This window comes from Xyrauchen texanus, chromosome 22 (assembly GCF_025860055.1).
Source record: "Xyrauchen texanus isolate HMW12.3.18 chromosome 22, RBS_HiC_50CHRs, whole genome shotgun sequence".
NCBI lineage: Eukaryota > Metazoa > Chordata > Actinopteri > Cypriniformes > Catostomidae > Xyrauchen > Xyrauchen texanus.
Genome location: NC_068297.1, coordinates 12,860,065 through 12,921,012, shown reverse-complemented (window position 1 = coordinate 12,921,012; position 60,948 = coordinate 12,860,065). Strand labels below are relative to the sequence as shown.

Sequence of the window (60,948 nt, the reverse complement as noted above, 5' to 3'; positions counted from 1 at the left end):
ATTATTAATAGCATTTAATCGCATATGCAAATATATGCTGAGAAAGCCCTCATATAACAATAATTCAATATATAATGTTGAAATAATTATACATAGTTATCGTTAAATATTTAAAAATGATATACATATACAATATATAAAATATTCAGATAATAAAAATGCATTAGATTCTTGTAGCAGAAGAGCTCATCATTAATAAGACAATATAAAAGCAGCTTTAGAATACAATGTATTGTTTACTACCATATTATTGATCATAAGTCAATCATTGGCACACAGTTCACGTCAATCCATTACACAAGTGAATTTGTCAATCAGTTCGAGATTTATTATGAGGGCTTGTTTGAGGACCCGAAAATGTACACCTGCGTCAGACATGCTTGTGTAGCATCTCAAGGTCACTGTGTCAAGTTAAATATAGTTTAATATTTTAAACACATCTTGAGATCACTTAGTTCTGAATTGCGCTCCATCGAGTGTTTTGAACGCAAGAACGTAATGCATGTTTGTGTTGTGCTGCTGCTGCATGGTTGTTTTCTTCACCGTATAAACTCTGCATTACCACACAGCTGAAGTTTCACTTACTGCCCTCTAGGGTAAACAGGTGGTACTACAAGCTTGCGTTTCTCATTTATTTTGTATAAAATTAATCGCACTGAATTATCGCGTTAAATCGTCACATATATATATATATTCTCAGCATATATTTGCATATGCGATTAAATGTGATTAATCGCGATTAAATAATCGGGACACCTTGTAATTAATTCGATCATTTTTTTTAGCGCTTGACAGCCCTAATATACATAATATATGCCGTCTCATTTGTTAGACAGACAGATAGAGAGATAGATAGTGTTTTAATCTTTCTTTTTTTTAGTTCCCATGGGCCTGTGTTTGCTCTATTACTGTATTCATTAGTATGGGCTCTAGCACATGGAGTCGAGCTGCAGGGCGGGGCGGGATGGTGAGCCGACAGAGAACAGGCGGAAAGTCTGGATCGGTACACTTCCTTTTTCCAGATGTCAGCCAGTCTAAAGAAACCTTTGAAAACAAAACTACTTCATTTTTAAATGCCTTTTAAAGCGTTTAGTCTAAACAAATCTTGGGCGCGAAGTGAATAAGTGAGAAACAGGGCGACGGGACGGGGGAGGAGGCACCCGCTTGAAGAGAAGTTAAGAGCTTTCTGTAAATAGGCCCTAAGCAAATGGTCCTCGCAGAACTTTTTGGGGAAATTTAAAGGAATAAGAAAACTTGAAGAATATGATGATGACTGAGAAAGAGCTGGAGATTGACAACATCATAACAGGTAAGAGAAATGCCTATGTAATGAAACATAAGTTTGTGTAACTTTAACATTTTGATCAAGAGGGGTGATTCCGTTATCAACGCCCACAGTTTCAGATCCATTCTGCTATTATAACTGTAAGCGTTATTACTGGTGTTTCACAAACCACTTTAAGACATCTCAACTCGCAGCTCTATTTTTACAATCTTAAGAATTGTATGGGCCATAGCCTATTTTGTGACATATTCCTAGAATGCAGTGCACATCACTGCAAGCTGCATTCAGCTGTACCGCAGTGTTCCATCAGCGCAGGCACATTATAAACACAATTTTTAAGGGATTTTCTTTTATCCGTGCACGACTCTTTAACGCAATATAATGCGTAAAAATGCACTAGACTTTAAAAGCGCACTGTGGGCTTGGGGTGATCGAGATAGTAGCGGTGCAGAGTTTGGTCACGTGGTTGCGCTCCTGGGAGCTTTGAGTCAATGCAGCAGAAGTCTGCACGCTCCATTATCTTCATCCCAGGTGAAGCCAGAACGAGGTAGGGCTCCTCAAGCACCGACCCAGACACGCCGTAGGACTTATTCATTAAATATGTTTGTGCTATGATTAATACGGAATAATCGCACTGCGGTGAAATTTACTAACTCGACTGTCTATAGCTCGAGATCAAAACAGCATTTTCTACAGTTGCACTGATGAATATTGGCCATATGAGGCTTGTTTCAAGGTTTGGCATGTTTTGACAGTTCTGCGCAGTGGAAGCTTTACGAGCACGTGAGCTGCTGGGGTCTGTCCTTTAGGAAGGACGCTGGATTGTCTGACTGCTGATGTGATGTAATGTGATATAAGAGAGTCGCCTCCCTGACACAGCATGAGCATCTGTGTTAATCTGTGAAGATGTCTTCCCAAAGGCGTTTTATCAGTAGACATCACCAAGGTGATATTTGTAGAGATTCGCGACATCTTTTCAACATTGCCGTATTTTTCTTCAGCCTGCCAAAGTGCGTCCTGATCGAAAATCACAGAATACGTGTTCCTGTAAAGAGCCGTTCATGCACGAAGTCGTTGTTTGAGTCCGTCCTTGATGCTTTTCTATCGTTTCCCGATGTTTTAACCGTTGCACCAAAAACGTGTTCTGTGTGAACGGCTCCTGTCACTCTAATCTAAACTTGTTAATAAAATCAGGATGTTGCGTGTTGATGTTGCGGATATGACACTTGGGCGCTAATTGCATAAGAAATTTGCATAAGAATATTGAACTTGCTTCATAGTGGTTTTGGTGCTTTGGAAATTTGTTAATCGCTTTTACAAATAACACCTTTGTGTTCTGTGGAGGTGAGTGTGAGTGTATGTCTGTCTATGTGTGGCCCTGCGATGGACTGGCGACCTGTCCAGGGTGTCCCCCGCCTTTCGCCCAATGTTAGCTGGGATAGGCTCCAGCCCCCCGCGACCCTGTACACAGGATAAGCGGTTGACGATGGATGGATGGCTGGACCTTTGTGTTCTTAAACCGTCAACTCGCCCACGCATACTTTAAGATTTCCATCGCCTATGTTTGGTCAGGAGGATGCCAATCGCATGGTAAAAAACTCATGCCCTCCAGCACATTCCCACGGTGGCACTTCGGGCCTCCAGTATAAAGGAGCCATTGTTAGTGTCAGGGGGAAAAGGCCTCAGGTAGCGCATGTAAAGATGAGAAGTGTAGACCCACAAAGAGTTTATGAGATGTAGAGTCGTGCAGTTGCATGTGGAGGCACTATGTAAACAAATATGGCTTTCAGACTTCTGTTTTCTGACTTTAGATGCATTTTCACTCCCTGAAACTTTTGTGGTTTGATTCTGTCTTACAAACAGTGAGTGCTCAAATTATCGGAAATTCCACAGTGTTTAAAATGAAAAGTATTGCTCGATTCAGGTATTGTTTAAGTGTAACTTAAACCAGGTCTGATCTATCAATCTAAGTTTGAAAGTTTTACTAGTATCTCTAAAGAAAATTTGCCATTTTTTTTTCTAGGTCTACCTCCTTAAACCTTTCCCTCTTTCTCTTTTTGATGGCTTGCTTGTTATCTCTATGGGACAGCGATAAAAACAGCTAATATTATTACATTGCTGTTTCCTTTTAAGTGGAGCTAAATGGGATTTTGCATCTTTAGTTTAAAAACAAAACATGCACTATTATGGTGTATTTGCATCGGTGTTAAGCCTAAACCTTTGTTATGAAGTCCATCAAATGTAATGGAGTTTTTAACTATGAGCATTGTCTCCAGGCAAGCATGCATCTGGAGTGATGCAGTGATGTTGCTGGGCTGGCTGGTGCAGTTTAAGTTGAACAGGCAGATGCACGTGGTCCGGACAGGACTGCTTAGTCAGCATGCAAGGGATAGGGGATATTCATGCTTGTCTGCTGAATGTGATACAGATAGCTGATGCAATGCCCACTATCAGGGTGTGGTCTTGAGACATAATGTGGTTGCACATCTGTTTAAAGAACCTCAGCTGAGACATATGACTGAACAGTCAATACAGCGATGATTCTGCTATTTAGAAAATAGGTAACCAAAGAAATAAATGCTTATAAACACATTAACTATGAAATTATCATAATATAGATAGATAGATAGATAGATAGATAGATAGATAGATAGATAGATATTGTAAATTTAAGGATGTGTGTGTTGAAATGAGGAAAATGTACACCTATGCATTTGGCACCCTTCTGGAGAGAAAAAAATCAGACTGTACATGCATAAGCTTGTTTACTGGTCTTAGCTGATTGAAACTGGTCTGCCAGCCTGGGCAAGCATGTGCTCACTTGATTTAGCAGGGCAGACACTTTTATCTAGTGACTTACGATGCATTTAAGATAAAAATTGTATCAGTATGTGTGTACTCTTAGAATCAAACCCATGGCCTTAGCGTTGCGGATGCCAAAGAATTCTGTTGATTGTGTTTTCTGCGTTCCATGTGTTATATTCTATGGAAGTAAATTTCAAGTCACAAAATCTAAGTCTAAGCAATAAAGTCTTGCTTGCAGTCTAGGAGATGCTCAACTGGCAGGGGGTGTCTGGGCCTGGGTGTGTGTTTGGACAGGTAGGACAACAGGGTGATATAATTTAAAGCAGAGCGATTAGTGTCTCCGTTTGAGGTCAGTTCAAGGTCTTTTTGCTTCACACATACACGCTCCCTATGGAAAATTTAATTTGATGAGTGCTGTCTATGGTCATCATCTCTGTAGGTAAGACTCACTCTCCGTCTCTGTTTCACTATTCTGTTGTCTCCTAATATAGAAAGTAATACAATCAGAGCTAGCATCAAGTTTTGATCTTCACAATCTATAAAGATTCTTGGACTTTAGTCTAGGGCTGTGTTTAAATATATGGCATACTAGCCTATATTGTACACACTTTGCAAATCTTTATGTATGCAAGGGATATTGTTTTACATACTGTACTAAGTATGCAGTAAGTAGTACACTAGTTATTATTCCATAGAGCACAACAGTGCCTGCCCACCTTTCAGCCTTCTTAGGTACGAAAGTATTTTTCCTATAAAATTTTCCCATAGGGATTTAATAAAATCCTTCATAAAAGAGCCAAAACCAATGGTGCTCGATGGTGAATCGCATCAAGCGAATACATATTTGTAAATTGGACAAGATTTTGTACTTAACGTCTTTCATTAGGGCATGAATTGCAATTCCATGAAACACTGTGAATGATGTGATCGAATTAAAAACGATAGAAAAATATAAAACAATGTATTTAAGTACAAGTACTACAAGTATAGGAACTACAAGTATAGGAACAATATAATTAGATTTTATTGCAAAATATAAAAATTAGGGCTGTCAATCGATATTTTTTTTAAATCTAATTAATTACATGGTGTCCAGATTAATTAATCACATATACAAATATTTGCCGAGAAAGCCCCTCATGTAACAATAACTCAATTTATAATGATGGAATAATTATACATAGTTATCTTTAAATATTAAAAAAATTATATATACGTGTATGTGGCGTGGGGGCGTGGTCTTTTATAACAAACAAACGTCTTTTATAAAGCAAACAAAAACTAGTTAAAATAGAGGTACGTACAAACAAACAAAATGTTCCCCAAAATACTGCAGCGTGGACACATTCCCAAAAAAGGTGAGGGGCAGATTCATCTACAGCATTAGAGAAGGAGCAAAGTGGATCTATTTCAGGGAGCATGTTTCTTAAATAAAGATTGACTGGGTAAAAACAGTTTAAAGGACACCTCCTTAACCTTGTTGGTAATTAAATATTTGTGAGGTAAAGACCATACGACCTGCGTCAGACATGCTTGTGTCATGTCTCGGGTGTGTTGCCTCATAAAAGTAAAATGTTTAGGTCACTGTGTCATGTTAAATATAGTTTAATACTCAATCTTTAAACACATCTTGAAATCCCTTAGTTCGCATTTGCGCTCCTTCAAGTGTTTTGAATGCAAGAACGTAACGCTTGTTTGTGTTGTGTGTCCGCTAAAAGGTCGTTAATGTTTTGTTCACTGTAATAAACTGTTGCTCACACAGCTGAAATTTCACTTACTGCCCTCTGGAGTAAACAGGTGGTTCTACAAGCTTGAATTTCTCAGGAATTTCTCAGGAAAGCATTGCGATTAAATACGTAAAAATGTTTACGTATTTTTTCAAATATGTACAAGTCGTTCGATAATGATGGGAGACCAACTCGGTTGCGTCATTTACAGTACATCATGGGAGATGGTGGTCACTGCAGAGCATGTTTGGCACGCTTTGTTGTGATTCTCTGATTGGATTTATCTCTTCAGGATTATTGGTGTTGCAACATGATTACACGGGATGTCGGCATGTTGTTTCCCAGAGTTTCAGTAACCTAGAACAGTACTCTTTTACATCGGCTCCAGTGTTTTTACCTTCCTTTGTGGCGCGACCAGAAGCATGTTGCATTGCATCAGCATCATGGGAGACCCGGGTTCGGATCTCGCCTTAAAATCAGGAAGTAATCACATTCGCTTTATCAGTGACGAACATGATTCAGCAGTTACATTTTTACTTTACTGATGGTTTGGTTTAAGTTTGAGGTTTGGGTTGGGGGGTACAGTTTATAAAATATGCATTTCTCTTCACTGTAATTAAACCCAGAAAATGGAGATTGCACATGCCCATATGCCCAATGACAGTTACCACATTGGCCACTGGGTGCAGAGCTGGACCGGTAATCTGGCATACCTGGCATTCTCCCGGTGGGCCGACGCACTTTGGGGCCGATCAGAGGCAAACTGGCCATCGGGAGAACTAAGCGGGCCAGTGGGTCGGCCACAAAACGGGCCGAATGTGCCGCGATAAGCTAAGTTGTTGCTGCCGCGCAATGCAGAACAAACCATAAAACGTTTCTGAGATATGCAGAAAAGGACAGCCACTCAACAATTTTTGGGTCAGTTGCTATTTAAAATCCCAGGCCGATATCTCTTCCCAGTCCAGCCCTCACTGGGGTAGTGTTCCAAATTTTGGTAAGCACTGACTGATTTTAGCTAATGAAAAGTCAACCCACTGTTTCCGATTTCACTGTGAGATCAGTCTGAGTGTCATAGGAAAATAATAAGTTGAAATAAGTGGAAATAATGCGGACTGATGGATTCAACAGAAGCTTATACCATTGATTAATAACCTCGGAGCTCACGGTAGGTCTGTCTTTAAAGCTTTTATTATCATTAAACATCTACTTCCCTATGGAGAAAATTTACGTTATTTTTACTTCTGGTATCATACTTTGGTGCTCTATTACATGCATTGCCATGTTTTGGATTAATATTTAGGCTTAAACCACAAACTGTTGCCTGGATATATGTTGGTTTATAAAGTCTTGAAATCAATACTCTTATATCAGGTATCTATCTCTGAATGTATCTTCATTTAAGAGTGTGTAACTCTTACTCTGTATGTTAAAATACTGAGTGGCTGTCTGTATTTGCGGTGTTTGTGGCAGGATTACTTGCAAATGGAAAGCTGTCTTTTTCTGGTAATTTGAAAAACATGCTGTGAATGATGTAGATGTTTGGAAGCCTGCTAAAACACTCAAAAGCCAGAAAATTCCTGCATTCCTATAGTATGTCATGGTATATGTATTAGATGCGGTTGCCACAGTTCCCAAAGGGAAGGATAGAGAAGCTATGTAAAGGGGGAGCAGGCACTTTTAGTGTCAACAGACCATCCATGTGATAATGACAATATTGCTCCTTTGGGGTGTTGCATTTTAAAACCCCATCTCTACTGAAAATAAATCTCTTTGTCACTCTTTAGCTCTTTCTGTACAATATGTGTCTTCCAAGCAGACTCCACCCAGCACATATGTTCTAATGCTGTACATCTGTGATATACAGCTCAATATTTTATAATGTGCATCTAGGTATTTCCATCATGAATTTGCCATCAGTTCAGTTTAGCATTTTTAAAGAATGATTTTTGAAACTGTTGCTATATTGTAGGCATTCATTTATGGATGTACCCAGTGGTCGATTTGTAAAACAATTACAAGGGGGAGGTGGTGTCAAACTTTTTTGTTGGTGGAGGGTGGTGGCCAAGGTGTTAAATATAAGAAATCTTGTACAAATCTAGTTTAAAACTCTTGTGTCAAGTTCTTAGAAATATAATCTTTGAGTTCAATTTGGTTTCATACATTTTTGAAAAACCTGTATAGCATTTACTACAAAATTGTAACATTAAAAATGTCATTTTGTGTAAACAAAGTATTATAAAACTTTCTTTGCACCTTGAATACAATACATCAGAGTATAAACAACTTCCTCATTAATTAAAATAAAAAGTTTAAAAAGAAAGGTTTTAGGTACAAAATATATTTTTTTAATTTATATATATTTTTGAGTCAAAAATATCAAGAAGTTTTCTCAGTGTTACACCACATGACCTGAACAAAATGTACCTTTTTTTTTTACTTCATGCTCAGTTTTGAGGTTCTCAATGTGTCTGCTCTGTTTTATGGTCATTATAAACAACAAAATAGCTACCTACATGTTGGGTACACCACATGATTTTGATTTAGATTTTTTTAAAGAAATTTCCGTAAAATATGATTCTGTACAACTCATGCCAACATTTATTTTTCAAGAATTTCAGCTTTTAATGAGCTGAGATGTTTCAGGACACCACAGTTTTTATGTCCCAGGAAAAAAATATTAATATGACTTAAAACTCAGAAATGGAAAATATGCTAATCATAGAAAAGGTGTTTAGTTTTTTGGTGAATTGCAATTTTAATTTAATAGATCTGGATAAAATATGAGCATCACGTCATTAACCCATACATGGACATAAAATGCACCTGTTACCCTTATTGTATTTTTATGATTAATTTATGAAAGAGGTTTGCTCTAGATTGTCCGCTCAGTGTCACTGAGTATCATTGAAGATTAAACAGTGCTGCAAAATGTTGTTCTACACACAAAAACGATTTATGGTCGAAACCCTGAATTTTTTTTTAGTTAAACGCATGAATCTAATTCTGATCGGCTAATCGCCATTATTTAAAGGATGTTATTTATCAAACGTAGAAAATGTAATATTTTACTTGCATAATTAGTTCTAAGTAATACATGACAAAATGAATTTATAGGGGATGGTAAGGGGGATAGTGGTTTTGCAAGGAGGATGTTTTTGTTATTTCTTGCGATAAGGGGAATGGCATCTCCTCGCATCAACTCAAGCCCTGATGTACCACAGAAATAAACAGTGCAGTGTACATTATTGTTTCTGTTCTCTGTATATTATCTGTTTAGTTATGTGTGTGTGTGTTTATGGTGAAAAGACTTTATATTTTTTATACTAGACCTGCGTGAGCAAATTTGGATTGTAACAATCACCTGACTTGGTTCTTACTCAAATCTTAAAAACTACTCATGGAGTTACTTCTGTAGGTCTGTCATCCACTGTGCTGGTGGTTCACATTGCTTTGGAGAATACTTGAATAATTTCACATGTGTTAAATAATTCAGATGCACATTTCTGTACTATCAAGTGCTTAGAGAGATGGTCTGGCGTGCCCACCATAGTTTCATACTCGTAGAGACTAATGCATCTTCAGTCTGAGATCTGATGTTCAAAAATGAAAAAGCTATCATTACTTTTTCACCCACATGATGTTCCAGACTTATATGACATTCTTTCTTCTGTGGAAAAATAAAATGTTATGCAGACTATTAGCCTCAGACACCATTCACTTTCCATGCATCTTTTTTCCATACTGTGAAAGAAAATAGTGGTTGAGGCGTCCATTCTGCCTTACAGCTTACAGCTTATTTTTGTTCCACGGAAGAAAGTTATAAGGGAACAACATGAAGTCACTGAGTGTTATTTACAAATTTTAGCTGTCTCAGACACCCTTACAAAAGTGAAAGCTTGGTATAATTTTTGTAGATCTGAAAGTGATAAAACTCATTCACATGCTGTCAGGAAGTCTTGATAAGTTATAGTGTATTCCCTGTGGGCTAGGCTGTACTATGTAAGGATACTGACCCCACCAGTGTGGAGAGAAATGCCAATAGTCAATCAAGCTGTGTCTGTCCAATAATCTCAGTTGGCAATGGGGTAGATGCATACACAGTTGAAGTCAGAAGTTACATACATGTATGTTGAAGTCAATATAACTCATTTTTAATCACTCCACAGATTTCATATTAGCAAGAACTAGTGGGAAGAACTGAAAAAGCGTGTGTGAGCCAGGAGGCCTACAAACCTGACACAGTTACACCAGTTTTGTCTAGAGTAATGGGACAAAATCCCAGTAAATTATTGTGAAGTTTGTGGAAGGCTACCCAAAATTTTTGATCCAAGTTAAACAATTTATCATATTCGGAAAGTTTATTTTTGCAATTCCATTTGATGGCACTAGTGGCACAGAAATTAAGCCTGGTTTATACTTTAGGAGAAGCCAAACTAAAGCACCCTAGGCGTACGAAGCCGCCGCTTATACTATGTGCGACGTTGTTTTAAAATTAGTTTGTTTAGGATGATGTCATGGTGTTGATCGTACTGTTCCAGCCACAAGTAAAGCCAATAATGCAGGTTTTTCTCTCCGTGGACAGCTCACTAATAGTTTTAACCAATCATCTACGCACTTTGACCAGCCGAGTTTTCTTGGGTAAAGAATTTCAGAGATGTGCGTGAACAGGAGAAATTTCACCAAATGAACACCTTGGAAGAACAGAAATGTCACTGCATTTCGTTATCATTTGTAGGTGAACTAATCAAAGCCTGTTCGCCCAGTAAGTATAAATTAGCCTTTACACACTTCAACTTGAAGTGTACTATGCTGAATTTAGTCTTTCGTTCACACAGAAATGACAATTCTGTCATTATTTACTCACCCTCATGTCCTTGGAAACCCAAAATTACTTTCAGTCTTCCATGGAACGTAAAAGGAAATGTTTTGAAGAATGTTTTCCATACAACAAAGTAGTGTTGTCACGTTACCAAAGTTTTAGTAGTCTGGACTGATGCCAGTGAAATTTCACGGTTCTCTATACCACAGCAAAATATGCTATTATGGTACATAACATACTCCTTTAGCCTATTTAAAAAGTTACATTTCAATGTAAATAATAAATGAAAACAAATGCATGTGTCCAAGTGTTTCACAATGAATTATGCAAGTATGCATGGCTCCATCCTCTGAGCAGGTGGGTGTGTCTTTAAGACCAAGACTATACAATCTAGAGGGGGTCCAATAGAATCTATGTAAAATCTTGAATTGTATAAGGGATTGTCTCTAGATGCAGACTTGATGTTTTTTAGAATTCTAGCCCACTGTTCCTCCTCCAATACCAAGTTTAAATCTATCTCACATAATCTCTTGAGAGAAGTTGAAGCTCTGTCCCCCAGATTCTGAATTAGCTGGGAGTAATACACTGATGCCTTAATCATGTAAATGTGAGATAACGTGTAATTTAACTTCTCCGGTTAGTTTGATAGAAATTCTTTGCAATGGTGAAATAGGGGCAAGAACTTCCTGTTCAATACAAAATCAGGGAGGGGCTCTCTCAGGTGGAAGCGACCAATGAGCCAAGTGTCTGAGACCGAATGCATAATAATAAAACAAAACCTAGGGTAGGCCTTGCCCACCTTTGTCAATCGGCCTATGCAATTTACTGAAATGTAATCTGGGATGTTTCCCATTCCAAATGAAGGTCTTCACTATGCCATCAAATGTACCTGTAGGCCAGGCCTTAATTACCTCGCCAAGCTCCTCCAAGTTTATCTCAGGATCAAGAGAATTATTTTGCTCTGTCATCAGTTTAGTGAGTTCTAAAGGTTCCACAAAGTTTCTATTATCTTCATCAGTAGATGGAGATGTGGAACTATAAAGATCAAGATAGAATACTTTAAAAGCATTATTAATATCAATGGCTGAGGTAAATATTTCACCACCAGCAGATTTCACTGAGGGAATGCTAGAACAATAGTATTATATCTGTATTTCAATCGGACCAATTCTCTGAGGCCATCAGACGACATTCAGCACTTCAGCTCTGCCTCAACAATTTTAATATTCCCTTTCAACTCCACAAGTTCTCGTGCTTTGGATGTTTTGATGAATGAGGGATACTGTATGATTCGACCCCTAAGAACCGATGCCTCCAAAGCCATGCCCACAGAGGATACTGAGGACCAGTTGGTCTCCATATAAACATTGATTTCAGCCGTTAACATTTGTTGGAATTCAGGATTTTGAAAAATGGATACATTAAAGTGCCAACTTTATGATTTATCTAAGACTAATATGCTTCCAATTGAGCAATCCAAAACAGATGAAATGAGGGACTTTATTTTAGAATAAATCTTATGGACTGATGAAAAAAACGTATAGTCCCTACCTCATGGGTTCAAAAGTCTCCAAATATCTGTAAGACCAAGATATTTACACATCGTGTGAAGCATCAGTGTTGCTATTGGGGGTTTACACAATTTTGTCCATCAAATGATTAAAGTCTCCTCCCAATATTATATCATAACGGGTGCCAGTGGCTTGCAATATCACTTCAAGATCTATTAAAAAAAACCCTGATCATAAATGTTAGGTTTGTAAATATTAGCCAAAATTAACCTTTGCCCCTGAATTTCTGTTAAAACAATAAAGACTCTTCCTTATTTATCATTAATCTGTTTGAGACATTTGAATTGCAGATGTTTACTTATCAATATAATGAATCTCCTGCTCTTACTTGAGCCAGCACTAAAGAAAACATGTCCACCCCATATCTTCCCAAATTTTTCAGCTTCATGTGGGGAAAGATTCTTGAAGAAACACAATATCATATTTCTTACGTTTAAGAAAATAAATAAACGTCCTTCTTTTTATGGGGTGCCACAACCCATTCACATTCCACTTGGTGAGAGATATTTTGACATATTCAAATTTTTGGTCAAAAATAAAATTATAAAACCACCTTCCAACATTAGGCAACAATCAAACCCCAAACTTCCCCCTGAACCAAACAAACAGAAAAAACAATAACGTGTGCATTAACCCCACACACGACAGCACCAACTGGCGTCCAACCCTCTAAACTTAAACAGTAAATGTACGCATACGAGAGCCCCCGTGACATCTTTGCCATTGGATTGCTCAAGTCCAGTGCTTCTATACAAATTTTGTGAGACAGAATTACACAACAGAAAATAATATATAAAACTAACTCCAGCCAATAGGTGGGATAAACACAAAGAGGTGTAGATTCATCCACATAACTGGTCACGAAGGTGTGTTCCTCCACGAAACAAACTCCAGCCACTAGGCAGAACCAGCACAAAAAGAAACACAAAAGGCATTCAGTTTCCTCAGACAGTCAAGTGAAAGTTCAGTTAGTCAGTCTCACTCGGCTGTTACATGACATAAAAATGCCCTAATCACTCCAATGTTTTGCAAAAAATATTTCACAGAACAAACCAATAGGAACCATAAGAACCAAAAACTTGCAGATTCATCCACAAACTGTCCTGAAGGAGTGTTAAACATACTCTCAAAACTCCCAATACTCCAGCCACTAGCAAAAAAAAGAAACAAAGAAGGCGTTCAGTTCCTCGGATGAACAAGTGAATGTTCAGTGAGTCAGGTCCACTCAGCTGCATAGACAGTATCACACAATAACTTACTCATTCCATTGACGTTATGGAGGACATCGCTTGCTGTGGGCATGTAATAATTATAATTTAGTATCTATTCTCATTTTGGCCGGGAACATCAGTGCAAAAGCGACATGTAAAAGACACACCGTTTGTCCTCTTCCATGAAGAGGCCATGCCTCAGGCTAAATGCGCTTTGACACTAATAGTGCTGTTATTCGTAGGTGAGAGACGGACATTTTTCTTTGCATCCTCCATAACAAATAAAGAGCTGATCTGAGAGCCTAAACTGACGGATGCGCTCAACATATGTATGCAATGCCCTCACCGGGCATAACATATGCATAGATTGCTCTTCATCTGAATTAAATGGTGAGGGAAAGAAGGCTTGAGAACGGACCACCTGAGCCATGAAGCGCATTAATAAACCCTTAGGCATGCAGACTTTTCAAGTCAAGTCAAGTAATTTTTATTTGTATAGCACCTCATTTTTATTTGTATAGCACAACACACATTGTTTCAAAGCAGCTTTACAGAAAATCACGCATTAACAGAAAATGAAACTGTTATATCTATAATGTCATAGCAGTTTGATAAAATACGATTGTGAATTGTGTTTAAAAATAAGTAATTAAATAACTGACCTTCACTAGCGTTCAGATGCGTGTCTCTAACTCATTAACCTTCTCTGTCAGCCTCACTGATTCCTTACATTTATCACATGTGAATCCCTCACTGCTGATGGAAGAAGCTATAGTAAACATGTGACATGTAATGCAAGAAGAAATAATATGCGATAACTTACCGCAATTGATTGTTGTTGTTGGTTGTTCCTGAGTGGTGAGGGTTTGAAGTTGATGCGAATCCCTCACTCAATTCTTTTTTGTTATGGTTGTTCTTGAGAAGTGTTGCTTTGAGATCAATGCAATAATCCGTGTAACACAGAGGAGAAAAATGGGTGCTGCTGTAAAATGCACGCAGTTTAATCACGATAAAAATAGAAAGCAGATGCTCGTGGAAAATGCACACAGTTGAATTGCGATAAGAGAATAGTGCGGGGGAAAACAGATGTGTGCTGAAAAATGGCAGATGTTAAGGATTAAAAGCTGAAAGCAGATAGATAAGCGATGCTATAAAAAAAAACCTAGCAGGCTACAAAAACAGACTCAAGCTAGGCACAAGCAGAAACAGGTAATATACACACAGATGAAACTGTAGAAAAGAGGAAAAACCTGAAACACGTTGTAAAATGACAAAGGATAAAACGATGATTGTATGAGAATAAGAATAAGCAATGCTAAGCAGGCTACAAACACTCATGCAGCATGCCATCAGCAACAAGAACAGCCATCGCGCACACCACCCCAACCTGTGTTGGATGCATCTGTGCTCACCACTTTTCTTCTGAAAATTTGACCCAGCTTAACAACCTGTTGGTAGAATGCTGGCGCTGTCCATGTTGCTAGAGCAGCCAGACGCATGTGCCCGAGGCTCCAGAAGCGATGTGGAACAGGAGAGGTCTTTGAATTGATACACAGTTCCATTGAACACAAATCTCAAAAATTGCCTGTGACATGATGCATTAGGTACATGAAGGTATACGTCCTTCAGATCTATTAATGCAAACCAGTCATGAGGACAGATGTGCAAAAAGATCTGTTTCTGAGTTAATATTTTGAATGGGCAATTCATGAGCATGCGATTCAAGTGTATCAGATCTAGAATGGGCCGAAGCCCGCTGTCTTTCTTTGGAACGAGAAAATTATGGCTGTGATGTCTCATGGCAGCTAGCAGACGTTCGGATTAACCAGATTGTCTGCATCTTGTCCTGGGCCCCAGTTAGTCAAATACTGGAGGGATGGAGTCTGTCTCTCTTTGGCAGGTCAGGTCTAGCTGACCTGCAGTCTGGGACAGTATTGTTTTTTTTACAAGGAGACTGTGGATCTCTGCACGTAACTCCAGTGGATCCTGAGGTCGGACCACAGATTTCCAAACATCAGTGAAGCGAGGTGTGTTAGGGTTACCTGTCTTGTTTCACTGTTGCCCTTTTGTTTGCCATTTTTGTTACTTTTGCATTCCTTAGTTTTCACTTTTGTCCCTTGGTAACTCCATAGTCTCTTTGTTAGCTTTCGTGTTCACCGTTCATTGTTTGCACCTGCCCTCGTTTATTTGCCATTTTGCTTCTGTTAATCACCTAGTTATCTTGTTTGAGTTCTGTTTGTTCATTGGTTCCTGTCTTCCCATGTCCACGTATTTAATCCTGTCTGTTTGTTTAGTCACTGTCTATCGTTGAATGTTGTTAGCCTGGTGTGTGTTCCCTGCCCGTTTTCCTCAGTCTTGTGTTCATTTCCCCATCGAGGGTTTTTCCTTTGTTCCCGTGTTTACCATGTACCTGCCTTGTTTGTTCCTCAATAAAAGTTGAACTGCACTTGGATCCGCATCTCCTCGTCTGCCTTCGCTGCCCATTCGTAACAGAACGATAGACCAACTATGGATCCAGCGGTTCAGCAAGCAAACTACCACCTGCTCTGCTTACAACAAGAAGACCGCCCTATAGAGGACCACATCCGCGACTTCCTTGAGCTGGCGAGTATTTCGGATTTCCCGGACTACTCTCTGGTGGTCTTCTTCAGGGGCAATCTACACCCCGCACTGAAGGAGCGGCTGCCACAGGCGACGCGTGACTGGACCCTCCGCTACTTCCTGGTGGTGACCCTACTGGTGTGCGCCTCACCGCTCGCGGTGGGCGTTGCTGAGAAGGACCCTGCCTCACCGTCCACAGTGGTGTCTCTCCAGCCACCCCCGGCGCCCCCTGTAACACCAACTCCACCTGTCAACGAGGTCACCCTCACGTCAGTCGCCTTCCACGACTGGCCCTCTTCGTCTGCCCGGAGGAAGGAGAGAAGACAGACTTCCGCCTTCCGGTCCACGCCTGCCCCGGTCTTCGAGCCTGTGCCCATGCCTTCCACGGTCAGCGAGCCTGTGCCCACACCTTCCACTGTGAGCGAGCCAGCGCCTACGCATGTCACTGTGAGCGAGCCAGCGCCTACGCATGTCACTGTGAGCGAGCCTGCGCCAACGCATGTCACTGTGAGCGAGCCTGTCACCTCAGAAGACAGTGAGCCAGTGCCTGTCGCCTCGACCGTCCCCGAGCCAGTGCCAGTAGCCAGGACCGTCCAAGAGCCAGCACCAGTAGCCAGGACCGTCCAAGAGCCAGCGCCAGTAACCTCGACCGTCCCCGAGCCAGCGCCTGTAGCCTCGACCGTCCAAGAGCCAGCGCCTGTAGCCTCGACCGTCCAAGAGCCAGCGCCTGTAGCCTCGACCGTCCCTGAGCCAGCGTCTGTAGCCATGACCGTCCAAGCGCCAACACCTCCCGAGCTTTCCAGAGCTCCGCCTCCCGAACTTTCCAGAGCTCCGCCTCCCGAGCTTTACAGAGCTCCGCCTACCGAGCTTTACAGAGCTCCGCCTACCGAGTCTTCCAGGGCTCCTCTCGACCTTCCCAGAGCTCCGCCTCACGAGTCTTCCCGGGCTCCGCCTTTCAAGTCTCTCGAGCCTCCCAGTGCTCCTCTCGGGCCTCCCAGGGCCCCGCCTCTCGAGCCTCCCAGGGCTCCTCCTCTCGAGCCTTCCAGGGCTCATCCTCTCGAGCCTTCCAGGGCTCCTCCTCTCGAGCCTCCCAGGGCTCTGCCTCTCAAGCCTCTCGAGCCTTCCAGGGCTCCCCCTCTCGAGCCTCCCAGGGCTCCGCCTCTCAAGCCTCTCGAGCCTCCCAGGGCTCTGCCTCTCAAGCCTCTCGGGCCTTCCAGGGCTCCGCCTCTCAAGCCTCTTGAGCCTTCCAGGGCTCCACCTCCAGAGCCTCTCGAGTTTTCCACGGCCCTACTCCCCAAGCCTCCTACGGCTCCACCTCCAGAGCCTCCTACGGCTCCGCCTCCCGAGCCTCCTATGGCTCTGCTCCCAGAGACTCCAGAGCTTTCTAGGGCTCTGCCTCCCAAGCCTCCTACGGCTCTGCCCCCAGAGACTCCAGAGCTTTCTAGGGCTCCGCCTCTCGAGCATCCTACGGCTCCACCTCTCGAGCCTCCTACGGCTCCGCCTCCCGAGCCTCCTACGGCTCTGCCCCCAGAGACTCCAGAGCTTTCTAGGGCTCCGCCTCTAGAGCGCCCTACGACTCTTCTCCCCGAGCCTCCTTCGGCTCCGCCTCCCAAGCCTCCTACGGCTCCGCCTCCAGAGCCTCCTACGGCTCCGCCTCCCGAGCCTTCTACGGCTCCGCCCCCAGAGACTCCCGAGCCTCCTATGGCTCCGCCTCCCGAGCCTCCTACGGCTCTGCCCCCAGAGACTCCAGAGCTTTCTAGGGCTCCGCCTCTAGAGCGCCCTACGACTCTTCTCCCTGAGCCTCCTTCGGCTCCGCCTCCCGAGCCTCCTACGGCTCCACTCCCAAGCCTCCTACGGCTTCGGCTCCGCCTCCTGAGCCTCCTACGGCTCCGCCTCCCGAGCCTCCCACGGCTCCGCCTCCTGAGCCTCCTACGGCTCCGCCTCCCGAGCCTCCTACGGCTCCGCCTCCGGGACCTGTCCCTGTCCGATGGCCTCCTCCCAGGTCCCCTGGGCCGGCCCCTGCTCTGCGGCCATCTCCCAGACCACCTAGACCTGTCCCTGGCCAAAGGCCGCCTCCCAGGCCTCCTCGACCTGTCCCCGTCTTGTGGCCGTCTCCCAGGCCTCCTCGACCTGTCCAGTCCTGTGGCCTCCTCCCAGGCCTCCTGACCCGGTCCCGGTCCTTCGCCCTCTTCCCAGGCCCCCTGAACCAGTCCCTGTCCAGCGGCCTCCTCCCAGGTTCACCAAACCTGTCCTTGCCCTGTGGCCAGCTCCCAGGCCTCCTGAACCTATCCTTGCCCTGTGGCCAGCTCCCAGGCCTCCTGAACCCATCCTTGCCCTGTGTCCAGCTCCCAGACCTCCTGAACCTATCCTTGCCCTGTGGCCAGCCCCCAGACCACCTGAACCGGTCCCTGCCCTGTGGCCAGCTCCCAGGCTTCCTGAACCGGTCCCTGCCCTGTGGCCAGCTCCCAGGCCTCCTGAACCCATCCTTGCCCTGTGTCCAGCTCCCAGACCTCCTGAACCTATCCTTGCCCTGTGGCCAGCCCCCAAACCACCTGAACCGGTCCCTGCCCTGTGGCCAGCTCCCAGGCCTCCTGAACTGGTCCCTGCCCTGTGGCCAGCTCCCAGGCCTCCTGAACCGGTCCCTGCCCTGTGGCCAGCTCCCAGGCCTCCTGAACCTACCCTTGCCCTGTGGCCAGCTCCCAGACCACCTGAACCTGTCCTTGCCCTCTGTGCCCCCTTGGACTTCCTGCCTGCCCTCTGTGCCCCCTTGGACTTCCTGCCTGCCCTTTGTGCCCCCCTGGACTTCCTGCCTGCCTTTTGTGCCGCCCTGGACTTCATGCCTGCCCATTGTGCCCCCCTGGACATCCTGCCTGCCCTCTGTGCCCCCCTGGACCTCTTGTCTGCCCCTTGTTGCCCCCTGGACTGCCTGTCTGCCCCTCGTTGCCCCCTGGACTGCCTGTCTGCCCCTTGTTGCCCCCTGGACTGCCTGTCTGCCCCTCGTTGCCCCCTGGACTGCCTGTCTGCCCTTCGTTGCTCCCCTTGGTCTGTCTGCCCACCACAAGCTTCCCCCCCAGTCAATGGACATTTGTTCTTCATGTTTTTTTTGTTCTGTTACTGTTGATCATCTGGAATCCGATCCTTGAGGGGGGGCTATGTTAGGGTTACCTGTCTTGTTTCACTGTTGCCCTTTTGTTTGCCATTTTTGTCAATTTTGCATTCCTTAGTTTTCACTTTTGTCCCTTGTGTAACTCCATAGTCTCTTTGTTAGCTTTCGTGTTCACCGTTCATTGTTTGCACCTTCCCTCGTTTATTTGCCATTTTGCTTCTGTTAATCACCTAGTTATCTTGTTTGAGTTCTGTTTGTTCATTGGTTCCTGTCTTCCCATGTCCACGTATTTAACCCTGTCTGTTTGTTTAGTCACTGTCTATCGTTGAATGTTGTTAGCGTGGTGTGTGTTCCCTGCCCGTTTTCCTCAGTCTTGTGTTCATTTCCCCATTGAGGGTTTTTCCTTTGTTCCCGTGTTTTCCATGTACCTGCCTTGTTTGTTCCTCAATAAAAGTTGAACTGCACTTGGATCCGCATCTCCTCGTCTGCCTTCGCTGCCCATTCGTAACAAGGTGACTGGTGTACTAACTGAATTGTATAACCGTGTTTGATAGTTTTTAACACCCAGTCTGACATGCCTGTGAGCAAAAAGTGATTTATTGCTTGATGGTACTTTGAATAATGAAACACTCTGAAAAGCCTTTCACGGCGTTCCAGAAGAGACCGTTGAGTGACCCTGGGGTGTTGAGGAGTGTGGCTTTCTCTTTCTCCATGAGAGTTAGCCAAATATGCAGGTTCAGAACCACCAGATTGCTCATCGCTTTGGCCGATGTCCTAAGGGGTAGCTTTCATGGCTCGCAGGGCCAAATCTGCCAGTTCTCAGGGTGTCTGAAATAGTTCACAATGGCTTTCCAATGATCAAAATATATTAGTAAAAAAATGTCCCATTGTCTTTGATAACTGTGAAAAGATGCCAGAAACATACATTGCACTAATTTAACTTAAGATAGGTTCATAGCTCTCGTTAATTTAAATTTCTATGCACTACTTGGATGATGATGCTTTTGGGAAACGCGCCTTAGAGATTAAATCCTACTTAAGTGCTACTAAAGATTTATGTATAATTATACATAGTTATCTTTAAATATTCACAGTTATCTAAAAAAGTTCACAGCAATCCATTTGTCAATCAATTGGAGATTTATTATGAGGGCTTGTTTAAGGGCCCGTCAATTTACACCTACGTCAGACGTCTCGGGTGTGTTGCGTCATAAACATAAAATGTTGTGGTCACTGTGTCAAGTTAAATATAGTTTAATACTCAATCTTTAAACACATCTTGAGATCCCTTAGATCGCAATTGCGCTCCTTTGAGTGTTTTGAACACAAGAACGTAAGGCATATTTGTGTTGTTCTTCCTACTGAAGTGTTTTCTTCACATTATAAACTGCGCGTTGCTCATACAGTTGAAATTTCACTTTCCCTCTGGAGTAAACAGGTGGTACTACAAGCTTGCATTTCTCAGGAATCTTCCTTATTATGGTCCGTGGACATGCAATTAATTGCGTAAATTGTTTTAACGCAATATTTTTGGTAAAATTAATCACAATGAATTAACGTGTTAAATCGACAGCCCTACTTCTAACCACAGGTAAAGATTTGTAGTTCCAACCACATAACATTGCGATGCAGGAACTACGGTCCAAATTGTTGAACTAGGTTGGTAACGATAGAACTTCCGACCATAGCTGGCTAACAATGTGTAACATGTAAAAGATGGGCAAGGAGGAGGCTGGGACCAGTAGAACAGTCAATGTAAACTTTAATGACTTAAACTCAACTTAAAACAACATAAAACACACACACACAAACACACACAGCGGCCGCATGTGTCTTTCTTGAACTGGCATCTCTGGCTCCCCTTTATCCATCTCTCCTGCTGATTAGGTGACTCAGCGCTGGCCGTGCACCCTCACCCTCATGTTTTTTGGAAACGCACCCCTGGATGGTTGCTAGGGTGTTGCAAGGTGGTTGTTACTGGCACAAGTCAAGAGAGTCCATTCCTCAAGTCTCTACGATATTCAGATCCCCAAATATGGCACATGTCCCTCCTTTTATGTAATATAAAGGATATTTTATTGTCTGCCAAATTATAAGCATTAGTCTGACTTGAAAAGTTAATAGCAAACCTCTCTCTTACAAGCTACTTGATTTGATAAATGTGACCTATAAATGTAGGGCAAGTTACGAGTTATGTGTTTGTTAAAATCTCTAACCCTAAGAATGAGCAATAGTAATGGCCGTACAAGGATATGGTGTGTTGATAGTACATTAGCATACACCACTAACAATAAAAAAAAACATGATCTTTACATTTGAGCCCACCTTGTGTGCTCAAGTAAGTTTTGCATCATCATCTAGCAGAGCTTACATTACACAGCTCCAATTGACTGATACAGCTGTAGAGTTCACAGGGAGCCCTGATCTCTCAACTAAACTGGTTTAACATTGCACATGGAATGCAGTTCTGTTGTGTAGATGGCTGCTGGTTTCAGCTCTATTTGGTGCTGCAAAAATCGATTCTCTCTCTCTCTCTCTACCTCTCTCTCTCTTTTTTTCTTTCTTTCGGTCTCGGTGAGTATGTATCGTGTGTCTCTGAGGTTGTATGATGGTATAGATTTAGAAAGGCAGCTCTCTCTCTCTCTCTACTATCTATATTGGCTGAGATTTGACGTAAGTCATATGCAGCGGCGTCTGCAGCCAAAGGCACTGTGCGTACCTTGACTTGTTGCTAATTGGTGTTATTATTATTTAGCATGCCACTATCAATGACAAGGGCATGGGATCAGTTCCCAGGGAACACTTATACTGATAAAAATGTACATCTTGAATGCACAATAATGTGCTTCCATAATAATCAATGGAGCTGTCTACACTGGAAGTGCCAGTAATTTTTAACTGTGAATTGTATTTGTTATAGGTTTCTGTGCTTACCTGACATGCATTCCTGCAGGTTCCCCTGGTAATATTCCCACTTTTACGCAATCTAAAAAACATTTGTTGTACTATGTATGATAAATGGCTTATGGTAAGGGGAGACTTGTGTTGAAAAACTCGCCTCTTGTCTGTTGTCTTGGAAAATGTAATGGGGAGTTTATGTGCTCTGTAAACCCTCTAATTATTCTCCAACTTCACATTCCAGAATTACAAGAGTAGAGGAACTCCTACAGACACATTCTTTCAAATTCAACTGATATTTCAAACAAGTCTGAAACCTCGTGGATATTAGAGGGGGAACAAGTGGGAGAGACAGAAAGAGAGAGACTAATAACATTGCACCAGTCACAGCTGTTGTGTGGCTCCTCTCGCCCACTGTGTGTGGGATGTGTGTTTGTGGATGAATGTGAGTGTTTATTTGTGTGATTTTGTATGAGTGTGTGTGAGTGAACAGGGCCAGCTGGACTCATTGAGTGTGTGTGAGAGGACATCCTGGCTGTGTTCAGCTTTCGGCATTTTTTTATGCTGCATCTCTGAATGGAGCTTCACAAACACGTGATCTGGAGCAGTGCTGCCCTGTCAATGGCCCCTCTTTGAAGGGGCTTTTCGTGGTGGCTGTTTGCGGCTTGTAAAGGATGCATTGAGCTGGAGTTTTTGACTAAGCTCTGTGTGCTACTAAACTGTATCTTAGAACTCAGTTCTAAGCTCAAACTCAAACCTCAAACCTTAAACTCAGTTCTCATTGTGAAATTCCTTTGAGCATACTGTTTAATATTGTTTACAAAAAAAAAAGCTTGTTACAGTATATTGCTCAAGATTAAAAATGCTTGAGTTAAGCACACTTTTCCCTTGTACTGATATCTCTGGTTTCACTTACCAGAGAGTTCTTAACTTGATATTTTGATAGATTTGCTTCTGTAAATCTCTGCATTTGGCTATTATTTTTGGATAACTTTCAAGCCAAGCTTACAGAGTAAGCTGATATTTGTCTCAGATATATTGAGATTGATAAAAACTGTGAAAAATACATTTAATTCATAATTGATCACACACAAACACACACAAAATATGTGGTCAAACTGTCCTGTTGGAAAACCATTTGACGAAAAGCAACCAGTCTAACACTAATATTTGCTTTTTCCCATTTTTTTCTTTTTTTTTGTTGTACTTTTTTCTGGGGAAATGGCTATGTAATCTGTGGGGAGGAAAAGACAAAGAAGAAAGGGATACAACCTCAAAAATGGCAAACAAAAATGCTTTTTAAGCATGGCAGAAAAAGCCATAGCTTCACTTATGGATATCTAATTATTAAACACACACACACACACACACACACAAAACAAGAAAGTAACATTCATGACTGACATTTCAAGTTGATTGTGGCAAGTCATAACCTTTTCTTCATATTTAAAAAATAATTTCAGGTCTCAGGGCTTCTCACTCACTCTGACTAAAATGTATTTCAATTCTGCATATTTTATAGATAATAGATTCCAGACCCAAGACAGCTTTTAGTCAAATATATTTGTGAGTGCATGTCAGTGGTCTATATGTCTCTCTACTCTATTATTTCTGCTTGGAATTCCTCGGAATGTGTAATTCCATAGAGGAGGTATGACCTCTGACTCCTGCTTCCTGTCAGAATTTTGTATAACATTCCAGGACAGAGCTTGAACACTATTTATTCACTCCCGTTCTACCAGGGATGAGAGGAGGGGGTGAAAACAGGATACCCTCCTTTTTCACTTCTTCTCCCCATCCTCTGAATTCTGCCTGTTTATTTTTGCTGCTTGGATAAACGCATGTAAAATGTCTTTTTGTGTTCTATGGTTGTTCTCCAGAAACGATAGTTGCTTTTGAACTTCAAATGCTTAAAAAAAATACCCATTCTGATTAAATCATTTGTAATTTTCCTTAAGAATTACAATGCAGGAAGTAAATTCTGGTAATTGTCCTGACATGGTCAACAAACTTACTCTATTTTTGTATTTATTGTGTCAGTATTGTGTTAAAAAAAACTCTATATGTCAGTCAATCTGCAGTATAAGAATCAATCTTTATTGTTGACAACCATTTTTGATACATGAATGCAGGTCATGCCTGTTTGCAGATAAATTATTTGTCATGAACGCTTATGTGTTGTGTAAATAAGTCTTTAAAACAGTAGGAAAATACATTTGTAATACACAATCAAAGCCCTAATCAAGTATCTCTCAGTCAGCTGCCAGGGAAACTGTTGCCATTGCCGTTGTTTAATTACAGTAAGTCCCAGTACAGTAAGCCGTGTTGCCATGTTAACAAACTTAAGTTCCTTTAAACCACAAAATATGAAAAGTCGGTCAAGTGTGTGTTTTTGTGAGTAACATTTTTTCATTTAGGCATTTATCATTATGGACAATCATTTTACTCCTTCAGTGTTGATTTGGATGATCCATTGTCCAATTTTAAAATCAATCTCGGTAGCTGGAGGCGGAGTGTATCGGTGAGTGGTTGAAATGAAGTGAGAGCCGCAGGTAGCTAGTCACTCAACCCGTAATTACTCGCTGAAGAGCTCCGCACTCTTTCTGTTCACTCTCGCTCGCAGTATGGGGTAAAGGCGGGAAAAAAGGATGAGCGCTCAGAGAAATGTGGCGTCCCGCGGTGTGCCGAACCCTGACGCTCATTAAGTGTTCGGGGTGCGCCACGTCCAAGTGTTTTAGTGAAGCTATTAGGCCCGGCTAATGAGGATGATGGGAATGGACAAATACAACCTCTAATTCGATTCAAATGTCAGTGTTGAGGGGAGCAGCTGTTGCTGTAGTGTTCTAAAGCTCTTAAAGGATTTGATATGACCAAATAATGTAAAATGTGAGACATAAGCAATGCTATAAAAAGTAAGTCTAAATGAGTGGTCTTTCAGACAAATTCACTGAACATTAATTGAGGCTTTTATGTCTAGTTCGGTCTATAAATTATTTTTGGGAAAGATTCATCCTTGATGGTGCCATTTAGCCCTGGTCTCCACCTGACCATGAAACATAGCTATAGAATGCTAAGGTTTAGGCACTGTTGATGTACAAACATTTACCATACAACCATAGTTTATGCCAGAATACCATAGTTACTACAGTAAAATAGTTATTGCAATAAAAATGTGTTTGGCCACCACTACAGTAGAACAATATTTTTTATAGTAATAACAATAAATTTAGTTACTGTTGCATATTGGTGTTTACCAAATTGTTGTACGTGCTTTTTCCTAATGCTCCTCCTTGGTGATCTACTCCACTTTCAAATAGTCTTGCTTTTGGTTAGCTTTGAGCCTTTACAGGCACATTTAAACATGTTCAAATGACCCAACATAAAAGTGTCAAACATTCATACATCAGAACTACCTGAAATAATTGAAATCCAGAACCTTTTTTAATGAAACATCAGAATATACCCTAACATTCCAACACATTTTGTTCAGAAGTGCATTGCAATACATGAATTGATGCCATTATCTCTGCAAATAAGGTCAGTTATGAATTTGATTACATTTAAGATAAGGATTTGGACCAAGGCTGTTTTCTTTGTGTGTGTGTGTCTCTCTCATTCTCACTTTCTTTACCTTTGCAGATGCAATGGCCACTCCATCTCCAGCCAAGAGTATGGGAGACCCAGGCATCACGCCACTCTCCCCCACACACACCCTGGTGAGCTCTGCTTTCTTTATAGCCAACGCAATTTTGCTTATTACGTGAAGCAAATGAGGCCTTAAAGTATCATCTTATTTACAATGAGCTGTAATTAATTACAACAATTGTATTGACTGACATCTACTTACAGCTCTTCCCTTGTCTTTCACATTCCCCTGTTCTCTCTAATTCTCTTTCTTATCCCTCTTTTCTTTCTACATAAGGACTCGGAACAGAATGAGCCCCCGAGAAACCACTATGTGGTGGTGGTGGCCATTGACTTCGGCACCACCTCCAGTGGCTATGCATATGCCTTCACTAAAGAACCGGAGTGCGTTCACACAATGAGGTGAGACAAAAGGGGTGGAGAGAGATGTTGAGAGAGGGGGTAAAAGGAAGTGTACACTCTAAGGAAGAGCTGAGATTTTTGTATGTTTAGATTTATTAAATCAAGTAAAATCAAAGATGCATCAAGTTTATGCATTGTGTATAATAATATGATAATTATTCTTATTTTCACAATGCTTCAAAATACAGCAACAAGCATTTTTCATGAATGTTTTATCTGTTCACCTATTATTGTTTTTTATAGTCACCTTATTTTTGGATCATTAGTCATCTTCTCACTGGCCCATCACTTGGCTTCTGTAGAGATTAAAAGAATAGTTCACCCAAAAATGAAAATTATCTCATCATACTCAACCTCATTCCATCCCAGATGTGTATGAGTTTCTTTCTTCTGCAGAACAGATATATACAGAATCCGAGTTGGGTCCGAGTTCGGTTTGACTGCTGCTACAAATACACACACACACACACACACACACACACACACACACACACACACACACACACAACACAAATAGCCCAAGGCTTGTGAGATTATTTGGGTTGGACTCAAAGTCTAGTCCTTAAATCTTTACATAAAGACAGCATCTCTTGTAAAAACTCACAAATCTCTTTCACTAAGTCTTAAGGTCTTAGTGAGTCTGAGTCTGGAAGGCGGCTGCTTTGAATCTGTTAACAGGAGATTAAACGATTGACCAACAGTATGTCCTGAATCCACAGTATCACCAATTATTATCTCTGATAAGCTGAAACCTTATGGACTATTACATTCTGCATTTTGCAGATTATCACTGATTTAGAATGGCCTTTCACAACTATTTAGAATGTATTTATTTTTTATATTATGTTAATTCTTAGCAAGAATGTAACCAAATGTTCAAGATTGGATGTGAAATGTGTTCTGTGGCATTCAGGCACTCTGCAGTCAGACACTATGCTCTGTTTGGAACTGAGCTTCTTTGCCCTGGAAGTAAAACTCATTCATATTTAAAACCCCTCTGTCTCTGTAGACAGCTTGTGCTGGTTTTTATGGCTACCTCAATGTGGATAGTGAGTATGATGACTGGGCGGGTTGTGGGATATTATAGGTCATCTTAGGTCAGTTCTATCATAATTAGACAGAATTTGGAAATACTGTAGCTTGTCACTTTTTTCTGATTAGATGTTTTATATGGCATGTATCTCACTATCTCTGTACCACACACACATACACACATGGTGAAGAAAAATAATTTGTGTATTGCATTTTATGTTTATTTTTTAGGTATTTGTAAACATTACCTCATCAAATTTCCTCTCCAGTTATTATTATTTTTTTTTTTGGAAATGGAATGAGTGAACAATTAGTTTAGTAATGCAGTTGGAAAGTGATTGGTTGATTTACCTCTGTTGCTAGGCGTTGGGAGGGTGGAGACCCAGGTGTGTCCAATCAGAAAACACCCACCACCATTCTACTGACTCCAGACAGGAAGTTCCACAGTTTTGGTTATGCAGCAAGAGATTTCTACCACGACCTGGATCCGACCGAGTCTAAACAGTGGCTCTACTTGGAGAAGTTTAAAATGAAACTACACACAACTGCTGTAAGGACACTCTTACACGTAAACTATATTGATTTTTAGAAGACAGGACAATGAGTGACCTCAGCTTCCCAGCACACTCCCATCCAGGGAAATACTGATGATTATTGTTAGAACATAGCCTCCTCATGAAATATTTATTGAGTGAACACTGTATTAATAAGTTGTGCAGTAAACTTTAAATTATAGTTGGTTTTTGAGAGGTGTTTTGTCATTTTATTTTCTCCAGAATTTGTCAATTGACACAGATCTGAATGCGGCCAATGGGAAAAGGGTGAAAGCTCTGGATATATTTGCTTATGCGCTGGCCTTTTTTAAGGAGCAGGCTCTTAAGGTATGTCTTAAAACTACAGTGCATCCGGAAAGTATTCACAGCGCTTCACTTTTTCCACATTTTGTTGTTACAGCCTTATTCCAAAATTGATTAAATTAATTATTTTCCTCAATTCTACAAGCAATACCCCATAATGACAACGTGACAGAAGTTTGTTTGAAATCTTTGCATATGTATTTAAAAAAAACACACATTTACATAAGTATTTACAGCCTTTGCTCAATACTTTGTTGAAGCACCTTTGGCACCAATTACAGCCTCAAGTCTTTTTGAGTATGATGCTACAAGCTTGACACCTATTTTGGCCACCTATTATCTGGTCCACTCAAGGACATTCACGGAGTTGTCCCATAGCCACTCCTTTGTTATCTTGGCTGTGTGCTTAGGGTCATTGTCCTGTTGGATGAACCTTTCTGAAGTTCCAGTCTGAGGTCCAGTGTGCTCTGGAGCAGGTTTTCATAAAGGATGTCTCTGTAGATTGCTGCATCCATCTTTCTCTCAATCCTGACTAGTCTCCCAGTTCCAGCCGCTGAAAAACATCCCCACAGCATGATGCTGCCACCACCATGCTTCACTGTAGGGATGGTTTTGGCCAGTTGATGAGCGGTGCCTGGTTTCCTCCAGACATGACGCTTGCCATTCAGGCCAAAAGAGTTCAATCTTTGTTTCATCAGACCAGAGAATTTTGTTTCTCATGATCTGAGAGTCCTTCAGGTGCCTTTTGGCAAACTCCAGGTGGGCTGTCATGTGCCTTTTACTGAGGAGTGACTTCCGTCTGTCCACTCTACCATACAGGCCTGATTGGTGGAGTGCTGCAGAGTATGTTGTTCTTCTGGAAGGTTCTCCTCTCTCCACAGAGAAACGCTGGAGCACTGTCAGAGTGACCATCAGGTTCTTGGTCACCTCCCTGACTAAGGCCCTTCTCCCCTGATCGCTCAGTTTGGCCGAGCGGCCAGCTCTAGGAAGAGTCCCGGTGGTTCCAAACTTCTTCCATTTACGGATGGAGGCCACTTTGCTCATTGGGACCTTCAATGCTGCAGACATTTTTCTGTACCCTTCCCCAGATCTGTACCTCGATACAATCCTGTCTCGGAGGTCTACAGACAATTCCTTTGACTTCATTGCTTGGTTTGTGCTCTGACATGCACTATTAACTGTGGGACCTTATATAGACAGGTGTGTGTACATTCCAAATCATGTCCAATCAACTGAATTTACCACAGGTGTACTCCAATTGTAGAAGTTGTAGAAACATCTCAAGGATGATCAGTGGAAACAGGATGGACCTGAGTACAAATTTTGAGTGTCATGGCAAAGGCTGTGAATACTTATGTACACGTGATTTTTTTTTTATTTTGTATAAATTTGCAAAGATTTCAAACGAACTTCTTTCATGTTGTCATTATGGGTTATTGTTTGTAGAATTTTGAGGAAAATAATGAATTTAATCCATTTTGGAATAAGGCTGTAACATAACAAAATGTGGAAAAAGTGAAGTGCTGTGAATACTTTCCGGATGCTCTGTAGATACTGTATGATCATCTTTTTTACATGATTACATTCTGATTTCAAATATTTAATCAGACTCTTAATAAACAGGTTTTGCATAAAACTCACCAATGTGTCTTTTTCTAATTGTTTTTTGTCTGTGCCTTTAAAAGCATTTTAAAGTGACACAATGGGTGATGTAAAATGCCTCCCTCTGATGATGGTTTGTGATTGGTTACAGGAGCTGAGTGACCAGGCAGGGGCGGAGTTTGATAATGCTGACGTCAGATGGGTCATCACTGTACCGGCCATCTGGAAGATGCCAGCCAAGCAATTTATGAGAGAGGCAGCATATAAGGTGCACTGTTTGTGTCTTTCTTTCTCTCTTTTCATTGACACCCGTATGCACAAAATCCACACACACACATGTCTAACTGTGATTAATGTGCAGATTGGTCTTTTGTGTGTGTGTGTGTGTGTGTGTGTGTGTGTGTGTGTGTGTGTTTCACAATAACAAGTGTCATATTCATACTTCCACTCCCCAGGGTGATGATAGACTTTTATTACATCTAAATTAGCTTTTGGCTTTCCATTACATAGAAATATAACAGTCCGCCACTGGCCATGTGCCACACAAGTTTGATGGATGTGTTGTACAAATCCCTGGTGGCAATTTTAGGTACTGCAGTATTGAGATGTACTGTGAGTATCCTCTATTGTTAGCACAGTGGTTAGATTACAGTATATAAAGAGAGAGAGAGAGGGAGGGGAAGAGATGGCTATTTTACTGGCATATGCTATTACCATGAATTCATAAGAAGATACAGAGAGAAAGGAAGAATTAAAATAATTGTTTGTTTTGATTTTTGTTTTGTTTTTTGTCCAAGTTTGTTTGCTTTGAGGCAATCTACATGCTAGTTGATAAATTATGCAGTCATCCATTTACATTTTCTGTCCTTCTCTATCAGGAAAACAGACAAAAAAATTATTAATTACTCATCTAGCACTCACGGGCGTATTCAAATTTTCGTCCTGAATGTTCCTGCCAGTGACTAGCAATAGTAAATCATGGCTATGATGTGAACTAAAGGCTATTGGTTATTTAAAAAAAAAGGGACAAGCCCATTGATTTGTCCTGAATTCCTGTTTCAATAGAAAATACACCAACACAGGAAAGACAACTGCACACATTGGGCCATTTCATGGGTTTTTAAGACGGATACAGAAGCAGATCAGGGAAATGAAAAGGTAGAGTAGAAAGGAAAAGTAGAGGTATTACCGGAAAAGGAAAAAGGAGACGGTGATCTCACCCCTTAGATACAACCTCTGTTTCTCTGCTCTCGCTCTCAATCTCTCTCTCTCTCACACACACACACACACACACACACACAGTGGAATTGTATCACTGACACACTGTGGGCGTGAATGTCTTTGGAACAGATGGCATGATTTTGTATGTGAGTATGTGTGTTCAGATCTGTTGAAAAATGGCCAGTGTGCGTGTTCTCTTACGTTATGCATATGTCCTGGATTAATGAGATTATGAGACACAAATCAATAAAAACAGAAAGCAGACAGGATGAAAACCAGAAACAGAGAAATAACTGAGAGAGAAAACCAGAAAGAACCAGAAAGACTATGACAGCATTTATGAAACATAACCTAGTTAATAGAATATTCAAGGTTCAATACAAGTTAAAGGGATAGTTCACCCAGAAATTAAAATGATCTTATCATTTACTCACCCTCATGACATCCCAGATGTGTATGACTTTCTTTCTTCAGCAGAACACAGATTAAGATAATGAGCAGAATATCTCAGCTCTGTTGGTCCTCATAATGCAATTTATGGACTCAAATATTTTTTGTTTCACACCACACCTACTGTATCATATCGCTTCAGAAGATATGGATTTAACCACTGGATTTTTATAGATTACTTTTATACTGCATTTTGGGCCTTCGAAGTCCTGGTCAACATTCACTTCTATTGTGAGGACCAACAGAGCTGAAATATTACTTTACAAATCTTTGTTTGTGTTTTGCAGAAGAAAGTCATACACATCTGGGATGGTATGAGGGTGAGTAAATGATGAGAGGATTTTCATTTTTGGGTGAACTATCCCTATAAACTCATCGACAGCATTTGTGGAGTTAATGTGGATTGTCACAAAAATACATTTCAATTTGCCCCTCCTTCTCATTAAAAAAAGCAAAAATCGAAATTACAGTGAGGCACTTATATTGGAAGTGAATGGGGCCAGTCCCATAGTGTAAAAACATTATTTACTATCCTTTACTGTACAAAGTTATATCCAATTTACAACTTTTCCATGACAACTTAATATCGTAAACCATAAAACGACTGTAAAAATTATTTGAACTTTATAGCTGAAATAAAACAGTTTTAACTAAATAATTTATTAATTTATTAAGGACTTTTATAAAATTATAAGCTTCTCGGATCTGCCTCTAAAGCCCATTCACTTACATTGGGTAAGTGCTTCACTGTAACGTCGATTTTCTTAAGAAAAAGAGGGACGATTTGAAATGATTTCGTTGTGGTAATCGACGTTATGTCACAAATGCTGATGATTGAGCTTGACATATCATGTGGTGCGATGTGCTATACTCCATCTTAAACCATTAAATGCTGTTTGAAAATTTTTATGTTTAGGAATTTATTTGTCACACTGCAGGACCATTTTAAATGAAATGTGAAGCCAAAAAAAGGATATTAAAAGGGTTAAAAGCACCTAAAATATTTAGGTATAATATTCCCTTATACATTCATTAAAATGTTTACCTAAATTTCAAAATGTCCATGGACATGTTATACATCAATTTTCCATTACTTAATTAAAGCATAATTATGTACATCAATGTTTAGACTAACACTAATTATTTATTCATTTTATCAATTAATGACTGAATATAATCTGTATTTATACCTCTGCCAGTCTCACATTTGTAATAATCATAGCACAGTCAAACAAATGGTAAATACTGTAGAGAGAGAGAGAGAGAGAGAGAGACAGAGACAGAGACAGAGACAGACAAAGCCAGAATGGGAGGAAGAGCAGGGTGTGGCCTCGGCTTCTCTCATCATCTCAATCCAAAGCAAATAAATAAGAGACATAAAGGACAAGAGTAAGTGAGTTAGACAAATGTATAGTAAGAGAAGAGAGAGCATGTCAAGAGACAGAGAGAGAAGGGGGAGTCTGCAACACCTGATATCTGCAGAGGGAATTCCTGCAAAGCTGGCCTTAGAAGTGTGTGTGTGTGTGTGTGTGTGTGTGTGTGTGTGTGTGTGTGTGTGTGTGTGTGTGTTGAGTCAGCTCTCTGTAACAGCAGGATCAGAGGAAAGAGGGAAAGGACATTGCATTTTCTTTCTCTCACTCTCTGCACCTCTTTTTGCTTACACTGTCGCTCTGTAACGCATTGAATTCTCAGAACAGTATCACTCAGCACAGCTTTTGTGTATGTGTGTGCTTTTTGCTTTATTGTTGTTTTGTTTGTTTTTTACATTTTTATTATTATTATTTTATTGTATTTTTTTACAGTTACACCCGCCTATTTGAAGTGAAGTTATGTCATTCTGATGTATGTGGCTTATGTACTAGTATCATTTAAATTTCACAACATCCAGCAAATAAGTCATGGCAGTTCATATTTGGGTGTGGGTGTTTAGGGTTGTGTCCCAATAACTGTTTGTGATTTTGCAGAGAGTATATAAAAAATCGGACGCCACCTTTTTGCAGAATGTTAATATTACAGCTGATGTGTGTTATTTTCTTTTGCTGTTAAAATTCTTTCTCGTATCCCAACGTATTATCAAGTCAACCTCAAGTAAGGTTGATTTCACCTGTGGCTCTGTGGCACTATCAAAACATTCCACTGTTTGTCTGTCCAACCAGCCCGACACAGCTAAATTTGCTCGAACAATAGTGTGAGTTTGTGGCAGGATTATCTGTTTGTACAGCCTATGGAAGATGGGGGGATTTTTCTGGAATCTGTTCGAAAACGGTGATAATATTTGCTATTCCATTTGGTGATGCTATTGGTGCAGAAATTACACACTTCAGTTTTAATATTTGGTTTTCGGCTTCTCTAAATATATTGTGTTATAAAATGTGACTGATGCAAATTGTGAATAACATTCAAGTTCATGAGCAGGCTTTTATAAAAGAATTGACAGTTCCAGTCAACAGTTTGGACATACCTACTAAATTTTTTATTTTTTCTATGTCAAAAAGTCATTAGCTAGTTATATGTTAGTGTCTAATAATTTCTTGTGTGTTCTCTGTGCTCATCTAGGCTGGTCTGGTTTCTCGTGACATCCCCGAGCAGCTGATCATTGCCCTTGAACCTGAGGCTGCGTCTATTTACTGCCGTAAGCTCCGCCTCCATCAAATGGTTGATTTGGACACCAAAACATCCCTGAACGGTTACAGTCCAACAGAGAATGTTGGAGGCGGAATGACGCAGGGTAAGCCACACTTTTACCATATAACAGAGATTCATATGTGGCAAAACATACTGCAATGAGGATAAACCACATCAAACACAGATGATAGTATTCTCAAGCTTACACTGCATTTATTTTTGTTGAAAAGTGTATAAGCATAATACTGCCCACGTGTACTGTGTACTTTCTTTAGGATCACCTACTAGGGAACAATTATTACCTAGTCTTATTGAATGAACATTACTATATTTTTGCAAACTTAGTTTTACGTGCTGCGGTCTACATTTCGACACAGTTTTCAACTGAAATTAACAATAGAGGTGCACACCGACTGTGCGTTTTATTCACTTTCACACAAATCACGAGTGCAATGGTTGATTATGACTAAATAAACACATATTTTTTGCTCTATTACTCACACACTGCTGTGTAATGATACCAAAAATGTGAAAAACGATACATTTTAACGTTTGCATTAAAGACCCACCTTCATTTACACACTTATTCCAATGTGATGAGCTTGTGCATAGCGTGTTGGACTTGGATATAGGAAGACCATGTTGGCACACGTTAGACAAAAGGGACAAAGAAGAAACACGATGCTTAGTGACCCCAATCCAATCAAATCACTTTATTGTCACACTACCATGTACACAAGTGCAACAGTAGGTGAAAGTCTTGTGTGCAGTTCCGAGCAACACAGCAGTCATGACAGTGACGAGACATACCAATTACAGTAAACAACATATTTACACAACACAATTTACATATCAAATGTACACATACTTACACAACACAATAATTATATACAATGTACAGTAAACAATACACACAATATAGAATACACATACAATAAAAATAAAGAATAAAGAGTATATAAAAAATATATATACAGTAGTTGTATTGTGGAGAATATAATTATGACAGTCCAGTGTGAGATATAAGATTAACAAAGTGCAGTGATGATTATTGATCGTGACAGAGCAAGTGTTCAAAAGTCTGATTGCTTGGGGGAAGAAGCTGTCATGTATTCGGCTGGTGCGGGTCCTGATGCTGCGATACCGCCCATGACTCGGGTGGCTGGAGTCTCTGATGATCCTCCGAACTTTTTTCACACACCGCCTGTTATATATGTCCTGGAGGGAGGGAGGCTCACCTCCGATGATGTTTCTGGCAGTTCGCACCACCCTTTGCAGGGCTTTGCGGTTGTGGGTGTTGCTATTGCCGTACCAGGCAGTGACGCAGCCAGTCAGGATGCTCTCTACAGTACTGGTGTAGAACCGTGTGAGGATGTGGTGGTTCATTCCAAACATCCTCAGCTGTCTCAGGAAGAAGAGGTGCTGGTTAGCCTTCTTCACAACGGCCTCAGTGTGGACAGACCATGTGAATTCCTCAGTGATGTGGACACCGAGGTACTTGAAACTGCTGACTCTCTCCACCGGTGCTCCATTGATGGTGATGGGGCTGTGTTCTCTGTCTTTCTTCCTGAAGTCCATCACAAGCTCCTTGGTTTTACTGATGTTGAGGGAGAGGTTGTACTCCTGACACCAGAGAGTCAGAGTGTGCACCTCCTCTCTGTTGGCTGTTTCATCATTGTCAGTGATCAGACCTACCACCATCGTATCATCAGCAAACTTAATGATGGCATTGGAGCTATGTGTTGCCACACAGTCATGTGTGTACAGGGCATACAGGAGTGGGCTGAGAACACAGCCCTGCGGGGCTCCAGTGTTGAGGGTCAGTGATGAGATGTTGCTGCCCATTCTAACCACCTGGCGTCTGCCTGACAGGAAGTCCAGGATCCAGCTGTACAGCGAGCTGTTTAAGCCAAGAGTCCAGAGTTTCTCATCAAGCTTGGAGGGCACTATGGTGTTGAATGCTGAGCTGTAGTCTACAAACAGCATTCTCACATATGTTTCCTTTTTTCCAGATGGGAGAGAGCAGTGTGTATTGTAGATGCAATGGCATCATCAGTGGAGCGGTTGTTGCGGTAGGCAAACTGCAATTGGTCCAAAGACGTGGGAAGCACAGAGCAGATGTGATCTCTGATTAGCCTCTCAAAGCATTTGCTGATGATGGGGGTCAGAGCAACAGGGTGCCAGTCATTTAAGCAAGTGATTTTGGCTTGCCGGTAACAATGAACGCGGCCTCAGGGTGTGCGGTTTCATGCTCACTTATACTCCCATACAGTTCCTTGAGTGCCCGGTCTGTGTTGGCTTGTGGAGGAATGTACATAGCTGTGATAATGACTGCTGTGAATTCCCTCGGTCGCCAGAATGGTTGACACAGAAGCATGAGATATTCCAGATCAGGGGAGCAGAAAGACTTGATAAAATGTACGTTCCTCTGATCACACCATGATTTGTTGATCATAAAACATACACCACCACCTCTGTTTTACCTGAGAGGTCTTTCGCTCTGGGGTTCTTTGTGCTCGGTGCACTTGCCACATCGAGAACCCCGCGGGTTCGATTGCTGAGTCTGGAATCTCCACAGCCAGCCAGGTTTCTGTAAGGCAAATAACGCAGCAGTCCCTCATCTCTCGTTGGAAAGAGATCTGCGCTCTCAGCTCGCAGAGCTTGTTGTCCAGAGACTGAACATTTGCCAGTAGTATACTGGGTAGCGGGGGTCGATTTGCACAACGTCTTACTCTGATGAGAACGCCAGCTATTTTTCCCCTTTTCCTTCTGCGTTTCTGCGGCCGGGCAGCACAGACAAAGGGCTCCACTGGCGTGTTTGTAAACAGCGGGTCGGCATTGAGGAATTTGAAGTCCGGTTTACGGTGTGTAATTGTAGAACCAATGTCCAAAAGCGTTTTTCTGTCGTATACAATAAGGCAGACCACATCCAAGACAAAAAAACAAAAAACTGTAAACAAAGCAAACAATAAACTGCAGTTTTGTGTCCGAGCTTGCAACGCAGCAGCCATACTCGGCGCCATCTTGAGTCCAATTGAGTATATCAGTTAATAATTAATACAATGCAGTCAATAAACTTCCGACCTACAACTACAAACTAAACCGTGACGTGATTAGATATGGTAACCAAAATAAGCCTATAACACATGAGAGGACGGTGTGTGTGTGTGTGTGTGTGTGTGTGTGTGTGAGGAGTGACGAGAGTACGTCACGTGAGATTTACGGCCAGAGAGTATAGCTGCGAATGTGGGCGGAGAGAAGCCGGTTAATGGGGTCTGCCCGTTTACAGCGTGTCTCCACTTGCACAATAACTTGGGTCAAAGCTGAGCTTTATCACAAAGTTATCTACTAGCCAAATGTTTGTGAGGGGTCGTGCGTGCGCGTGTGCATGCATGCGTGTGTGTGTGTGCGTGCGTGTGTGTGTGTGGTTAGTACGACAGAGAGAGAGAATAAAGTGGCGGCGCTGAAGCCGGTTTTGCGATCGTGGGAGAGAAGGCAACTGTTAGTTTATCATTCAGAGACATGGTGAATGGCTCGTAACCCTTCTCGTGGCCTTTGGTCCTTTAATGGATAAACACAGTGTGCCGGTCTCATCCGCGATGGCGTAAATACACAACAGTCCAACGTGGTTGGATTACAACACAGCAAACTCTCATTTGTGATACCAGTATGTTATATTAATACCTTGAGTATTATTAGCAACAATGAGCGGACTCGGTGGTCCGTAAACTGACATTAACCTCTTACTTGGATTGCGTGGGGACGCATGTAGAACGTGTGTTCATCCGTCGTTTGACTCTGACTCGGTTCCTCGAGGCTCGGGTGATGATGGGAGGCCGTTTCCTCGCTCTGTCGGCGGGCGGTACGGCTGCTGATTAACGGTGGGCTGGCGGAGAAATCAGCGACGTCAACTTGATTGAAGAGGGAAGGGGATTCTTCTTTCTTTGCTTCTGCAGGCAAACGGATGAAGATTGCTCGGCGGATTGCTCAGCAGTCTCCTTCGGATCCGTTACAGTGTTCAGTGGAACACAGAATAATCCCAACTCATCCAGCAAGACAGAGATTGTATGGCTGCAGTTTCAAGTTGCACGTTACTTCCTTGTGCAACGAGGCAACACCTGACAGCAGCAATGAGCTACGTCTACGTACGGCACGCTAAGTCACTGGAAGCAAGGTACAGAACGATTTTCGAGGTATTTCTTCTCCTGATGACATCATAGTTGAGGTGCGTTCTGTTGAGTGCCTCATCCAATAGGAGTTGAGAGTTCGATCCTTTGGAATTTCACACAGTTGTAAAGTGAGCAAGGCTTCTTGGGATTTGTAGTCGGTTTTGTACTCCCTTTGTTTGATTTTGGCACGGTTTTTTCAGCAAGATTTATGACTTTGTTTTTGTGGGCCTCAGTCAGGCTTTACGACTGTGTTAGGCCTGCCTTTGTCTTGTATCTGAATACATGACATCCGCATGCTCACCACGTGCTTATCGTGTGGACAGGAAGGGGGAAACTTTGAACGCAACAATGTGTGTGTGTGTGTGTTTTCAGTTAAACACAGAACTGCATATTGCTAATGAAATACGTGTAATCCCTGTATGTTGTGTATTTCTGAGGTATATCAAACTCGTTAGAACTGTTTCGTTGTGTGTTTTAAACTCTGAGGCCTCATATTTAATAGCCGAAGAGTGTATATTCCTTTCTAAGTGTACTAAATACACGTTCCTTGGTATCAAATTAAACCTTACGACTTGTCCTAGTTGAATATAAATATAAGATTACCTTAGAATGGTGTTCTGCTAGGTATTACCATCTTTTGAGTTATTCAAACCAAAGCCAGACCCGGTCATAAGAAACATGCAAATGAGCTGTGACGGAACAAAGGAATCATTCTCCTGCCCAAAGAAAGGGGACTTTACGACCCCCAAAGGAATGCTCAGACTGCTGAAGCTCACTGCTTTCTTACTGAGAAGGAGAAATGACACCTTTTAATCCTATATATGCTATATATATAATCCATGTGATAAAAATATTGACATGTATCTAATGTGCCATCTCACAATTTCCCTTAAATGTTGCTTGATCTATGTTTCTTGCAAACTCTAATGGGTTAATGTTTCAGACTTTGCATACTATGGTTAACCGAAATCATATGTGTGGCATATTTGGTCTCTATAACTTGGTATTTTGAAGATCAAAATGACTGTGTACATGATATGTCGATAACAACAACATATTAGTATTACAAGTATATTTCCTAGTTTCTTTCTTGCTCATGCAATGAGAAATGTGAGAACAAAGAGCAATAAACCAAATTCCCGCCTGGAACCCAAACCCTTCTCATTGGTCGAGCCAATGAGAGGTGGGACATGTTTTCTAAGGTTATAAATGCTCTTAGCTCTTATTTCTCGCTCTCTTATCTTATCTTAGTCCTCTCTTAGTCCTCTCTTAGCCCTCTCTTAGCCCTCTCTTAGCTCTCTCTTAGCCTCTCTTGCTTCCTGCCTCTCTTGTTTTCTGGTCCTCTGAGCCTTGTGCTCTCTCACTTTCTCGCTGAATGATGCCAAACTAGAAGGCCCCAAGGACTCCCAAGCGTGCGCCAGGCTACGGCCTTGTCTCTGACTCCCACTGGTTCTCTCTCTCATCAAGACAACATCATCAAAGATCAACTCAAGCCATCAACAAATTGCATCAGGACAGTTTAATTCAAATGGGACATGCAAGTATCAAACTTAGTCTCATTATTTGATACATTAAGTATCCTTAACCCCTTTCTAAAAGGGCGTGTCAGAACTAATATGATGGTTTGCTCAGGCTGTTGATCTGCTGAACTTCAAACAATGCTATAACTTCTTGCCTTCCTGTATTCTGCTTCAGCCCTCTTTCCCTTGGTAAACTGTATGAATGTATGTATATGTATGTTAGAGTAGTTTAAATGTTTAGTCTAGTTAATAAAGTCTTGTTCATGTCACATGTAAAGTTGTCTGTGTCTCAAGCTCATATCTAAAGATCATAGATTTTGACTACTTGCTCTTAATACTTAGTAAGAAAGACATTTCCCATGCCCCGGAAATGTACATTTCTATTAATTAATTAATAACCAATATTGAGTGTTCACGGGATGAACCGAGTATTTGGTTGTAATGTTAATGTAGCTACATCAAGTTAACCCAATTAACTGATCCAAATATTCATAATCGATTCTAACAAGTTATGATTGATTATTAATATTTCATAGAGCTGATTCGCTACAGAGGGGTGTACTCACTTTTGTGAGATACTGTATATATAATCCTTGAGTGTGACAAAGATTATTATTTATTAGTGATGTTGGAAAAAGCTTGTTGACATTTTATTAATGACTATTGAATTTACTGCAATACTGCAGAACTATAATTTTTGTGTTGGTGAATGTGTACATTAGTGCATTTTGTTTCCCAGCTGATGCATGCAGCAATGTAACTCTACTCCTCTGCAAGAACAAACTGTCAGAGAGGGAGAATTCAATCAGATGGCTTGTGTGCATTTAAGGTGAGAATAACGGAAAAAATGGGTGAAATATGATTATAGTGCTGAAGCAGAAAGGAAGTGTAAAATCGCTTGTGCTAATGTTTTGTTCTCTCTTTGCATAAGCTGTGCTATAGAAAGAGAAAACAAAGGAAAGGACGAAGGACAAGAGGAGTAGTTTATATTGATTTCTTTTTTAGCACCAGTAATATTTGTGCTCTGATGGAGCCTGTACATTTGATATTCAATGGTGAGCATTGAAAACATATTAAGGAGCTCAAATAGTCTCTGGTTAATTTAATATGCTAGTGAGACCAGAAGCAAGAAGCAATTGTGTGTGGCAACCCGCTGGGAAGTAAAGTAAAGTAATCTGTTTTAGATTATATATGTTATGGAAGTACTGAATACAAGTTAATATAGTAAATTAACACTTTCTTTAGTGTTTTAAAAAAGCATACAAACATACTTTGAAGATGTTCTTGTCTATATAATGTAAGTATATTTTGCATATAAAAACATTGTAAAAGGAGCATAAAAGCAGACTTGTTTGCTATTTCTTCATACTAGATTCATGTGTGCTAAATTTTGGTCTTAATTTGTAACATTTTGACCACGTCTTGCTGATTTCCTGTGCGCTAAGTTTTTGTCAAGATTTTGTCCACTTCTTGCTTGATGACTGTGCACAATATTTTGGTACATTTTGGCAACTTACAGCTATACGACTATGCGTAGAATGTTGTTGTAAATTTTGACCACGTTCCTCTATGTGACTGTGTTCTAAATTTTGGTACATTTTGGCAAATATCCACTACATTCACGTGTGCTACATTTTGGTCCAAATGTTGGTACATTTGATCCACTTCCCACTATATTACTGTGTTCAATATTTTCAAAAGAATTTTATGACTGTGAGTTAAATTGTATTCAAAATTTTGGCCATTTTCAACTATATGACTGCACTAATTTTGGTAGATTTTGGACACTTTCTGCTAAATTAATGTACACTAAATTTTGATCTAAATTATGCCCACTTCCCAATATATTTCTCTGCACTACATTTTGTTCTAAATTCTGGTTACTTTTGCCCACTACACAGCTGAGCTCCAAATTTTGGTTAATTGTGGTTACTTTTTTGGTACCTTTTTGTCATTTTTGGAGTTTGACTGTTCCCTATCACTACTATATGCTTTTGTTGAATGAAAATGTGCAATGTGAAAATTCTTCAAAATAGGGGCTTAAATAATGGGCTGGAATAGTCACTGATTAATTTTAGTTGGCAGTGAGAGTCTGAGACAGGAAGTGGTGTAATTGTGTGTAGCGACCCACCGTTTAACTGGGTACCAGTGAGCAGCATTGAGGGGCTGTCTCTCTGATATTAGTAAACCCAATAACTTCCTAAAGCCCAGTCAGAGTCTGGTTGGGGATAACATGTCCCTTTTAAGGGCTGTCTCACAGTTATATTCTTTAACATCTGGATCTATTTTTTTTTCATTTATTGTGGATGTTTTCCCACTAATCCTGTTGGCTTCATCTGTTGTCACACTGATTCCCCAGCATGTAATCCAGCTGCTACAGATGTGTCAGATGGCAGACTGTAGAGTGAACACCCCTTAAAGCAAGAATGTAACCACATATTCGGGAATCGGGGGAACCAAATGTAATCATTTAAAAATCAACCTTTGAAAAACAAATCGGTCGACCAGTAATCTACTCAATGTCTATAGCTGATACGGCCCTGGCTCTTTCACAAGACATTCTCTTGTGCATTCATTTTGTCCACACATTTAACATATAGTTTTCAGTGCCTTAATGATGTTTTGAATTACAATAGGCTGTTTCCTAACTAGTGAGTTGTAAATTTGTTATCAGGCTGCTTCAGGAATGTTGAGATGGGGGGTCTCTTGTGTGTTTAAAACACTGTTAGATTAAGCCGTTTGAAACAGTTTGAGCCTCAGCTCTCCCATGCTCCATCAGAACCTTGTACTGTCTTTTTCAGTCTTGTACTGAAAAAAAGGCCAGATGGCCCATTTCATTGTTTTCTGTGGTAAGGGAAAATGTCAATCTGACATCAGCCTCCATGTGGTCACTCTCTACAGCTTTACACTTCCTGTTTGGGAATGTTTACAACTACCAGGGTGACCATTGTGACTTTATTTTTAATGTTTTGAGCATGTTTTGAGGGGTAGGACTACTGTTAGTTCATCCAATGGAAGACAGTAGGAGGGTTCATTTACATTTACATTTATGCATTTGGCAGACGCTTTTATCCAAAGCGAGTGCACTTATTACAGGGACAATTCCCCCGGAGCAACCTGGAGTTAAGTGCCTTGTTCAAGGACACAATGGTGGTGGCCGTGGGGATCAAACCAGCGACCTTCTGATTAACAGTTATGTGATTTAGCCCACTATGCCACCACCAATGTTCGGACTGTTTTAAAAAAAAAATTTGCAATTGTATTTGGAAATGCTAGTGGCATACCTTTTAAAACCTAACTTTTTACATTTACATAAACATTTATTCATTTGGCAGACGCTTTTATCCAAAGCGACTTACAAAAGAGGAAGAACATCAGCGAATCATCTTAGGGAGACAGTGGTACAAAAAGTGCCATATTACAAAGTTTCACTATCATCATAATAGTATACAAAACAGATTTAAGTGCAACAAGTGTAAATATATATATATATATATATATATGTTGGGAGTTGGGAAGGTCATTCCACCACCGTGGTATGATGAAACTGAAAGTCCGGGAAAGTGTTTTGGTGCCTCTTTGTTTTGGTACGACAAGGTGACGTTCCTTAGCCGACCGCAGGCTTCTGGTGGGAACGTAGCTCTGCATAAATGTTTTTAGGTATGCTGGAGCAGACCCAGTGACTGTTTTATATGCCAGCATCAGAGCCTTGAATTTAAAACGTGCATGAACCGGCAGCCAGTGGAGAAAGACAGAGTGGTGTAACGTGCTCTCTTAGGTTCATTAAAGACCAGACGTGCTGCTGCATTCTGGATCATTTGGAGAGGTCTAATAGCACATGCAGGAAGGCCTGCAATGAGAGCGTTACAGTAGTCCAGTCTAGTTATGACAAGGGACTGAACGAGCAGTTGTGTGGCATGTACAGAGAGGAAGGGTCTTATCTTCCTGATATTGTAGAGTGTAAATCTACAAGATCTTGCAGTTTTTTAAATGTGATCTGTGAAATTTAGCTCATCATCAATGGTTACCCCTAGATTTCTGACCGTTTTGGAAGGCGAAACTGTAGTTGGACCCAGCTGCAAGGTGATGTTGTGTTCAACAGCCGGGTTGGCTGGAAAGACAAGGAGTTCGGTCTTGGCAGGATTGAGTTGAAGGTGGTGTTCCTTCATCCAGGCCGAGATGTCTGCCAGACAGGCAGCGATTCGAACGGTCACTGTGGTGTCGTTGGGCTGGAAAGACAAGTAGAATTGCGTGTCATCAGCGTAGCAGTGGTAAGAGAAACCATGTGACTGGATGATGGGTCCCAGTGATGTTGTGTATATGGAGAAGAGAAGTGGCCCAAGCACTGATCCCTGAGGTACCCCAGTAAGTAACTTGTGTGGCTTTTTAGCAATCAAGGTAATGCTAGCCATATTGGCATAATAGTATTGCACTTATATCGTTCTACAATTGTTTCTATTAATGTTTCTATTTTGGACATTTCAGTTTCAAATCCACTTAATGATTAATGTTTTAAGAACACTTAAAAATGTCAGCAGTTTCAAAGTTATGTTTTGAATTTTATGAATTTGGCTGAAATTAAGAGTCTTGCATTCCATTACAACTTTTTTCCAATGGCATCCCCATGCTTAAAATAAACTGTTATGCAGCCCATGTTCCTTTCTCATTATATTGCCTTGCCTATAGAACTGCCACAATTATGACATGTACAGCTTCACTCTGCCTTCCTTCTCACACACACTTCCTGTCTCTCTCTGTCAATAACCAGCCAAGGAGCATGTGCGCCGTAACCGACAGAGCCGCACCTTTCTGGTGGAGAATGTCATAGGAGAGCTCTGGTCTGAACTCACTGAAGGTAGAGTCTGTATCTTCTCACAAGCATGTTTCTTGTAGTATATTCCTCCTGCTTTTTCTAATGCTGTCATATGTTTAGAAAACCTAAATTCTTGTAAGATGCACCCTAGCATATAGAAAAAGAAACATGCTTAGCTTGAAATACTTCTTCTGTTGATTCAGGTCCGATAAACAAACATATCCAGCCCTTATTCTTCTGTATGAATTAGCACCTTCTCGCACATCAGTACTTCAGCACACTTTACCAATTCATCACTGCTGTAATAACCCCACGCAGATTAATTTTCTTCTAGTTCTCTACTCTTAGAAAGTCATTAGCATTTAGAATCATTACAATTCAAGTTTAAATTCTAACTTGAAAATATAAACTTAAATTATACAGTGTGTACAATATACAGAGCTTCTTAAATGCCAAAGGCCTCTCCTTTGGAGACCAAGAGACAATGAACCCTGAAAATAGGTCACTGTTCCCCTGACACCTTGGAAAAGCAATTCTATGCAGACATGTCAGAATCACACCACCATGATGTTAGAATCTACAGAGTTTCCTGAAAGTGTCAAACTGAGTAAAATGTCAGATGCCTCACTGGATAAGATGATCCTGACGAATTCATTTCCACTGGTGACCTCTGATGACCTTCATTTGATGTTTCTGCTGGTGTCTAGGCGACCGCTATGTGGTTGTGGATTGTGGAGGCGGGACAGTGGATCTAACGGTTCATCAGATCCGAATGCCTGAGGGGCACCTGAAAGAACTGTATAAAGCCTCAGGTAAGAAAAGCCACAGAATCAAAAAGCCAGAATTTCTTTATTCAGTGTGGAAGGTTTCATTCTGAAATGAAATTATACATCATTTTAAATCGAATAAAAGTAATAGTTCAGCCAAAAAATAATTCTGTCATTATTTACTCACCCTAATGTCATTCCAAACTTGTTTGCTGTTATTTTTTTATGTGGATCACAAAAGTAGATGTTTTTAAATTACAGTTCATAAAGGATCTTGACCAAAAAAAAAAAAAACATTAAAGCACTATTATGGTGACTTTTTAAAAAAAATTACTATTCATTTGGACACTTAATAGCCCCAGATCACCTTAAACTGGCATTATATGGCAAGAGCTGTGTAACACTTCTTTCAAAATGTATATGTTCATATTTTTGGAAAATATAACAATGTACATATTGAGAAATGTGTGTAAATGATGACAGAATTTTTCATTTATACTTTCCATCTTCTCCACAGGAGGCCCGTATGGCTCTATTGGAATAGATTATGAGTTTGAGAAGCTCTTGTGTAAGATATTCGGGCAGGATTTCATCGACCAGTTTAAGATCAAGCGTCCTGCTGCATGGGTGGATCTGATGATTGCGTTTGAGTCTCGTAAGAGGGCTGCGGCTCCTGACAGAAGCAATCCACTAAATATTAATCTGCCCTTCTCTTTCATTGACTACTACAAGAAATTCAGAGGACACAGTGTGGAGCAGGCACTGAGGAAAAGCAAGTGAGTGATGAATGCTTGAATTTTTCAGGAGTGAAATTGGTTGTAGAATGGGGTTGTTGTCACTTCCATAAATAACTCTTTATGTACAGAACGAGATTAAAGGGAAAGTTCACCCAAAAATTACAATTATGTCATCATTCACTCACACTCATGTTATTCAAGACCTGTATGACTCACCCTCTGTGGAACACAAACTGACAGCCTACTCACCATTTACTCTCTTTGCATCTTTTTTCCAAACAATGGCTACATGTACATGCACCCTCATAATGCGATTAAGGCAATACTGTGATTAGATGGCACTTTCTCCGTTGTCATAAACTGGTGACTCTATTTCCTGCTGACTGTCTCTTTTGAGCTCGGTTGTGTGTGACCTACAGACCCTGGGGAGTTAATCTGTCTATTCATGACTGCTGTCAATACCGTCCACACAAAGGCATTCAGTAAGCCATCAGGCCATGTATAAAGTTGCCCATATCAGCAGAATGAATACCATGTTTGTGTACATGTGATTGCTGTCTATGTACTGAAGACACTCATAATCAAGCAAAAGTATTAGATCAGGCACAAATGTCCAATTATTATAGAAACTAAACAAGGTATCTAGTTCAGTGAGAGAACCTTGAATTACATGATATTAGTATTATTTAGAAAATGTGAAAAAAAATTTTTTTTCCACTTTTGTGCCAATTTGGAATGCCCAATTCCCACTACTTAGTAGGTCCTCGTGGTGGTGCGATTACTCACCTCAATCTGGGTGGTGGAGGACAAGTCCCAGTTGCCTCTGAGACCGTCAATCCACGCATATTATCATGGGGCTTGTTGTGCATGACACCGCAGAGAATCACAGCATGTGGAGGCTCATGCTACTCTCCGCGATCCACGCACAACTTACCACGCATCCCATTGTGAGCGAGAACCACTAATCGCAACCACAAGGAAGTTACCCCATGTGACTCTACCCTTCCTAACAACTGGGCCAATTTGGTTGCTTAGGAGACCTGGCCGAAATCATTCACCACACACTGGATTCGATCTCGCGACTCCAGGTGTGGTAGTCTTTACTTGCTGAGCTACCCAAGCCCCCTACAATGTAGGTTTGACGCAGAAGTATAAATCGGCCTTAACACTAAGACTAAAACCTTGGCAATTTAACTTGTCCCAATTTCCGTGTAGCAGATGATTAAACTGGTGAGAAACTCCCATAGACTTAGGACTTATAGAAGTAGGAGCCTGAGCCATGTCTTGGGTCCAGAACGTCATTCATTTTGGGGGTGGGCTATTTGACTTGGTCCAGTAAGTAACCATTATGTAACCACAAAGAACACAATAGCAACCAGGTAGCAATGCCCTGCCAGCCACCCTGAACACCTTAGCATCGTGGTGGTGAGTTTTGACCGGGTTAGCACCACTCATTTTATATTTTCTTCAGAAAATATAAAAATACTTTTTATTGCTTTTATGGATACACTAGTGTATTCTTTCTCAACAGAATATTGTAATCTTATCAATTGCGAGCCCTGAGTAATATCCCCTAACTTGTATGTTATAGATTATTGGCTCGAATGTCTCACAGGGGACAGTTTTCCCAACAATCAGACGATTCAGCCATCTCTATGAGGACTCGTACAGCTCTACATTATGCTGCTCAGTCCAGTGATATGGGACTATGCATGCTTTAACCAGAAGCACAAACATTAGCTCTAACACACTGACTTTTATAGCAGTGTAAAACCTAATAAAACTCAATAATATGAACACATTTGTGATATAAAAAAAAAAAAACTTTTTGACTTTGCACCATGTCCAAATGAACTGTGATTTTGAACTGAGTTTATTTAATTGTTTTATTCAGTCTATACATTTTTTTTCTAATCTTTTTTTTTCATCTCCCCTGTACCTTGCAGTGTGGACTTTGTGAAGTGGTCATCACAGGGCATGCTAAGGATGAGTCCAGATGCAATGAATGCACTGTTCAAATCAACTATAGACCACATTATACAGCATTTGAGTGAGTACACACCCAGTTTTACTACAACATATTTGCTTGCACACCAGTTGGATGTGCCTTTAAATAATAACAATAGTAGTTTAATATTGTTTTACTTGTAGAGCTCTGGTTGATCTCTACAATGCAGTTTCATAAACAATAATGCTTTATAATTCATTATCAGCAAAGGCTTCATAACATAATCATGTTTGCAACTCACAGCAATATGCCTACTACAATTTCAAACATTTCAAACATCTACTTGGTATAGCTTGTAAAACTGTGTATGAAATAAACAGCCACTTAGAGACACATTTAGGGCAAGTGTTGCTCCAGTCAGAGATGTCCCAACCATCTGCCCAAAATACTCCAGCAAATGCTCACAGAACTGGGACAGAATTGGGTCCCTCTGCTCTCATGTTGGCTGTATTGCCCGGCTGTAATCTGTTCAAACAGCAACTACAAGCAAATATATGAAGCAATAAACTGTATTTTATTCTTTGTCAATTTAAAGGTGCACTCAGTAACTTTTGTGTTTGTTGCACTGGTTGATATGGCATTCAAGTTGACTTTAACAGACAACTAGCTGTTTAGATTCAGCATCACACAAAAGCAAGAGGTTTTGATTACCAATGCTGTAGAAATTTGCAATTTGCAGTAAGCGATGATTCATTTATTCTGTGAGTGAAAGTGTCAGATAAAAGGGGAACTACCGACATAAAATAAGTATAACTATTAATGTGGTCATGTGATCTCAACATGGTGGCACCCATGAGACAGCCCAGCTCCATGTAAAATATTGGCGCTTATATTAGGTGCAGGTGATCTCATGTGAGTATAAATCACTTCAATTTTATTTGCATTTCTTTAGGGGTAAAGCCTTTAATAATGAGGAAACAATTACGCACCTTAAACGAAAAACCAAAGAAATGCATTCTTTGGTAAAATTCCACGAATTAGATTGTTTTGATGAAATATTTGACTTTCCCCTTCTGTTTTGCTACCTGTTCTCATTCTTCTATTTGCTCTCCAGCTGAGTTATTTGAGAGGCCGGAGGTGACAAACATCAAGTTCCTTTTCCTGGTGGGTGGCTTCGCTGAGTCTCCACTACTCCAGCAGGCAGTTCAGAACATGCTTCAGGGCCGTAGCCGAATTATAATCCCGCATGACGTGGGCTTGACCATCCTTAAAGGGGCGGTGTTGTTCGGGCTGGATCCCAGTGTCATAAAGGTGCGCCGCTCTCCACTCACTTATGGTGTAGGTGTCCTGAATCGTTTCATAGAGGGGAAACACCCACCAGAGAAGATGCTTGTGAAGGATGGAACACGCTGGTGCACTGACGTCTTCGATACTTTCATCTCTGCCGATCAGTCAGTGGCGCTGGGTGAAACGGTAAAACGCAGCTACACGCCTGCGAAGCCATCACAACAAGTGATTGTGATACACGTATATTGCTCGGAAAAAGAGTCGGTCAGCTTCATCACGGACCCAGGTGTAAGGAAGTGTGGTACGCTGAAGCTGGATGTGAGCGGTACTCAGAGTCCAGCAGCACGAAGAGAGATCCAGACACTCATGCAGTTCGGAGATACTGAGATTAGAGCTATGGCTGTTGATGTGGCAACCTCTCGCTTTGTCAAAGCTAGCATTGATTTCCTTAGTCAATAGGAGAAGAGGGGAATTAGTAAATGATACACTGCAAAAATTATTTTCTTGTTTAGTATTTTTGTCATGCTTTCCAGTTAAAATATCTAAGCATGCTTTTAACAAGATAGCTTTTCTTAAGAAGCAAAGTTGCGTAATATAATACTTTTTTTGCAAAAATATATATTGAATTTTAGTGTAATTTTAAAATTTAAATTTCTATTCTTAGAAATTAACTAAATCCTCTAAATAGCAAATCAACGGATAAGTCATGGAAAATACTATATTAAATATATTTGGCTCTAAAATACTTAATTTTATATAAATTGCTTTTGTGAGTGCAATATCTGTCAAATAATTTTTTTAAACGAACGATTGGAAAACTCATGGTAAGTCATTGTTTAAAAGGTGTTATTATGCTTAAAACAAGAACAAAAAAATCCAATGGGTAAGGAAAAAAATTCTCATCCATTTTTGCTTCTCAAGTCATTTAACTTGCTCTAAGGATAATATGTATTTTTACTGGAAAACAAGACAAAATAGTGATTAAGTAAATCATTTTTACTGTGTAGAAGGATAGAGAAAAATAAAGAAAAAACAATATAGAGAGCGAAATGAAGGTTGTAGTTACGGAGTCTCAACTAATACACAATGATCGCCGACCCTCCATGTGACCATTGATTGAAGTAGCTGTGCCATTCATGTTATTTTATTTGGTTATTCCTTTTTTTATAGAAATCATAACTGGACTCAAGTAAGAATTTGTCATATCTGGCATAGAGGGCTGACCCGAAGTTGTTATATTTAAATTTTGTCTTTTCGCATATCAGACATGTTCTATACGTCCACTTCATCTAGGCTCAGTCCATTATTCTCTGTATGCTTCTATAGTCTATTTGCAGTATCTTAGTGGCTATTTTATGCACAGGGATGCCAAATCTGCATGATAGAGCTAAATTACAGCTGTGTATTGCTAGTAGTTCTAGTTTGGGATAGTACCATATATGAACTTAGCAGGTCAGCATAGCGCTATGTTCAGGTAAAGGCAGCAACATCAGTCTTATAAACAGATCATGGAAGAAATATAATATTGTTCTCTCATGAAACTCCCTGCTTTGCTCTAAAAAGCTGGAATGTTACCTCCAAGGATCAGTAAAAAACAGTTCATTCTTTAGATTATAATGAAGACTTGAAAGCATTTTGCTTTGGCTAATGAACTGGCCGCCTGTTTATTCATTCCATAATAAAGTCATGCAGTGGGATGAAACCTCAAATCTCAGTCAGACAGATGCAGAAAATCTCATTCATTTGTTCCTCATCTCAAACAGAATCAGAATCTTTGAGAAAGTGTTGAGAGCTCTGAATAGAAAGTATGGTACCTCTAAGAACCACTGATTAAACCTGAGTTACTCATTACATAAGGTGCTGATGCTTGTGACAAAATGACCTTCAATGTGTCACGTAGTGCCACAGGTCTAAAAGCTCAACTTTCAACCCTTTTATAGTTTAATGTTCTTATTCTTATTTTTTTCTATTTGTGTTTTATAATGTTTCCTGCTTCCTTTTTTGCATGTTATGAAATCATGAGTTCTGGACAGTTACATTTAAGTTTTTTTAAGAGAGGTCGAGGGCGGCATTTCTTTTGTCTCTAATTTCGAAATATCTTTTCATTTTGTCAGTCAGTATGTTGCTCTAAGCGGAATGAGAACTCTTAAATCCTAGAATGTGAATTTAAATCATCATTCAAAGTGGCAATGAAAGAGAAGTTGCTAGCTGCACATGCAACATGATTTGAAATGATAGTCATCGCTAAATGCTAGTTGCCTTTAATCCTACTTCTTAGAAGGGGAAGCCACTGATGTTTATCCTGTTTTTATTTTTATTTAGATTCATGGAGAATATGTGACATGAAAATATGTTTATTTCTGTATATACAGTATTTAAAGCTATTGTACAGATTTTTTGCATTATTTTAGCATTATCAGCTTTATGAGCAGTGTGTGTATGATGGCCTCAAAAGGACCCTTTTTTTCACACTCACCAGCATTTATATGAATCGTAAATGCAGATATCACCCTAATCCAAACCCAGTCATAACCCCATGCCACAACCAATTTAAAACCTACCTTGATCTCCACCTGTACTCCAATGAAGACCCTCAAATAATCCCATTCCCAGTGCTAAACACAGACTGAAACCTAATCATTACTTTAATCCCAACCTGAAACCAATGAAGACCCTAAAATAATCCCATTCCAAATTCCATACCAAGATTTAAACATAATCTTTTCTTTAATCCCAACCTGATGCCCAAAGAAAACCCGAAAGTAATCTCAATGCCAAACTCTGTCTGAAACTCAGTTATTACTTTAATCCCAACCTGAACCCCAATAGCCGCATTTCCACTGTCGATATAAATGAGGGCGTGATAGTGCATGCCAGGGCGCAATGGGAGAAAGGTGCCATCCATTGTTCCTTGCAGGCTACATTTGGTAAGAATTAGGGTGAGGGCAGGGTTAGGACATCTGCTACCTGCCAGGAAGAAACCGTGGCTCCAATGAACAATGTGCTTGCGAGGGCCAGTTGTGTTCCCACTGTCACTTCCAAATGCTTGGAAAATGACATTTAAACAACCAAAACTGCAACCCTCCCATTAGCTTAACGGGGATTTTACTGTCACCAGAGATGTCTCCTAGCAACCCAACTGATAAACAATGCTGCTACGCATTTGTGCTACAGGTGTACAACCACCAAAGAGAGTTTAGAGAGAGCTGGTTAAACAAGCTTTAATATTTTATAATGTAGGAACTTTGACTCAATGATCAATATAATTTAATTAAAGTGAATGTTTATCATTAACTTTGTACATCTCTGGATGCTGACACGTTTGTGACGTCACACACCTGCATCTTGGTGAAACAAATTGCAGACACATTACAAATCTGTTAGGATGCATAGTGGACAAAGCCGTGCCCAAAGGAAGAACTTTCCATGGTTCTAGGTCATGGACTGTGTGTTGGGACATTGTTCTGCTGTTAGTGGAGAGATCATTCAGGACACCATGGCAGTTAAAGTCAGTGAGTTGTCAACGGTTACTTATCTTGCTAGCTAGCTAACATTTATATACAATATAAACTTCATATCTAGATAACATTCGTATTTGGTTTGGCTTGTGAAATGGGCGGGGTATTTGACGTTTGCACCAGGGTGGCGTATTAAGGGTGGGTTTTAGGGCAACGCTGCAGGGCTTTTGGCCCGATGGCGGGAATGCAGAGTGATTTTGGCTTCGAGGTCCGAGGCTATTGGCCCCGGCTGACCAGTTTATGGCCCTGGCTCGCACTGGCAAAAAATAATAAATTCCCAATCCCACAACCAGTTTGAACCATTAAACTTACTTTAATACCAACCTGAACCCCAATGAAGACCCTAAAATAATCCCATTCTCTAATTGCCATTTCCTAATCCCTATCTCAAATGCACACAAAAGATGAATGATTGTGTGAGTTGCCTGTGTTGCTCTGTTTTTAGAAAAGACGTGAAAACCTTTGACCTTAAAAACATGCAGTTATCAATTGAACTGAATATTGATGAAGTGTAACATTTTGGTATATTTTGCTGTGGGGAGACGAGGTGACTGATTTTGGGGTGTGGCACACAATTTATTCTGTAGATGATTCCACAAATTTGATGTGTTTGCTTTGGAAGACTAGTGTGCACAAATACACAGCCACTGCATTAATAATGACACAGATAATAGGCATTAAAAATGAAAGCAATAAAAGTGTTGCAATGTGATATCCTACGCTTTTTTCTAGTTTACTCAACCATGCTATTCTGCCGGTGTTAGTCTGTGTGTGAATGCATTAGCTGCACAAATATAATGTTGCCGTGGAATATGTAATTAAAAATTTGGTCATTGATAATACTTACACATCATCATTTTATGAAAACAACTAGCATTTTATTCTATATTTTTTCCTTCCATTAACACTGTTTTAAACAGTCAGCACGAGAATCACAGTAACAGTGTAATTCTAAAATAAACAAATTTAAAAAGTTCCTTAAAAAATCTGCTTTATGCGAAAATCTATCCATATATTTGCCTTGTAATGCAAGACATAAAGCACTATGTGTTAACAGTAAAATAGTTCTCATAGAGCACAATTCAAATTAGCATAATAGTATAGGACTTGCAGCAGAAGAACTGTCATAATGATGTATCAATCGAGCCCATGTTTCTTGGAAGGGTTCAGATCTTTCAGTCCAATCATCTGGTAAGGTGTGATCAGATCCTGTTACATTTTCTGTTAAAAATGTCATCAAAATATGTAATACTAAGGAAAATAAAATACATAAGCTAAACTGGCTAAAATACTGAAGCTTCTCTAAATGTAAATTCTTTCCACATCTAGACTCGCTGCTGCTCATGTGATTGTTATTGCAAATATTTGCATATGCTCTGCACGATTCGCATGAGTGACCAAAAAGATACAAAATAGTTTCTGGTATTCTTCATTTGAATATTCTGTTTTAAATTAAATAGATATCTGGATAATAAAACCCAAGCTACCACAGCTCATTCGTTCATTGGTTCTGCAAGGCAGAAGAAGCAGGAAATGATGTCATCATGTGTGATACGTGTGCATGCACATATAGGGCAGGTGAGATACCTGAACATACCCACAAATATAGACACACACCTTTACAATCATGTGCAGATGTGTGTAGTATGCACACCTTTTCTGCTCAGAGTAAACTAATAGTGTGAATGTGCTGGAACAAGCCCTTACTGTTCTACACTTCACCATACTTTTTTATGGGCAGCTTTGCTATTATTGTTTATCGATAACACAATATATTGCCTCTTTATAAAAATATACTGTAGTTATTGCCATGATACGGTTGTAAAATCCCCTTAAGAGCACTGTCATTTTGTTCTTTTGGGTTTGTGTTTAGTTTTATTTTGATTATCCTGTCAAAAATACCCCTAGAGAGGGACTTTCGCTGTGAATTTGATTTTGAATGGCTTTTCAGCATTGTTTTATTTAACTGGATAAGCTAAAAGCAAAGGGGCCTGGTCATAGGGCATGAATAAATTTGGGAAATGAATTTCACTGTTTGCTAGATTCTATGCTTAAAATGCTTGAAAGTCACCGAGTCATTCACTTGAGCTGACATGGACTCACTCACTGTGTAAACTCGCAAACCATACACCTACTGGGTTGTTTTTGAACAATGGAAACAGTGTCACTGCTCTTGCCATCTGCACATAAAAAAAAAAAAAGATTTGCAATTGTATTTCAATCAATGCCAAGCACTAACCGCCAAAATGTCACCCAATAAAAGTATATGTATTTCAAAGAATGGTTGTGTTGTCCTCCTTTTGATGAAATGATATTTAAGTGACTTTGTGCTCTTCTCTTGTAAATCTTAGAGGGACTATTTCCTCATTGAGGTTCTTCTGTGCTGGAGTAATGTACAATCTAATGTCCCTATTCTTATACAGGCACTGGATGGGGTGGCTGTGGCTCAGGTGGTAGAGCTGGACATCCACTAATCACAGGGTTGGTGGTTCGATTTTCCGGCCCACATGACTCCACATGCTGAAGTTTCCTTGGGCAAGACGCTGAACCCCAAGTTGCTCCCAATGGCAGGCTAACGCCTTGCATTGCAGCTCTGCTGTCATTTGTGTCTGTGTCTCTGTGTGTGTTTGCGTGTGAGTTGGATGAGTGAATGGGTGTAAAGTGCTTTGGTAACTGCTACGTTTAAAAAAGGTGCTATATCTGTGCAGACCATTTACCATTTTACCATTCTCATTAACTAACTTCTTTCTTTCTGTCCTTAGCACCTTAGTTCCTGAGGAATATGACACCTCAATATAACACTTTTTTTTTATCTCCTCTCCTCTTTGTATGTTTTCCAGCCCACTTTTAAAAGAAGAAAATAATTTAGGACTAAGACTCTTCCAAACATACAGTTTTATGTTGTTTTACTACATCCTCCGGTATGATTACAGGTAGTTCTAGTTAGGGACCTTGACTCAATAATAGACTCGTTCAAGCCTGAATGCTTGTCAGACTTTCTTCAGTTATGTACATTCACCATTCCATTATGAAAATGGTCCTTTCATTGCAACTCCTTATGCCATCTGTAAAATCTAACGTTCTGTACACAAATAAAAGCAATATTCTCACAGTCTTTAATTTAGTTCATTGACGCATCAACTTAAAGTACATAAGGGCACCAGGTTTTAAGAGTTTAGAAGCCGCTTTTTCATTTTCTATGGATCCGTCAAGAGTATATGCTTTTGTTTAGAAGGAAAAGCATCCTTTATTTTTTTGGTTTGTTTTCACAGAGTACATTTTAGGTCCTTCAGCAATGAGCTACAATGTATGAGACATTGAACTGTAACCTGTTCCATTCAAAGAGGTTTTTATGTTCACAAGTGGCCACTTAACTCCTGTGTCCTGTGAAGAATGAGTGATTCAGCTCAAAAGATACATGCAACTGTTTTCTTGTTCCGGGAAGAACATATAATTGCTGGATTATTTGAAGTCAAGGACATCTTGGTCCTCTTTAGACTGAGGTGACTGAAATTTGAGAGTCCAACTCGTGAAACAATGCAAACACTTTTAAGATCTCGTGCATTAAAATGTACTTGAGTCTGTTGGGATATGACATTGCATGTATGACTATGATGAGTAGAACATGAATCCAATACACATTAACAGGCTAATTTAGGGAGAAATACCACATTTGCCTACAGAACAAACATGTTCTTGGGCATGAGGGAGTGATTTGCACCGTGAATCAGGGGGAGCTTATAAATTACATATAAGGGAAATTTAGAAACAGTGTTTTTTGGTGGACCTAAGCACTCATCTATAGACACCCATAATTTGTTATTATTATTTTTATGCATAAGATTACATGACAGAAAAAACAGTATTTACATAAAAAGGCTCTTGTGTCCCACTTTGCCTTGAGCAAAAATCAGAAACTAATTTATGCTAAAATGTGAAGGCACTCCTATAACACTTGACACCAAGTGCACTGTGCATTTATGTGCTAAACTGAACTCTGCTTTACATTTACGTATTCACCAAGAGTCATTTTCTGCATTGGGGCAATTGCTGACAATCCACATGAGACAAATAAGATCTGATGATTTGAGTTGGCCAATCAGGAATTTTACTACTGAGAAGAGGAGATTTTTAGAGAGTAAGCACTGCTCCCTAGTGGCTGTTATATGTAGACGTGTAACTGTCAGTACTTTGTGGCAACAAAGCGAACAATTAGAATTCAGTCTAGGCCAGCTTACTGTGCCTTTGGCTACTAAGAAAATGAGAAAATAATAATAATAAAAAAGATATTCATTCAATAAGGAATTCTGAGATTTTTAAAGGAATGTGTATGGTTCAGTACAAGATATGTTCAATCAAAAGCGTTTCAACACGCCTACCTTAAAATAATTAATTTATTGTTTTATTTTTTAATGCAGTTACAGTGAGGCACTTACAATGGAAGTGAGTAGGGCCAGTCAATTTAACATCAAAATGCACAATATTTAAAAAATATAGGCACAATATGTTTTTGTGTGGGGGAATCTACAGGGGCATGATTAAAATCCTTTTAGAACACTTTGTGTTCCACTGATGAAAGAAAATCACACAGGTTTGTTACAACATGAGGGTGAGTAAATGATGACAGAATTTTCATAGAATTTTGGATGAACTATCCCTGAACTGTCATTTCGGCAGTCTACCGAACAAGAGAGATAAAGGGTGTGTGGGGTAGTTTAATATCATTCACCGTCCATTTGTGGGTCCTTTTTGCCTGTGCTGAGAGTACTTTACTTACCACTAAAACATAGTTCTCAGCTGTCCCCACCCATATGCGGCAGGTAAGTATTAATAAAAAGATTTGATTATTAAAACACAACAATTACAGTTTGCCTCAAGCATCCCCTATTCAGGATCTCAGCCCATCTGAATTTAAGTCTAAATGCAAAGCACTTCTGATTCAATTTATACAATCAGCAGGGGTGTATGTGTTATTTTAACAGAGGAGGGACTGGAGGACCACTCAACTTCAAACGGGACGGGGTCTCTGATTGTGTGTGTGTGTGTGTGTGTGTGTGTGAACGTGTATTTATCACTTTGTGGGTACCAAATGTCCCCATGAGGAAAACAGTTTATAAATCATACTAAATTATGTTTTTTGAAAATGTAAAAATGCAGAATGTTTTCTGTGAGGGTTAGGTTTAGGGGATAGAATCTAAAGTTTGTACAGTATAAAAACCATTATGTCTATGGAAAGTCCCCATAAAACATGGAAACACAACATGTGTGTGTGTGTGTGTGTGTGTGTGTGTGTGTGTGTGTGTGTGAGGACTTATTTAGGAGGCTTATCAAAGAGGTGAGATCATCAGAACTTGACTGGTTGCTATGGTGATAGTGAGAGGGTATCTCTCTGAAAATGCCCCTTCAAAGGTGCCGCCCACACACAGGTCTGTCACCAACAGCAATATGATCTGCAAAAGTAGGCACTTAACACATTTTCCTCATTATGTTCTGTATCTCTCCTCTATCTGGTAATCCTGTAATTATTTTATTGTCTGATTATTAATTTATTCAACAGAAACAGCCACAAATAACTGTTATAAGGGCTTTGAAAAATTAAGATGAGGGCTGAAATTATTTAGCTAGACAAATTAGAAGTCAAGCTTTTAAAAGTACCATTGTGCTGAGCACAGTAAAGCCAACACTTTGTCATGATAGAGGTGGATATCATGGCCATAATTCAGAACCACACATATATGTACCTGAAGGCAACATGGTAAGACACAAACATGTTGTTCATTCAACATGGGCTGTATGGAGATTATTAGAATTAATGCTGTTTGCTTGTGAAAATTCGCTCCAAATTCCATAGTAGGAACTAATGAACAAAACTATTTTTCAAGTTAGTTGTTAATGTTAACAACTGTTAATTACCTTTGTCTAACATATTATGTTGATTTAGATGTTATTGATAAGATATTATGTATTTAAAGAAGTCATGACATGCCTTTTTTATATAATAAAAGTTAAAAACAATATTGCACAAAAAACAGTCACATATTTGTAAAACATGATCATTTTCCACCCTTATTCTGACCCTCTGTCATTAACGATAGCTTTTGGTGCTGCCTCTCCTTTAAGACTTGACAGTAAACGTCCACTGTTATGATTGACTCTCTGCTCTTGACTGACCAGCTCTCTCCTCTTGCCATTTCACTGCTTACTGCTATTGGGCAGGTTACGGATGTGATAAGGTGTTGATGTGTTGTGGAGGCAGTCAGATGCAAATGTCTACCACAGAGAGACATCACAATGTGGAGAAAGTAGAGATTGAGTCGTTTTGACAGCTTGGATTCAACAAATGCTCTTTTTGCAGTGAGGAGGAAGTTTTGAGTTCTGAAATGTACATTGTTTTTATAGAACAATGTCCTCTTATATAATAAAAGACAAAGGAAAATGTGACTCCTTGTGTCATGAACCCTTTAATTTTAAAATAATTTTGAATACTCTAAATATTTGATGTGCGGATCAATGATGTGACTTTTTTCTTACTTTCCAGATCTATGAAGTTATTCAAAAATAATTTAATTTAAAAATACAATTCACACAAAACAATGACTTAAATGCACCTTTTCCATGATTAACATGTTTTCAGTTACTGAGTTCAAAGTAATTATGTTTAAAGTAAAAAATGGCATATGCTGTAAATATCCGGAGACAGCATAAAATAAAATTAAATTAGTTTTTAAGATACTAAACAATCTGTTTTTAAAATATTATGAATATTTCCAAATCCAAGTCATGTGTTGAGGTTGCCATTTTGTTGTCATATGATAGATAAATAAATAAAATATTAAACAATATCAGATGTTTTGACATTTTTATAAAAAGGTATTTTGTTTAGGTCGTATAGAGTAACCATGAGAAAACATCTTGAAATGTTATTACTAAAAATGCATGATATTTGTACAATATGATTTTACCTTGAATACTTTTTGAAATCAGTGATGAAGTTGTACATTCATGTGCAGCCATGGAATACCTTCAGCTTGATATTTGCACCACATAAAAAAAAATAATTTCAATTTAGTTGTAGAAAATGCTATAAATATTTTTCAAAAATATATTATACTAATATGGACACAAATATTATATTCCAATTCAACCTGACAATAACTTGATGTGTGTTTTAAACTAGATTTCTTTCTAGATTTCTACAAACTTATTTGTCAATTATGGTTTTATATATATATATATATATATATATATATATATATATATATATATATATATATATATATATATATATATATCAAATATTTAGTGTATTTCATAAAAACAATTATTTATCTGCATAAAATATTTAAAGCATTCCTAATACATTTACAAGTAACTAACATGGGCTGCTCATCAACTAACATTTATTTTGACAGGACAAAGCTACTCTGTTCTTAGAAGTCTATGTGTCTCTTAATGGTTCACCGTGATCTCATGAGAATTCATCTGTATTGTTATGTAAAGTTTGGTTCTAGCAAACGCACATTCATTTCATGCATAAACAACTAAATGTACAATATTGACATATTGACAGCATCTAAATGTCATAATTTTACATATTAACACCTATAGAAATGTACAAATGTTTATGTGTACAGTTTGAATTGATTATTATTGAATAATTAATATAATTAATCAGTATTTAATTCATGATCAATGTGATTTGTTAAATGCATTACATTTATTTAATGCAGCTGACATGTTACTTACAGTTGTAGTCAGAAATATTGTCACCCTTGGTTAAATATGAGCAAAGAAGGCTGTGAACACATCTGCATTGTTTATCCATTTGATCTTTTATAAAAAAAAAATAATAAATAATCTAACCTTTAATTGAAGTAAAACAATTGAAACAGGGGGGAAATTTCATTATGAAATAAATATTTTATCTCCAAAATTCTTCGGCCATAATTATTGACACCCTTTTATTCAATACATTTTGCAACCTCCCTTTGCCAAGATAACAGCTCTGAGTCTTCTCTTATAATGCCTAATGAGGTTGAAGAACACCTGGAAAGGGCTCTGAGACCTCTCATCCATACAGAATCTCTACAGATCCTTCAAATTCAGAGCTTCATGCTAGTGGACTCTCCTCTTCAGTTCACCCCACTCATTTTCCTATGAGGTTCAGGTCAGGGGACTGGGATGGCCATTGCAGAACTTAGTTTTTATGGTCAGTGAACCATTTTTGTGTTGATTTTGATGTTTGTTTTGGATAATTGTCCTGCTTCATGATCCAACCAGTGCCCATTTTAAGCTTTCTGGCAGAGGCAGCCAGGTTTTGACTTTTTTATCT

The 60,948-nt window shown here is 40.0% G+C and overlaps 1 protein-coding gene across 2 annotated transcripts; it reads left to right on the top strand.

Moving 5' to 3' along the window:
• The first annotated feature begins 1,103 nt into the window (after window positions 1-1,103).
• On the top strand, window positions 1,104-54,897 carry LOC127662830 (heat shock 70 kDa protein 12A-like). 2 transcript variants are annotated; one of them, XM_052154192.1, is made up of 12 exons: window positions 1,104-1,309; window positions 25,663-25,739; window positions 25,946-26,070; window positions 27,466-27,652; window positions 27,879-27,983; window positions 29,713-29,829; window positions 33,789-33,960; window positions 44,315-44,401; window positions 45,067-45,171; window positions 45,644-45,902; window positions 47,810-47,913; window positions 48,926-54,897. In XM_052154192.1, exons 1-12 carry the CDS (start codon window positions 1,264-1,266, stop codon window positions 49,555-49,557), a joined length of 2,016 nt encoding a protein of 671 aa, XP_052010152.1. In that variant the 5' UTR covers window positions 1,104-1,263; the 3' UTR covers window positions 49,558-54,897. The 2 variants fall into 2 exon arrangements, with proteins under 2 accessions (XP_052010152.1, XP_052010153.1); XM_052154193.1 differs by lacking the exon at window positions 1,104-1,309 and adding an exon at window positions 1,744-1,832.
• Window positions 54,898-60,948: the final 6,051 nt, after the last annotated feature.

What these genes read in the sequence shown, in the direction of transcription:
- LOC127662830 (XM_052154192.1), top strand. Translation starts at nt 1,264, where the DNA reads ATGATGATGACTGAGAAAGAGCTGGAGATTGACAACATCATAACAG. An exon ending in TGAGAGAGGCAGCATATAAG is followed by an intron (nt 29,830 to 33,788) that starts GTGCACTGTTTG and finishes GTGCTCATCTAG; the next exon opens with GCTGGTCTGGTTTCTCGTGA. An exon ending in CTGGTCTGAACTCACTGAAG is followed by an intron (nt 44,402 to 45,066) that starts GTAGAGTCTGTA and finishes GCTGGTGTCTAG; the next exon opens with GCGACCGCTATGTGGTTGTG.